Genomic DNA, 60948 nt, shown 5'->3' on the forward strand with positions numbered 1-60948 from the left:
CGAAAGTCCAAGGACTTGTTAAAATGGTTCTATCTAGTCATGCTGACAAAATTTAGGTTAATGGACAATGTAAAATATCGAATCCAGCATGCCGGTAAACAATTGGAAACAGGATTTCGGACTTATACAGCCATCAATGTCATAACTTCAAAAGCTACAAATAACCACCAAATGAGTATTTTTATAGGCTACATTCTAAGTAACAATACCACTTAAACATTTTTCTCTGAAAATCCATTTTAAACAAGATAGAATATTCAGGCAAAGCAAACATATCTAATGGAGCTCATTTATAAACCTGTGTGGTAACATATACACGCTAATGGGTCTTTGATGAAAATATTGTAAATTGAAGTGCTTTATACACAACTGTGATTGTCGACTTGTAGTGCCCAAGGTGAGTGCTTGTTCAAACCTCATATATTTCACCTGACAAGGCTGTTGTAATATATGTACGTTAATTACAGTTTCTATCCTTTCAAATGGGCCCTCGGACAACACATTTACTCTTTGGATAAAAAATCGTACACCTACAGTTGTGTTTGCATGCTGCAAATTTTGTAAACTAATGATGAATAACAATAAATGTATCGATCACTACAGAAAAAAATTATAAAACCCGCTAACGCGGGTCATGTATTTTTTCTGCAATGTCGCCACAGTCATGTTCCGCATGAATCACCAAAGAAAGCATTTTATTGTTTTAATGAAACGTAAAATGACTGTGCGATATATTCTAACGTAATTTTAGCATAGCAATAAAATGTGTAGAGAATTAATTCTACAAAAGACAATGACACTGCCTCTTCAAAAACTGATATCGATCTTGTAGTGGTCCCCTGTTTCTCGTTTTTATGTTGAATTTCATTGTTATTGTTTTAACAACAGTTCAACAATTGATCAACATAACTTTTGATAAGGAACTAGGACACTTAAAAATTAATTTATAATTTGGAACATCATTAAAGTGTTATTTTTTAACACCATTCATAATATTTATTTAAAAAATTAAGAATGAATTTACAAGGTCTTTTGACTGTGGGAGTCATGACGTCAGGCATATTTAAGGTTTGAAAGTTGCCTTCTCCGAAACAGTGCAGACAACGGGAACAAGCAATATCAAGATTTTTTTTATGTTAAAAAAGATTAATTGTTGCAAGTTTAATGTGTCAGCATTTCTATTCACAATTGATGAAAATGTTTCGTGGACTGTAGGCAACAATGAGCAAGACTTTTCAAGTTAAAGGGCTGTTCAACGTGCACGTGTGAAATTCTGATTTAAATATAGATTAGCCACATTTGATTCTATGCCATTCAAACCTCACCGATGCGTGAATGGTAAAGCAGGATTTCGCGTCATAATATGTCTCATTCATAGTTGTTTGCGCGTTGATTAGTGGACGAGTCTAAATTGGGATCACGAGAATACTCCGGAGCACACCGTATGCACTAAATATCACAGGCACATAGAATCAGAGGAGGGGGGGGGGTGTCCTCCCCCACTTTTTTTTGCAGAAGGCAACTTTTCTTTATAATGAAAAAAATGGAAATATCATGCACTGCCCCCTCCCTATACTTTTGTCGGAACATGTAATAAATAAAACTGAAAAATGTGGAATTCGATCTAATGGAATTGAATTGAAGCTACAATTAGGATTTTCCTTCATGATTTTGAGAATTCGCCCTCTTTTTAGCTCACCGAGACGAAGTCAAGGGGAGCTTATGCTATATCCCCGGCGTCGGCGTAGGCGTCCGGTGTAACGACGAAAAGTGACCCCGTAGAATTTTGACCGAGGGTCATTTTTCTACGTAGAATAATGACCCACACAGTTGTAGAATACTTGGATTACATCGTAGAAATTATGGTCTTAGGGTCATATTTCACCGTGTGGGTTTTAGAAAAATGACCCCGTAGAATATTGACTAAATTTTATTACATATTCTATGTTCACTTGTTTTAGGTCCATTCGTTTTCCTTAGGATGGATACAGGGATGGTGGTGATGGTGGAGGGGGGATTACATTGCCTGCTTAATACTTAGATTTTTTTATCGTATAACATCATGGTCTCTATCACAATGAGAAATTTATCATTAACCATTGGTCTGAAATAGGCACACAATAATCTCATCAAATGCGTGAATTAAGATATTTTATCCGGGGGGGGGGGGGGGGGGATTTATAGGAAGGGGGGTCGAAGTCTATTATAGGTAAATTTAATAAGTGACCTTTTAAATAAGTTTGAATTTCCCATCCCTTAGATCCACGATCGATTGCATGCGTCATCCAATTTGGATATTTTTCACAATCAATTCTTTATTGTTATGCTACAACGGTCTTAAAAGAATGTATTTTAAAAAAAAAAATGCTTGATTTTAAAACCATATAAACATTACCAATCCCAAAACTTCGAATTTAGAATTAAACACAAGAAAAAGAATACTTTACAAATGATTTTGCATGAATTTGAAATCGATATCTGTTGTAATCAAATTGACATTAAGAACGTACTTGCAAACTCCGGTATATAACAGCTAGTACAAATTGCAAAAAAGAATGACACTAAAAAGGACTTTAGCATTAACTTTGACTCCATTTGAATATAACTCTGGTATGTAAAAACGACATTTGAATCTAGTAAATAATACGGGCATATCCTTCTTTACTTGGAATTACCATATAAGTTTCCCTGGCAATCATACTCATTTTTAGCAGTTTCTTAAAGTAGAAACTACAGCTGCTTTTTGTTACTTTTCTCGAAAAAGTGATCTCTTAACTGAGTGTCAATAAAGTATAACATCTATTAAGATATATTTGTGGATAAGTAAAAAACGTGGCCTAAGAACTGCTGTAAGGACCAGATTGCATACACAAAGATTTATAAATACCAAACTTACAAATCATAAAAGAATATTACCTGTTATCCCTAATCATATCCTACTTTTTACTAGTAGTTGTAAAGGCTGGAAACTTATTATTAGACAAAAAGAGAGAAACATGTACATCTATATCAAAATGGAGAGAAAAGGGTCGTAATGTCCTTTACAAAAATTTAGATTATTGAGAATCAAAATTTGTTTGTCATGTACAAATTTTGATTCTCAATAATCTAAAAAATTTTAAAGGACAGTAATAATGCACAAGAAACCTGGAACAACATTATTTTAACTCCATTTAAATTTACACAAGAATCAAAATTACATAGATTACAGTTCCAAATTCTTCATAGAAGCTTTCCGACTAATAAATATCTTTTCACCCCCTCGAAAAGATATATACCATTGTCAACCTCCGCTTCTCGTCGGTTGACAATGGTTTACCCTCCCAAACAGGCACTATTTATATATTACCTTTTGATTAGAGTAGAGTTTTATGCATAGGTATATTTAGGAAACAATTTAGGAACTTCAATTTCAGAACATTGAACAACGCAAAACGTTTTGTGACCTTTACTGTACGTTTGAATGAACACAAATTGGTCTCTGCAATGATTTTTTTTCACAAACAAGTATTTGATATAGGTATTGGTCGATACTAAGAGCAGTCTGAGTTAAATTACAATGCACATTGAAAATAAACAGCCATGCCATGTACAATTGGAGTATTACATTCTTAAATTACTTTGGAATTTAAAAAGCAGACTTGATCAAATTCTATTCGAATCAATCACTCGTACATATACATGTAGTCATAAATATGTTTCAATACAACTATCTAAAAGCCATCTAGTGTGATGATTCATGTGTATTGCACTTAAATCAGTAAAATTCAATAAAATCATCAATATTAATGTGTAAATAAAATATGAAAATAAAATAGACGCCAACAATTTTTTTACAGGCTAAATTTGAGACCAGGCCAAAATTTGGGGCCGAGCCAAATTTGAGACTAAAAGTCCTCATTCAAAAAAGTGTTCGTTTTTTGTTTATTTGTTTTCCAGCTTTTAATTACAAGAGATGGCCACTTTGTTTAGGTTAAAACAACGCAGTCGAATTTCAAACCTCTCCGCCCATGGTAAAATTTTACAAGTAAAAAAAATGAATATATAAGGACCCCCCCCCCCCCGTCTTTGGAAGCAAATAAAAAATTATAGAAAAAAATTCCCCCCCTCCCACGCATAAAGATTTTGAAAATTGGCGAAAAATGTTTTCCTTTTTAGCTCACTTGAGCTGAAAGTTCAAGTGAGCTTTTCTGATCAAAATTTGTCCGTTGTCTGTCGTCGTTGGCGTTGTCGTTGTCGTTGTAAACTTTTCACATTTTCATCTTCTTCTCCAGAACCACCACTGGGCAGATTTCAACTAAACTTGGCACAAAGCATCACTGGCTGAGGGGGATTCAACTTTGTTTAAATGAAGGGCCACACCCTCTCTCGGGGAGATAATTTAGAATTATTGAAAATTTGTTGGTATTTTTCAAAAATCTTCTTCTAAAAATCTATTAGGTCAGAAAAGCAGTAACTTGTATGGAAGCATCCTCAGGTAGTGTTAATTCAAGTTTGTTCAAATCATGGTCCCCGGAGGTAAGGCGGGGCCAGAATGGGGAAATGAATTCTCACATAAGAATATAGAGAGAAAATCTTTAAAAATCTTCTTAAAAACTATTAGGCCAGGGTAGCTTAAACTTGTATGGAAGCATCCTCAGATAGTGTAGATTCAAGTTTCTCTAAATCATGGTCCCTGGGTTTAGTATGGGCGACAATGGGGGATGGATTTTCACATCAGAATAAATAGAGAAAATCCAAAATTCCGAATGTACACTTGCTGTCTTCTATGTACCTGTAAGATAAGTCTGTTGGTGTGATGGTGTTATGTTTGGTTGTCAGATATTCAGTGTATCCAAATAGAACAGATACTAAAAAATCCGCGTTATTTGTCGAAATTTCACATCTGTCTTTTGGGTTTTTTTCTTCTAAAAGTATGCAATACGTAGTCAATAAATTTAGGTTTGTCTATTAAATCATCTACTATACTAATGGGGCCTATTTAGCAAAACGAATGCAAAAAGGGAGCGCATGCGAGCACATCATAATGCATATACCTCGGGGGAACCACAACCCTAAAAAGGCTTAGAGAAGGGGCAAGGCCACAAGGCAAGCTGACAAGTACTTCAAGATAAACACAGACATCGCTTTGTTCAAAGTGATGTTATATTAAGTAAAAGGGTAAAACGGTAGTTGTGTTTAAACATTCACAGGCTTTCGCTGCCCTCCCCCCTCCCGACACTTACCAAACATGAATGCTAAATGTATCGGGTCTTAGATCTACAGGTTTGGAATAGTTTTCAACCGTAGAAAAAGGACCCTACTTGTCATAGATTACTGACCCTGGGTCAGTTTTCTCCGTAGAAATTTGACCCCCGGGTCAGTATTCTACGGGGGTCACTTTTCGTCGTTACACCGGACCTGGTTAAAGTTTTTGTTGGTCCTTTATCTAAGCTATTACTTGTCCTATCTTCACCAAACTTGCATAGATGATGCATCTGGACCTACTTATGGACTTGAAAGACTTGGATGCTGAATCTAATTTTCAGATGCTGGAGGAGGTTAAGGTTTCTGGAGCAGGTTATAGGTTTTGTTGCAGGTGCCTTTGATAGCAATATCTAAGTTACTGCTGGTCCGTACTTCACCAAACTTGCATGGATGATGTGTATTATGACACTGATGCACCAGACAGGCTTGAATGCTGAATCTGAGCTATAGGTTGCAGATGCTGGAGGAGGTTAAGGTTTTTAGAGCTGGATAAAAATTTTGTTGCAGGTGCCTACTGATGATTATATCTTAGTTACTACTAGTCCAAACTTCACGAAACTTGAATGAATGGTGCGTCTTATGATACAGAAGCACCTGACAGGCATGGATGCTGAATCTGAGCCATAGGTTTCGAATGCTAGCGGAGGTTAAGGTTTTCAGAGCTGGTTAAAGTTTTTTGAGCAGGTGCCCTCTGATGATTATATCTTGGTTACTACTGGTCCTAACTTCATCAAACTTGCGTGGATGATGCGTCTTATGATACAGATGCACCTGACAGGCTTGAATGCTGAGTCTGAGCCGTAGGTTTCGGATGCTCGATAATGTTATGTTTTTTGGAACAGGTCACATGTTTAATAGATAATATAAATAGTACTATTTCAAACTTGCATAGTTGATTAAACTATAATATGAATGAATTGCAGAGGTGGCTTCAGATAGAGGTAGCTTCAGATGCAGGGCTTGATCTCCATTATCAATTATCCAAAAAAATATATCTTAGTTATAACAGCTCCAAACTTCACCAAACATAAATGGATGGTGTGTCTTATGTTACAGATGCACCTGACAGGCATGGATGCTGAATCTGAGCCATAGATTTCCGAGGCTGGAGGAGGTTAAGGTTTTAATTGCTGGTTAAAGTTTCTGAAACAGGTGCCCACTGATGATGATATCTTAGTTATTACTGGTCCTAACTTGCATGGATGATGAGTCTTATGATACTGATGCACCTGACCGGCATGGATGCTGAATCTGAGCCATAGATTTCGGATGCTGGAGGAGGTTAAGGTTTTAATTGCTGGTTAAAGTTTCTGAAACAGGTGTCCACTGATGATGATATCTTAGTTATTACTGGTCCTAACTTGCATGGATGATGAGTCTTATGATACTGATGCACCTGACAGGCTTGAATGCTGAATCTGAGCCTTAGATTTCGGATGCTGGATGAAGTTTAGTTTTTTGGAACAGGTCACATGTTTTATATATGATAGCTTGCATAGTTGATTTTACGATATTATAAATGAAATGCAGAGGAAGCTTCAGATGCAGAGCCTGATCTCCATTATCAAGGATGCTAAAGAAATCTCCTACCTCACTCAAACCTGCTTGATAGATAGATGTGGTTGTTGTGAAATGATATAACATGATTCTAATGATATAGTATTGTATGTTATGAAACACTTTTGTTTAATATGATACAATATAATATCATATGTTATATTGTAAAAAGTTAGAAACGATATGATATTGTACCAATTTTTTTTATATTTTTTGTTATGATATTGTATCATGTATAGTATTGTATATTATGATACAATATTGTATAATATTATGTATTATCAATTTATTATTTTATCACATGATACTGTTATGTATGATATTGCAATATATATTATTGTATCCTAAGATACAATATTGTACATTCTATAATATTGTATCACACGATATTGTATAATATGATATTGGTGTCTATAATATAGTATTATATCACATGAAATTGTATTATATGATACTGACTTATTGTATAATATCATATCATACGATATTGTATAAGATGATATTAGTTTAAATGATATATTGTAATATCATCTGAAATTGTATCATATGATATTGTAATATAAATAATTGTAGCATATGATACAATATGTATAATATAATATTGTATTATATAATATTTTACTTTATCACATGATATTGTATCATTTGATATGATACAATGTTGTATCATATTATATTGTATCATAAGATACAATATCATATTATGTATCAAATATGATACAGTATCAAACAATACAATATCATACTATATTATACAATATAATATTATATGTCACAATTTTATGATGTATTATGTAATATGATATTGTATCGTATTATACTATATTGTATTATATATTATGATAATGTATTATGTGAGAAAATACAATAATGTATAACACAATACAATGTCATATCATATGTTACAATATCATATCTCATCATTGTTTATTGCGGTATTTTATTGTTTTATATGATATATATTGTAACTATGATAGGATGCAATATTGTATTTCATTTAAAGAATAAAATGCTTTCTTTGGGGATTCATTCAGGGTATGAGGGTAGCGACATTGCAGAAAAAATACATAACCCGCATTAGCGGGTTATGTAAGTTTTTTCTGCAATGATCGCTTCCTTCATAACCCGCATGAATCATGAAAGAAAGCATTTTATTATTTATATTAACATCTTTCTTTTAACTTATTAATAAATTGATTATGAAAAGTTAGTAAAATTCACTTAATTACTGTTAATGTACATAAGTACATTAGCTAAAAGAAACAGCCAAATCTTCTCCTCTGAGTCTGACATTATCATGATTATTTTGTGCACTCCGTATTTTTTATTAGGTTGCTGGTGGCTTCGACCAATCGATAAACAGGGCGTGTCCATTTTATTCCTGTCAGTTTCAGCCGTTGTAGATTTCGACCAATCGATAAACGGGGCGTGTAGATTTCATTCTGGCTGTTTCTATAGAGCTATGAATTAACTATATGTTCCGTAAGAAATAGAGGAAATAATACTTAGTAGATGTAAATATATTATTGTATTGATAAACATTGTATCTTATAATACCGTATGAAATTAACATAAATATATCATACAATTTTTTAACAGATGATATACGATATTGTTTCAAAACAGTATCCATGAATATCCAAGATCATAAAATATGATTTTCATATAATATGATAAAGGTGGTCTCATAAAGGTGATGTCTCATTAGGGTGATGCCTCGTCTCGGTGAGCTTTGTAATTTGTTATTACCTATGTTTTTAATTGCGTCAATCAAGATGTTTTGGATAAAGCTGCTCCACACACTTTCAAAAACAATGCTACGTGCTTCAATAATTGTTCATTCCTTTTTCCTATAGTTAGAGACCAAAAAATGCCTTTCAGTTAATTTTGCATCATTAATAAAACAAATACAGAGTAAAAATGTCACTATTTTATCTTCTGCTTTCAAGCTTACATGAAGATATTTGATATATGTACATTTCTAAAATAATTTAATTTAATGAAATAATTTAATTTAAAGTGGTATACGTGTATATGCACTAGATCGAAGAAAAGTCGGCCTGAAATTTCTTCTTAAATCTGCTCATTTCGTTTATGAATTTATGATCAGCAGCGAAAATTAAAATTAATTTCTAAGTAATAAGATAACCTAATTGATACATGTACGCTTCCACTGAATAACTTTGTTTAGTCAGGCAAGCTTTTTGGAAAGCTGTTACTTGTAACGAAGTAAAATTGCCCATCCCTGGCATTTCGTTATAAGCGTGTTCTACTGTTATTTCTAAATTACTATTGTATTGTATTGAAATTCAGTACTTTGATTACGATCCTTTGATGTTATTGATTGTTTCAGACCAATTGTATAAGATATTACTCCCTGTTAATAAACATATTTCAGTTATCTGGTGACTTTAAATCAAAGTCAATAATGTTAAACCAACATATTTATATGGTCATCATAATAAATAGGGAGATATGTTTCATTGAAGACCATTAGAAATTTGGATGCGAAAATGAAATCAGCATTTTGGTTTGTAATTGAAAGGGTTTTGATTTTAAGCGTTTGTGTAACTGGAATTTCTTGTACTGATTATAACGATGTACTCGATCTCCAACGAGAGCTTTTTGCAAATTACACAACCAGTCTTCGACCGAAAATTAACCAAAGCGAAGTTATTACTGTGTATACTGACTTTAGACTAGTTTCAATCCTATCGTTTGATGAAAAAGCCGGCACGTTTGAAACAATATGTTTTTTGGCATTCAGCTGGGTGGATGAAAAGATAAGATGGGACCCCTCCGTAGTAAACATTACATCAATGTATTTACATCCATCATCCCTGTGGTTACCTGAAACGTTTCTTCAGAATTCAGCAAGTTCCCAAATGAATATCGACACCGGTGACAGATTAGGTCAAAAAGTTAAAATACATTCAAATGGATCAGCTCTTCATGTCTTCGGTGGGATTTCGACAACAAGATGTGACGCGAATCTCTTGTATTTTCCCTTCGACAAACACAGCTGCGAAATACAGCTTTTAAGTTGGGTCCCTACTTACGCAGTAACAATTAAGAACTTAGATATGCCATACAGGACTTACACGTTTGAAAACAAGGAATGGAATGTATTGAATGTGATGAAAAAAGACTCCATTTTTACAATCTCCAACAACCACAGCATGATAACATTTACTATACATTTTCAAAGGAAACCAGCGTTTTACGTTTTGAATATTCTACTACCAATACCTTGTCTAGGTCTTCTGAATATCTTTGTATTTAAGTTACCAGTTTCCTCGGGGGAGCGCGTGTCGTTTTCCATAACCATTTTACTGACATTGGTCTTCTTCTTAAACATGATTGCTGATTCTTTGCCACCAGTTGCTGAACCAATTAGTCTTTTTAACATCATGGTAATGTTGGTTTTGCTGAATAGTTTTTTAATTGGAATTTGCACCATATTGTCTTCTATAACCTATGATAAGAGAAATCAAAGTACTGAGGTCCCAAAGAACCTTCGCAAATGGACTGCTCTTTTTTTGTCATCAACAAGGAAAACCAACAAAATAAGCAGTATAAAAACGATTCACGTCTTGAATATCGATAAGATTGATAAGGAAACTTTCCCCGAAGAAGAGCCACCCACTTCAGAAACAATAACATGGGACACTGTCTCTGAAATATCTGATAAACTCTACACGCGATTTTTTACTTCGTTGTTCGTCATTGAATGGGTAATATATTTCTTTCTAATACTTATTGATGGACTGTCTTGAATTTGTTATCACTAAAACAATAAAGTGCTTTCTTTGGTACATGATTCGTGTGGGATATAAAGGTGGCGATATTGCCAAATTACAAAACCCGCTAAATTTTTTTTTCTGAAGTGATCGCTACCTTCACAATCCGCAAGAATCATCAAAGTAAGCATTTTATCGTTTATATTTACATCTTAATTTTAACGGATTTATAAATTTATAGTAAAAAGTAAGTAAAATTCATGAAATTACTATTAACGTACATCAGTACGTTATAGCTAAAAGAAACATACGTCGGCCAATCGTCTCCAATTGGAATTTGAGTCTGACATTACCATGATCATTTCGTGCAGTCAATGAAATTTCCAAGATCGATGTAGCTTTCGACCAATCGATAAATTGGGCGTGTAGATTTTTGTCTTGTCAGTTTCAGTCGCTGTAAGTTTCAACCAATCGATAAACAGGGCGTGTACATTTCTTACTGTGCATGGGTGAGTGAAGAAAATCATCGGTTTTATAGATAAAAACATCAATAGAAAATCATTGTCTCCGGTTTCAGTTGATAAACATTATTGTATATATAGCTGGTTTCTGAATTTCAAATTCTATAACAGAAGTGTCATTGTTTATTTAGTTTATAATACGGGTTCTGTATGTTAGTTGATTTCTGTGATAAATCTTGTAATTTACGTGAATTATTATATTATACAACTCACATGTTGCAATAAAACAAAATTCATCATTTATCTTCATATTTTTTATTTCATAATACATGTATTTACAGAGCCTTTTCATTGATTCAATATCTAAAAAAGTGATCAATTTTTTGCTTGTCATTTTGCTTTATTGTAATTTGTGGGTGCAGTATTACATATTTTTTTTCTTCAATCATCATTCAAGTAAAGACCGTCCCAAACTTTGTTTAATCAATGTTCAGTATAGGTTCGTGTGGGTTTTTATCGGCAAGCCTCGTCCTCTACTACGTTTTCTTACCCTTGCCCAAATATCTATCATAGATATCATTTACGAGAATAACTATGTGTAATTATTGTTCTTTCTGAGCAAAACAACAACAAGGTCAATCTTATCTAATATTTCATTTTGGTATTAAAGAGCAATGGGAGAATCTGTTTGACTTTGACGTAGAGTAACAGTGCAGAGGCGATATATATTTCACCTGAAAACTTTGTCCTTTCACGACAAAACAGTGCCTTAGTATCTCAGGAATTAGGGGGCGGTACCATACACTACTTCTCTTCTACGTACTTTATTTGTCATTTCTTTAATTCACACATATCATTTTGAAATCCAAATGAATTGGGTTAGGGTATAGCCTATGTTTACCCTCTCCTGTAATTTCTTCAATTTGTAGAAGACGTGCAACAGTTATAAAAGCAGTGTCATTAACTCGTAAATGATGATGCATTATTCAGCAAATGGGTTTATCCATTTGAATTATTTCAGACCCAGCGTACTTATTTTTTCAAAGGATCCATCAGACTCATTTCATTTCAGCAAAAGCCGTTGAAACGATGTTTTTCATTTCGTCAATCTTTGAATCGACAAGTGTTAAAAGCATCATACAATTACCCACATTGCCTTCGAACGTTGTAATCATATGTTGATTAACAGCATTGTCTACAGCATTAAAATGTTTGCCTCTACCGAAACACCCTTTTGTTGGTCATTGTCTGAAATGTTCTATTTAAAAGTAATGCCGAATTTGTGAGTTTTATAAGTCGCTGAAAGAATTCTATAAACCAAATTATCTATGGTAAACGGTTTTTATCACATGTCTTTCATCCAATCATTACTTCAAGCTTTCAGAGTAGATTGATAGCTTTTAATATACAAAACAGTTGAACGATTTATGAGCGTGTTCATCATACATTAACGTATAATACATTAACGTACATGTACATGTATAATACATTTCAGTCTTGAATAAAGAAAAAATAATATGGAATACAGGTTAACATAAAATAGGCATTGCTTGAAATTAACAATATTCAATAAATTATGATCAATGCGCAACATATTTTTTTTTCATTATATATACATGTACATCAATAGGTCTCGCTTGATTTCGCACAATTATGTCATTCTTACAACTTAAAATTTAAGAGTCATTAATACAAGATTTAAAAAAAAAATTCTCAGTAAAATCAATGAATTTTTAAATTTATGTGTTTAAAAGTAAGGTAAACTTTTATGTTTTGGCGTTTTGTTTTTTTTATTTATTTATTATTTATTCCAAAAATAGAAGTGAAAAACTAAAGGAGACAATAATGCTATGAAACACATTGTGGTCAAATTTGTATGATTTTTGTTTTTATTTTATGAGGCTAAACCAAGACTCGCAAAAACGCAAATAGTTTTGTTTGGTATGAATAATAAACTTCTTTATAGTACGAACACGAACACTAGATACAGAGCCCAATTTAAAACCATTAAAAACGAAAACAGTTTGAGACACATGCGGTTGGTAAGATTTCCAATGGTATGCCACGTCACCATTATCCTTTCTTTCTCAGCTATGCCCTCTATTGAAAGCTTGTCATCTTCCTCCGAGTCATTTTTTTGAATATTTGTTTCGTTGTTAACATTTTCCGCATTGAATGGTTTAATCCGTATCGCATTTCCGGTATTTTTCGACCGGTTCCTCTTTGTCAAACTTATCCAGGATTCTGCCAAAAGACGCACTGTTTTGGGAACTTCAGCATGTGTCAAAGCTTTTTCATTGATAATCATGGTCAAGATTGCAAATACCAAGATGAAAATACTTATTATGACTTGAGTTATGATGGAGATATTCAACATACTAATTGGGTCATTGATAGGAGGGAGCCGTTCAGAAACACAATTTAGGAAGAAGACCAAAGCCAGCAAAAGTGTGACCGAAAGTGACACTCTTTCTCCTGATGACTCTGGTTGAGCAAAGACCAATGGATTGACTAGACCAAGATCAACAACTGGAATCAAGATGTTCAAAACTAAGAATGTTGGTTTTCTTTTAAAGTGAATTGTGAAAACCGCTTCACTATTAATAAACTCAGAGGAAAAGGTATGTTTTGACCTCCTCTTTGAAATATGTGCTATTTTCCATTGTTTGTTGGTATCTGACGGAAAAACAAATTGTAACTAACCGATGTCCATAACCAAATAATTTTCGCTGAGGATGCTCACAAGTTCAAGGGTACAGCTATGTTGATCAAATGGGAATCTGAAAATATCAGCATCGCAATTTGTTGTCGTTAAACCAGATTCCAATAGGTACGCTTGGCCATTCACAAAGTGCACCGTAAGTTGGTCCTCATCATCTGTAAACCTTAGAAACATATTTTCTGTGGCCGAGTTTCTCAGATGCATTTTTGGATACCATACATCTTGTTTAAAAAAATTCAAATAATCATGACCCGTTTCGCTTGCATTCCATCGCAGTATTTCATCGTTCCACATAATTCCAAAACCAAGACTCGTCCGTAAGATTCCATGTTTTTCGTCAAATGATTGTATGGAACTAATCCACATATCTATGAATACATGGATGGGTTCGCTTTGGTTCAGTACAGGTCTAACATCGTTTGTGTAATTTTCAAAAAGCGTTCTTCTCAAATTCACGATGTCTTCATAAGAATAAGTAAACGAATGGCGAATCAAACACAGTATTAGGCTAATCCGTACAACGCAGTTCATCTTGATAACTAAATGTGAGACTTGATAGAGCTCTGAATAGGCACTCGGTTATATTTCTCACATGACTCCAAGGAATATGCAGAATCAATGTCTGTCATACGATAGATTTTGCATGTAACAACAAATTGTATGGCACTCTCTACCATTGGAAAAACTGCATTCTACTTTTTTAAAAACTAATTTCAATATTTTTATTACAGGAATTGTACATGTACATGGGGGCAGCAAACGGGAAGTCGTTATTGTGACACAAAAATTTATATATCCACGAGAGAAAAAGATTGTATAACGATCATTAATGAAATAAACAAAATTGTGATGACTAGAAGAAATAAATGTCTTCATAACTTTATGACGTATTAAATAAAATGAATTAAAAAAGGAGAAGGGTGAATAAGATGGCAAAAATCCCAGTAGATTTATTGTAATATACAATTAAAATTTACTACTAATCTTTGAAATCTTTTTTTTAATGATAAAATTTTTGCAATTTCTAACTAGAGTCAGTTTGACTATTTAAACAAACACGATTAGATTACTTAAAATTTGGTGGCATCAAGCCTTCAACTTAAAACGCCCTGTTCTTCAAGGTTTGGTGCTTTAACCACTGAGCCACTTCATCAACACCAAAATGATATGCGCATGCGACTTTGGCCATGCACGAGTTTATTGTATTATTTCTTGTAAACGTTTTAGTGTTGGGATACAAAAATGAATTCAATATTTATTTGTTTTATACGATATAAAATGGTTTGGGGCAGTTTACGCTTTATAAACCGCTTGCTTCTGATTTTTTTTTTTACTCTTCATTGTAGATAAAAACGGTCATTTGACCTTTAAAATGACGTAGAATTGTACAAAATTGAAACATAACGTCAGGCGTATTGATACGTTTTTGACATTAGTCTTACTATGACGTAGGCAACATTCTTTATACGATATAGAATAATTTTTAGCCAATCAGAAAGCGCGTTACAACCAGAATTAAATTATTTATAATTAATGAATTGAAGTTATCACTTCAAGATTTTGTTGAATGAAATTGGTTTGTTTTCCCATTAGACCTTCATAAGACTATATTCACATCTTACGGAAACTTATACTTAATTCATACCTCTGTAGAAACAGCCAGACTGAAATCTACACGCCCCGTTTATCGATTGGTCGAAATCTACAACGGCTGAAACTGACAGGAAACTGCCGAGCTTATCAATTGGTCCAAACCTACAGCGACCTAGGAAAAATCACGGACTGCACGAAATAATCATGACGATGTCAGACTCAAAGTTTCACAGGAGACGATTTGGCTGTTTCTTTTAGCTAACGTACTTACGTACATTAATAGTAATAAAGTGAATTTTACTTACTTTTCATAATAAATTTTTCAATAAGCTAAAATAAAGATGTTAATATTAACAATAAAATGCTTTCTTTGATGATTCATTCGGGTTATGAAAGTAGCGATCATTGCATATGAAAATTACATACTAGTAACCCGCTGAAGCAGGTGTTCTTTCTGCAATGTCGCTACCTTCGTATCCCGAATTAATCATTAAAGAAAGCATTTCATTGTTTAAATAACAAAAATATGGAACAAAGACCCACTCTATAAATGACAAGAGGCATACATGCCTTGACGGTCACCTGGGTACAATAGCCATCGATTGACCTGTCAGAGATTCTCATTTTTGCATTTTAAGCTTCATTTTAGAGTCAATCCTAATCCAAATTCGATGTTTGAACAACATTTATTCAAGAAGGGGGAGGGGAAAAGAGTCTGAAGAATCTGCAATTTTTTATATCCTAGCTCCAGGTGTCAAAATTGTTTTTGGTAAAAGGGAGACATGCAGGACTTCAATGATCTATCTTTATTTTATCATTTATCATCATTTATATTGCACACAACATGCAGACAGTTTATTTCTACAAGCATACAATGCACATGAAATTAAAGCAGATTCCCTAAAATGTGACAGCGTTAGGTTACTTGAGTGACTCAAGAAACAAAAAAATAATACACTTTCCGGCCGCATTTGTCAACCCACTTTCCCTCAAATAGAGAGCCTATCATGGGCAGTAATTTTTTCACAATTTAAGAACAGTACAACAGAACACTATGTACATAATAACAATGCATTTAGTTTATTTCCCACGACTGTGAAAATACATAAGAAAATATAATAAAATTCAATACATTCACATTATGTGGTATTGGTCCTACCAAAGGATCAGAACCCCTGACCCAGGGGCAAGTAGAGGGTTTGTGGACATCATGACTATGCATCCAGTTTATCTCCCCCTGCTTTTAATAAAGTAAAGAAGATTTTCTAAGATTAAATACAGTTTCACTTTATGGTCATAATTGCCCACTCTAGGAACTGAATACCCGATACAATGGTCATGAATTTCCCAATTTCGGTGGAGACCTTCATGAACATCAGATTCATGAATTTATTTTATCCCCCCCCCCCCCGCGCTTATGATAGAGATGAATATACATGTATCCCAATAATTAAATCATGTTCTCTATATGGCCGTATTGGCCCCGCCCTAGGACCTAAACCCCCGACGTAAGGGGCATGGGTTTTTTTCAATTTTGGTGGAGGACTTCATGAATATCAAAACTATGCATTGAAATTATCTCAAATACAGTCATATTAGGGTAAAGAAGAATATTTTCAAAGATTGAGTAATTTAAATTCTCACTATATGGCAATATTGCCGCACCCTAGGACCCGAACTCCTGACCCAGGGACCATGAATTTCACAATTAGATAGAAAACTTCACAGACATCATTACTATACGTTCCGTTTTTCTCTCATATATATGGAAGTGAAGAAGATTTTCTGTGATTTAATATATTTTCACTATATATTCATATTGGCTTCGCCCTAAGACCCGACTCCTTACTCAGGGACCACGAAATATCAGAAACAACCTGATTGACATAATGGCATGCTGTCCGAAATTTTCATTTGGAAACCATTTTTCACTCGTTAAACCGATATTTTAACAGGAAACAACATTGAGATTATGTAATCAAGATTCGGTTCTATTTACTAAGTACTAATGTTCCAACAAATTGTTTACGTAACAGACATGCTATTGGTTTTTCTGTGAAGGTAACAGATTTGAAGAGTTAAAGTGCTGTTTAAATATACTGTGGTTTCACCAATATTCGTTGAATACCAATTTTCGTGGATTTTGTTGTTTAGTTGATCCACGAAATTAAATGCTCATTGAAGTGCAATTTTTATTAACATTTTGTATTGATATGGTCATTGGCCACGAATTTACGTATCCTTGAAACTGTGATTTTTACTTAATCCACGAAAATTGATGCCCTTGAATATTAATGAAACCACAGTATCTGGCAGTGTCAACTTTTCTCTTCATATAAGAGCTAAATATAACATGTAATAAATACAATACATAAAATAAGATAACAAAAAAACATGTGATCAACACAGTTATAAACTAAAAATTAAAAACTGCGATGATTTATATGATAAACAATTTAAATCTATCAATATGAAAAAAAGTCTTTCTATAAATGTTCAGAGAACATCACAATATAAGATGATATTTTTTTTTTACATACAATGTACGTCAAAAGAGACAATAAATTAATGGTTTCTGGGCTACGATTTTATGAAGAAAATGTTTTAGTTTGTGACTTTCACTTTATCCAAGTCATCAAGTAAGATGTAGAGAAATACACAAGAAGTATGTTGCAGTGTTGGTTATCAAAATTACGCTACTGAGCACAAAAAAACATTTGTCATAAGCATGGCCCACATCTTTCCATCCCAAATCTACGTAGGGTGGGGCAGGAGAGTCTTGAATGACGTCACAGTCATCTTCAAATGGATAAACTTCATTTATTTTTGGAATATCCTTTATTTCAAATTCTTGAGCGTTTTTAAACTTTAGACACAGAATGTTCCCAACATAGTATGCGAAAATCTTCCATCGTAGAGGAACGGGTTTTCCTTTATCCTCGTTATCATAAAGACTTAAGCTGGCAATGGTAAAGACCACAATGCTGGAGCTCATCGTCATCTGTATAGTAATGTATATGTTCAAAAGACAAACCGGGTCCCCGATTGGTGGAAGTTCATCTGCCATGGCATTCATGAACACTACGAACGTTAGAAGAATTGTTATAGAATACGAAATCCTTTCCCCTGAATGGTGGGGGAGAACGAAGACCAAAACGTTGAGAGCACTCAAAAACGTGATGGGAAGAAGGACATTTACCATATGAAATTCGGGTTTCCGGGAAAAGTGGATGATGAAGGCTAATTCCGTGATGTTTCCGTGAACCAAATTAGTTGAGACATTGGTCCCGGTAATCACCCACTCCGGGTGTTCCGTGTAATGGTCAAGTCCAATTTTGTTTCGAAGCGATTTCAACACAATATTTTCCTGATAATGGGAATTTATCACTTGGATATCACAAGTATGACTGTCCATCGGATAAAGGAAAATGTCCGGTTTACAGACCGTCAGGATACTGCCCGTAATGACGTAGTTAACTGTCCCGTTAAAGAAATGCTGCGTTTTGTCAATTGAATTGGACTCTGTAGTTATTTCAAAGCCTTCAGCGGGATTATGAAGGATCATAGTCGGAGTCCAGACCTGGCTCTTTGGCAACTGAAACACCTTCATGTGGTCATCCAAAGCTTCCCATTGAATGAAATCGTCTTTCCACACCAAGTTTAATGCAATGGATGTCTTCAATGTTCGCGTTTTGACATTGAAGTTCTGGATAGAGTTAAGCATTAGGTCTGTATAAACCACTAATGTTTCACTCTGGTTCCTCAGTGGTCTTAGATACCTTGTATAGTTTTTCAATACAGTCTCTTGAATACCTTTCAAGACTTCATATGTGTGACATTGACAATCAGACACAAAGAAACAGAATAACGAAAGAACCACCAAGAGAGACATCATGAAAGAACCACTAGAGAAGTTCTATACACAGATATAAACTGCTAAAACAACCATCAGGAACACTTTGCAATGTGTCTCCAAGACGATGATAATTAACAGTCTCCACGAGTTTCTCACGGGAAATTCCAGAGGTCGATTAATGTTATTTATTCTTAGCAAAAAACTATGCACGATAATTATTTCGATCAACCGGATCCTTGGTTAATGGAAACATCCGATGCACAGCTGCGTAGATTTTCATAAAAAAATCTTTGCCAGGTAGACAATGCATCAGATGAACGACACCGCAATTCCGGTTCTGATTATCAGTGATTACGTTAACGACAATAAACCTCAATTAGTTTCTTATAAATGCAGGTTAATTGTTCCCTTTATACTTAAAAAAACTTTATTGATACTAATTGCTTCATACAATGACGGAATTACTTTTTGGACTCCGATCCTGGTTGTGATGTCCAATGAACGAATTATCAATATTTGTGTCAAACGTTTCAGCTAACCCGTCCTTTATCAAAAGATGATGAAACTGTATTTTTATCTTACAGATTTCTCTGAAATGGCACTTTTGTTAGAAAAAAAAACTATGAACAATATAGTAAAGTTTACTTTATTTCAAGTATTAAACATAGAGCATGTTAAGTGAGACATATCACGGTCATTTATCACAGAATATTCTTAAAATAACAATATTAATAGCATTGCATTTAAATGAAAAAACAATCCCTGGTGTATATATACATGTACTATTAAGAATTATTCTGATGTGATTCTAATCACGTATCTATGCATATACTGATTACTAAACCTGTCAAAAAAAGTCATAAACGTATACAAATGTTAGCACGTTAGAAAGCTCCGAATTTCGTACTGAAAGCATAAATATGACTGCGAAATATGATCACGATATTGTGTTCTTTAAGTACAAACATAGAGATGAATACTGCACCATACACCCAAAATGAATACGTGTGAATTGAGTAGTGTTGTAGTTTTAAAATTTATGCAAATAATCTCCAATGTTAAGAGCAGGTGGTCGTTAGTGGCTAAAACCTACCATGATACACAGCCATGATAATTTGATTTGACGCACATGCTAAATTTGATGAAAAAAAAAATAATAAAAAAAAACTAAAAAAAAAAATAGGATGCCTCCATCATTAATCTAATTAAAATAAGGTCATTATATAGCACATCCTAACTACAGGTTTTTTCGATTACTTCTTTTAACATCTGAATAAGATAAATGAAAAACGTTGCAATTTTTACCCAAGTTCAGTGTGTTTGTAATTTACAACACATAAGCATTGAGTAAAGTCATTTAGTGGGTGATCCAACAAAAATGCATGCTAAGAAATCTATGATTATAAATTGCTACATTTTTAAAGTGTTTTACTTTAAATTCTGAAAAATTATCCCCAAAAGTTCGTTCACATAATGGCGCAGGTCTTGCTGTCGTTAGAGGCAGCATTTTGTTCCTCCAACTCCTTCCTCTGTCTGACCAGTCTTTGATGTTCTTGGAACTGGTGAACATCCCTGAATTGAAAAAAAAAAATCAAATTACACAATCTCTCTATTGATTGGCAACGTATATCATACGTATGACCCGGACTTTATCTGTGTGACTGATTCCCGAGTTTTGACAAGAACTTGAAAGTAAAAAAAGGTAGATAAGTGCATGTAAATTTTGTAAGCATAAGAATTAAATCTTTTTTTAACTCAAATGAAAACAAAAAGTAACCAATCTGATAGTGTTTAATGCTCGTTTTTAAATTAATCTAATTCTCGTAACATAATATAATGACAGGATATCATATATCAATCTCATTTTTTGGAATCCCCAACATAATAATCGTTTTTATGAATTATAAAAGGAACGGTGATTATAAATCCTTTACAATACTCAAACCAAACAGTGACGAAGGTTTCATACAAGTGAAAGGATTATTGCGTACATATATTACACAACATTAAATAAATGGGCAAAAACAGCTGTTGGGAAGCGGTGTAAAACATTAGTAACCTCTTTTGTACACGTTTAACATTTAAATTCTAAGAACATGAGGTTGACCAAAAGTAATACATTTACACATAATCAATTACGAAAGAACAAAATTAATGCAATCGTTAGACAAGGTTTTAATCAACACAATTTTGCTTCTGTTAACTATTAAAACATGAACATACCTCATAGAAACGATGTCATTTACTTTTAGAGGAAAATATATCATGAATTAAAATTTGACCATGATACCTCTTCACAAAATTACTACATTTCAACCAAAGTGGTCAGTATAAATTTCGGTACACATCGGCAAAATTTGAATTGAAAAAGTTGAATAGTACTCCACAACTATGAAATATATGAATGCACTTGGTAAGACAAAGAAGCAGGGATGTGTGAGCAAGGAAAGCGAGGATTAGCTTCTGATGCATGATACCTACTCATCAGCAGCGGCAGACTCTACACTGAAAGAGAGGAGGGAGCTATGAAGCAGACACTACAAGAGAAGTCTATCGATGAACAGAAATCCGTTTCACGACTTTTGCCTAATTGCTGAAATTCAACAGACTTATTGACAAAACATTAATATTTTTATATGTCAAACCGTTTTCATGAGGAATTTGAAAAAAAAAAAAATCTTTTGAACAAAAGTCTTCATTAAAAAAAAGTCTTATGAATGTCTATCTCGCACTACTACCTGTGTCTAGTTTTAAAAACCTTAAGAATATGTAAATTAGACCTCAAAAGAACACCAAAAAACAAAACTAACAAACAAAAGGCGCAAAAGAAACTATACATTGAACAATTTGATTGATTAAATAAATAAATGCACTTTAAAAAATTGCGAAATTGATATCAATTACTTTTAATTCCCCATCTTATTCCTCTACAACAAAATCATGTTACTATTTTAAGAAGCCGGATAGTATATGAAATGGTACGCACGCATTGTACATGTACTTTATGCCAAAACAAAAATAAAATACGATGAAATAAAAGGATAACATAGGAATGAACACACTTCAATTCTCTGGACAAAAGAAAAATAATAATTATAAAAAAAAAACCCTCAAAATGCTTATTTATTCCATATGTTATACCGTTTTCTAGCCCGATATGAATTGGTGTCAAAACTGGCAAGACTAAAAAAAATAACTGATTAATTGCAAATATTCGAGCAACATTTGAAGAAGAAAAAAACTATCTACAAATCGATGTTTCCATGAGGCATGAAAAGCTAGGATCGTGCTTGATGTATATACATGAACATTATACACCATGATGTTAAAGGTTCATAAAAACGGACACGGTAGTATACACTTACTTCACACCTCTAGGTAAATCAGAATAGTTCTGAAATCTTGGCCCTTTCTCATAAGTGGGCGTGTCTATCTCGAATTCACGTGATCTTAAAGATTCACGTGATCTTGCTGAGTCAGTCCTGGCAGGAATGGACTGGTACAGAGGGTCGTCATCCTCAGGTGAGCCTTGACCTTGCAAAAAGAAAGCTTTACATTTTTCATTTTCTTCGTTATGAAATTCCTCTATCTTAATGGCGAATCCCTATCACACTTGCCCTTGCATACTTTCCTCATTTCTAATTTCTCTAGAGTATTCATTTTGATTTTTTGATTTTTTGTTGTGCTTGTGAATCAAATATGCATACTCTTAAAAAGAATGTGTCACAGTCATTTACTTTTAATAAAACTAAAAAAGTGTAAAAACAAAAATAAAATCAAAACCGTATAATGATTTAATACACAATTTTTTGATACCAAACCTAGAAACTGAGAATAAGTACTCACTGAGTCAAACTTTGAAAACACAATTCTTTTGAAATAATTTCGACATTAATTGTTTAAAATTTCCGTTGAGGTTCTGTATTCCTTAATTCTAAACAAAAGAGTAACAATCAAAAAGTTTTTCGCAAGTAAATCAAATTTATTTAAACTGTTAATCCTTTGCACCAACTCAGAGTAGACAGAAACAACTGTGGAAAGTTTGACCGATGTAAGTTTGGCTTCAGTCTACTCTCAGTGTAGGTTCGTAATCTTTACTAAACGCAAGGATTTTAAATGGTGTTTCATGGTTATCAAAGTTCAAAACACCATGTGAAAATAAGTCAAATCCAAAAGATAACTTTGCTAGATATTTTTAATGTTTGGCAAAGAAGTTTATAATGACTATTAATGTCAAATTTATAGCCAGCGTTAGTAAATAAGTGTTAGCATGTGCAAGCGATATATGCAAAACAATGAAAACAAAATTGACATATTAATTAGTAAAAAAAAAAGTAACACGACATAAAGAGTATAGAAAAGCAAAGTACATAAAGAACTTAGCAAACATAGCATACACAAATAAAACAGGGGACAAAAAGTAAAAGGCAAGCTTATTGCACAAGTTATTTGTACAAGCATGAACAAAAATATACTAGTAAGAACACACATTAACAAAGAGGGCAATATGCCACATTGCTCACATGAATGACAGTCTGAATCAATTATAACAATGTCATTGCTATTATATTCCCACTTTTATTTCCAGTAAGTCCTATTGACTTATGGTGAACTTATCACCCCTCATAAAGCATCATATTAGTCCAGTCATCAAATGATCTCAAGCTTATACATAAACATAATACATGTGATACAACTTCTAATAAAATATACCTACAGGTTGGCTTTCAGTGTTTTGAACGTCAATCTGAAATCTTGTGCTAAGGTTTTTTTCTCATGTATACAGTATTTTGGCAATCTCAATGTAATTCAAGCAGAAATCTCAAATCTTATGAAACAATACTGACCATTTCCTGGGTGATTTTTATATTCAAAGCTTATCTCAGACATATTTAAGAAAATGAAACAAAATATTTGAGGCTGATAGTTTTCAAAGAAAATAATAGCATCATAACATTAAATAAATACTTCTATTTTGAAATTTAATTAAGGTGTGAAAGGTAAGTATATTTTTGTAAGGATTTTTGTTTGAATTCATTTTGTTTCTTGTTACCTGGTAGTAACAACATGAGATATTCACTGTGGAAGATGAAAACATGAGCAGTTATTGCCCTGTACAACAATGTTTGTAGAGACTTCACACTCCAGACTTAGAGAAATTTTGATCAGAAAAGCTCACTTGAGCGTTCATCTCAGGTGAGCTAAAATGACAACACAGTAATAATTTCATAATTATAAAGGATATGAAAATTATTAGATGTAAATTAATAAAAAGACAGAAAAGATTACAGTACAACATCGATGACATTGTTTGAAAGCAAATGACAATCTTGTGTATGCTTTCTTAGAAGCATGGGGGGGGGGGTAATTAGTCACTGCTACCCAACAATGAAGTGCATAAAAAAGATTTCTTTTGACTTGTGAACTTTTTTTCTAATACCACTATCTTCTATATACTATACACACAAGAAAATAAAGATTAATGTTAAAAACATATATAAAAATGGTATATTTAGAGTAAAAGGTAAATTTTCAGCAAACTACAATGAAGCAATTCTATATTCTTGACAACTAACACCTCTACAGAAACTCATAGACAAGCCCAGAAGACAAGAATATCAGAGACAAATTATATACAATCAACCTCATTTTCATCTAAACCTTTACGTAAGGTTTATTAAACTTGAACCAATTTTGTCCTTATTCTAATTTGCATCATCTGATTCACAAATATTTAAGAAATGCCATTCATTAAGGGGGCAAATAATAAAAGTTTTATTGTGTATCCAAAAAATCTTGGCTTTTGAGCTAGGACAAAGACTTTTTTAAGCAACGAGAGCCAACCAGCAACACTTGAAGATTATAAAGGGTCTGCTATGCTGTACAGTCCTATTCTACTGGGTACATAGCAACATAGAGAAGTTTATGCTTCTGTGAGTGAACAATACCTTGCATTGTACCCATTTCTATTTCATGATATGTCCCACTAGCCTGCAAGCCCCCACTTTTCTTAACCAGGGATTGACCGACTTCATCATCATTTTCATCATCGTCATCATCATCATCATCATTGCTTCCCTCTGAGCTACTGGTGCTATCTACTTGATCACTCAAGAAATTAGGATGATGAGAGCTATGATCAGGATGCTTGACAAGCTTTTTACCTCCTGGTCTGGGAGATTTAGAGTGTTCCACATCTGCATAATGAATTCTCTTTTCCTGCACCTTCCCTGGCGACTCGTATGTACCTGCCAGTGGTTTAGTAGTCACGGGAGGGGACTGAGTTGGAAGTGGAGGAGCCTCATCCTCTGAGCTGTACAGAGAAATAAATGAAGTTTCAATATGTGATTGTTGATGGTAAAATCTGATTCGTTAACAAATATACTAAAGTCAACAGTCTGTTTTGATCATTTTTTCTTTGTTACAGGTGGTGATTCTTACCTATCAGGGTCACTTTCTTCTTCATCTTGCCTTTTTTTGAAACTTCTGATTGTCTATAAAGATAACACAGATACAGCATGTAATTAATTTCCATAATTACAAATCACATGATTATGCAATTGGGGTTCAAAAGAGGAACAGTCTGAAAATCGATCTGCCACCAATTTGATATGTAAGTACCATACAGGAGTTAACTTGATTACCTGAGGAGTGCTATCCGAGTCACTGTCCGAGCTCCCTAAAAAGACAAAATCATTCCCAAATAAGATCTGGTGTAAAAAGTTTGAATTGACATAAAGAGGAACAAATTCTTTAAATATCTTTAATGCTTTTTATAATGATTCATAAATGTACAAAGGTTAAACATGTATATGCCCTTGTTTTTTGCAAAATGGCAATGGTAGAAGATTTCACTGCATCTTAATTTTAACCAAAAAACTGATTTTCGTAAAAGATCCAAGTTGTAACTTGTGTTTTTGAATTAGCCCCATTTTAAATGAAACATTGTTAAATAATATCATCTGGGATTCATATACTCTATACCAGGCTTGGGGCGAATTACATTGTAAAGTAATGCATTACATTACCATTACTTCATGAATTTGGGCATTAAATTACCATTACCATTACTTGATTTTCTTGAAGTAATGCATTACATTACCATTACATGAGTAAAGTAATGCATTACCATTACCATTACTTTTTTTTAAAAGTTTCAAATATACAACATTCTTTAACATATCTACAGCTTCATGCTCAGTATCAGGTTCAAATTCAATGAATAAACAAGAGTAATTCTATATTTGCTCAATATACATGTATAATCATTGTGGCAATATGAACAACATATTACATAAGTAAAATGATATTTATAGACATTTGGCATGATACAATATCAGATATGAAATAGAGACACAGGATAACATGTGTAACAAAAAACAATTTATGAAATAATGTTGCGGTTTTTAAAAGCTAAATATAGATATATCCCCAGATTACACAAATCTTTATAATTTCGGACACTTAATTTTATTAATTAATGTTATAAACAGATGATTTTTTCCCGGTTATATTTCTTCAGATATTTTAATCGTATTTCATTTTACGGAGGACACTTTAAGACAAAAGATTGCTGTTGCACTTTAGGATCGAAGTTTCAAAGGGTTCATCTTTTAAATGCATCCATCTTCCGGGCTATGCTAAATAAATGTTTTGCAGGAGCAGTCAAAGCTTGGACTGGAAAATACTGTTTGACAATCTTTATCTTAGGATATATTAAGTGCAATAATAGATTAAATACATAAATCTTGTATTTTCTATCAGTCCGAACTAATGTACAGTGTAAATAATATACAAGAGAGAGAGAGAGAGAGAGAGAGAGAGAGAGAGAGAGAGAGAGAGAGAAAGAGAGAGAGAGAGAGAGAGACACACACAGAGAGAAAGAGAGAGAAAATAAGTAAGATTATTTTCAAATAGGTTATAATATTCGAAGTGATATTGATTTTCATCATGGATGGACAGTGCATTCATTTTGCTTTTAAAGGTGCATGTCTGTCTCCTATTCTATTGTGACATAGCGAAGGGAAGGGGATTGGGGTGTTTAGCACTTCTTATAACAATAGATTGTTTTGATACTTAGATTATCCTGGGGGCATAGTGTGTTGTTGACACATTTCTTATTGAAGTGCAAACTAATTGGAGTAAATTGTTTAAATGATTAAAAACTCTTAATAACAACACTCTTAAAAATGTTATGAAATTGTGCTGTTATCTTAGTAATGTAAACAATTCAAAAATGAATTTTAAAAAACCTTTTTTAATAAAACATGTACAATTAAAACATTTTTTTCTCAATTAGAATTATTTCTTTCTTCTTTAAAAATAAATTTAATCAAATTCAATTTCAACTATTCATTTATTCATCACATTTTTTTAAAGTGAACATGCATAAATATGCATAGTAATGCAAAGTAATGCCATGTAATGCCAGCATTACACTAGATTTTGGAAAGTAATGCATTACATTAGCATTACTTGTAATGCTAACTTTGTGGCATTACACATTACTAGCATTACTTTGAAAACATGTAATGCATTGCAATGCATTACCATTACATTTAGCATTACCCCAAGCCTGCTCTATACCATGCGAAAAATATTTGTGAGTATTTCTTGCCACAAAAAAATCATCAATCTGTGGTTGTTATAAGAACACTTGTGAAGATAAGGCTTGATGAAGAAAAATAAGTGTAGCAAACCAGTTTATCTCCGAAATAAAGTTGTCACCAAAAAAGTTGTTTTACAGTATATTATATACATTTGTACATACATGCATACATCTATCGTGTCAATCATTTCACTTTTTAACATATTGATTTCAATGAAATAATTCATGTAATAAGTCAACCATACCCTGGCTGTGGAGCTGTTTTTTCATTGCTTCTTTGACTGCTGTTTGATCATCTTCATCTTCCTCCTTTCTCGCTGTGTCTTCATCAGATTCTGATGAATCTGAGCTTTCTGTTGAAACATTGTGGAGACCTTGAACTTGAGCTGCTTTTACACTTTGCCGTCTGCTTGTATTCTTTATACTTTAAAAAGAGAATTGTACATTGTATGTTTATGTTCTAATAATCAGGCTTGGGGCGAATTACATTGTAGAGTAATGCATTACATTACCATTACTTCATGAATTTGGGCATTAAATTACCATTACCATTACTTTATTTTCTTGAAGTAATGCATTACATTACCATTACATGAGTAAAGTAATGCATTACCATTACCATTACTTTGTTTTAAAAAAGCAAAGCTAATAAAGAGTTTTTGCAAATGTTTCAAATATAAAACACTCTTTAACATATCTAGGGGTTCATGCTCAGTATTAGGTTCAAATTCAATGACTATACAAGAGTCATTCTTTATTTGCTCAATATATAATCATCTTGTGGCATTATAAACAACATATGTATTACATAAGTAAAATGATATTCATAGACATTTGGCATGATCCAATGTAGAATACGAAATAGAGACACAGAATTACATGCATAACAAAAAACAATTTATGGAATAATGTTGCGGTTATCAAAAGCTAAATAGAGATATTTCCCCAGATTACACAAATCTTTATAATTTTGGACACTTAATTGTATTAATTCATAAACAGATGGTTTTTCCCAGTTGTATTTTTTAAGATACAGTGTTTAAATCGTTTTTCTTTCTACTGAGGACACTTTAAGACAAAAGATTGCTGTTGCACTTTATGATCGAAGTTTCAAAGGGTTCATCTTTTAACTGCATCCTGTTAGTTTGAAAATCTTCCCAGCTATACTAAATAAATGTTTTAAAAATACAGGAGCAGTCGAAGCTTGGACTGAAAAGTACTGTTTGATGATCTTTATCTTAATTAGGATATATTAAGTGCAATAATAGAAAAATACATGAATCTTGTATTTTCTATCAGTCCAAACTAATGTACAGTGTACTTAATATACAAGAGAGAGACAAGAGAGAGACAAGAGACAGAGTGAGAGTGAGAGAGAGAGAGAAAGAAAATAAGTAAGTAAAATTATTTTCAAATGGGTTATAATATTGGAAGTGATATTTATTTTCATCATGGATGGACAGTGCATTCATTTTGCTTTTAAAGGTGCATGTCTGTCTTCTATTCTATTGGGACATAGCGAAGGGAAGGGGATTGGGGTGTTTAGCACTTAATTCTTATAACAATGGATTGTTTTGATACTTAGATTATCCTGGGGGCATAGTGTGTTGTTGACACATTTCTTATTGAAGTGCAAACTAATTGGAGTAAATTGTTTAAATGATTATAAACTCTTAATAACAACACTCTTTAAAATGTTATGAAATTGTGCTGTTATATTTAGTAATACATGTATTAACAATTCAAAAATGAATTTTTTAAAAGCTTTTTTAATAATACAATTAAAACATTTTTATCTCAAGTATTATTTCTTTCTTCTTTAAAAATAAATTTAATAAAATATAATTTCAACTATTCATTTATTCATCACATTTTTAAAAGTGAACATGCATAAATAAGCATAGTAATGCAAAGTAATGCCATGTAATGCCAGCATTACACTAGATTTTCAAAGGTAATTAATTACATTGCCATTACTTGTAATGCTAATTTTGTGGCATTACACATTACTAGCATTACTTTGAAAACATGTAATGCATTGCAATGCATTACCATTACATTTAGCATTACCCCAAGCCTGCTAATAATCAACTATTATGGGAGGAGTTTTGTATAGTAATCAAAACCTTTTTTGAAAATAGATCATTTTTCAAGTTTATAAACATTGACAGATTAATTTATATATAGAATGATATATATGCACTAAGTCATTGTTTGAATGTGAATTGTTTGTGACAGAGAGAGACCTTGTATGACGTACAAATATTTTTCTTAAGCTGACATTTTTAGATCTGCTGAGTGAAGCTGACTTTAAAACAGCCTGTTTTTTTTAACAATACATGTTATATTATAATTCCAACACATTTAATTGATAATTCAAAAGGATTGGGCAACAGGCTATGCCAATGTAAACCCTCTCCTATCAATGTTATATTATACATTGGTAATTCATTCCTGTCTGAAAATGGTGACTTAATTCAGGGGTTTTTGGGATTTCCTTTTATTACATGTAATTTGACTTAAAAATATTTTGTTAAATGAATGAGTGAACTGTTCACCTGTTGGAGCTAGCCCTGCTCTCATCCCTCCCTCGCATGATTTTGGGTGTCTCAGTTTGATGAATGGTCTTGTCAATGTCAGAGTCTTCTTCCTCCTCTTCCTCCTCATCTGCCTCCTCCTCTGAATCTTCTTCTGATTCTGATTCAATGTCAATCATGGAGCTCCTTGTGCTTGATCTGAATGTGTCTGTAATAATGGTGTCCTTGCTCAAGCCTCTGGCTACCTTCTCATACCGCAGTGATGAGCCTTTCCTTCCCACTGGTACAAACCTGTGGAAAGAATAACAAATTTTAAATCAATAAAACATTGTTGGCATATTTAAGTTCAACAGTAACAAAATATATTAATATAAATGATAAAGTAAGAAAACAATCCTGACAAAATTAAATATGAACAATGCTTGAAACATTTTCACTAGCATATTTAAAATGCAATAGATATTGAAGATTATAATTAATTGGCAAATAAGAGAATAACCTTGTAACGCCTATTTTTGTTGAGAGCAACAAGGAAACTAAAATTTCTCTTTAATTTTGACACTATTACTATAACCAATATCTAATTTGGCTCATATAAGTAAATTAACGAAAAAAGTTTTATTCAAGTACATGTATTAAAATATCTCAATTAACATTTCTTTAAGAGAAAACACATATTCAATGGTGATGGTATGTTCATACGATCAAAAAATTCTTCAAATGCACATCACACAAAATGCAGTCATTTTTTTCTTCAGAAAATCCATAATTGCATAATTTATGGTAGCAAATTATATTTCTCTTGCATAAAAAAATCTGCATGGTTCCCAGCTATAATCTACCAATAATATATATGTGTTGCTTTTAAGAAATTTTATTTTCCAAAATATTAAGTTAATTTTTCAGCAGAGATTGAAGAAAAAATTGTTAATTGCTGCTTTTTAAAAGAATGAAAGTAAAGCTAAGTCTCTCATTATATTTGTATCACAAAAAAAATTAAAAAATTAAAGAGATTTTAAAATTCATTCAGCATTAATGTATGATAACCCAAACAGAATATAGTTATATTATATACACCCATGGATCAGTAAAATATAATGCTACAAACACAATGCCTAACCATCTTAGCTACAACCAGCTCTAAATATATAGGTAGCTGATACATGTATAATATATATATGAACAAAAATTAAATCAACAAAGATACTCAAAACTGGTTTAGAATTGATTATATTTTTTCAAATGTTTTCAAACATCCCTTTGGTTGATTAAGTTTATAGATGTGAAAGCATGCAATCATATTATTGTTGTATAATGAACATTTCATGAATGCCAATCATTCGTGATAGAAAAAAAGGCTTGCATGATCTATGAACTAATATTTACCCATAGCTGACATGTTTAGCCTTGCTGTTGAAAAAAAATACAATACAAATATTTTAATGTATTGAAATGTATGACAAGTCATGCAAACCAGTAAGAATAAGCACAAATTACCTTGTATTTGAGAAAATATGTATATTAGAGATTACATGTACTGTATATCCAAAAACTAACATGCAAGCAAGTTATCATAAATGCTAGTATGGATGGTAATGAAATTGTTGGTTAAATTTCTTCTATTGGCCTAATTTACCGGCAAGTCTTTAATTGTTCTCCATTTTATTTTGGGCACTCTCAAAGAATTCATATTATACATTGATTACAGATTGAAGTAGCTTAGTAATTAAGCATACATATTTCTGTTGTGAGAAATGTTTGCGACATTCATGAACCAATATAAAAAATTCTGGCACAAAAATAAAAGACATACGTACGAAAGACGAATAGGGCCACTTAAGAAAATATTTTTATCTCGTAATTACGAGGTAAGATCTCGTTATTACGAGTTCATCATCTCGTAATTACGAGAAAAGATCTCGTTATTACGAGTTAATTATCTCGTTATTACGAGTTATTTATCTCGTTATTACGAGAAAAGATCTCGTTATTAGAAGAAAAGATCTCGTTATTACGAGATAATTTTTTCGTAATTACGAGAAGAAATCTCGTTATTACCAGAAAAGATCTCGTTATTACGAGTTAATCATCTCGTTATTACGAGAAAAGATCTATTTAAAATGTTGCGTTTCATTATTCTAATCCTTTTATGTAAAGTGTATGAACTACTGCAATGTCTATTGATATATACATACTTTGCATAATCATCGTTTAAAAGCGTACGCATAATTTGATATAAAATCGGATCAAGCAGTTTTAAAGAAATTTCAGAAGAAATAGCATAGCAGATTGATTAATAAATTCATCGAACTGTTTATCAATAATTATGAAGGATACGTGTAATTTGTTTTCAGACTCCAAAATGTTAGTATACAAAATCAATTATTTTCAATATACATGTAGGTTGTCTATAAACATATAAAACACAAATTCGGGTAAATCGTGTATATCCATATCCATGACTGAAACTATAAAGTCATTAAAGATATCTGTAACTTTTACGACTATAGGACTACCTGGTATTTACTTCGTAGTGGGATTATAATATATATAAGTTAAATAGTAAAATTACATGAAGTTCTTTCCTTTTATTCATATAAGATAAAATGTCAAATCCAGTTATTGATATGTAGAAATTGATGAAAAATGATTGTTGTTATCTTTAAATATTAATCAAAATTGAATCAACGTTTCTTGAAAGAAAAAGACTGAAAGGGTGATCCAGTCGAATTCTTTTCAGAAACGCACCATTTTATGTAGATCTTTTCTCGTAATTACGAGATATTTTCTCGTAATTACGAGATAATCAACTCGTAATAACGAGATCTGTTCTAGTTATTACGAGATCTTTTCTCGTAATAACGAGATAATTTACTCGTAATAACGAGATCTTTTCTCGTAATTACGAGATAAAAATAGTTTTTTTTATATGGCCCTATTCGGCTTTCGTACATACGGTAGTCAGTTTACATTTTTATGAGCTAGAAACACCACAAACATTTAAGGGATTTCTCTAAACGTTTACATTAAATAGCAAGCAAGAACCATGTTAAATAATTAATCAATGCAATCCCATTACAACTGAAAGTTAATCTTTAAAGCAATCAAAAACAATGGAAGTGACTGAAAAATAAATACAAAAAGGCGAAGAAATGAATTGAAAGTTTGTCATGGATAGATAAATTTCAGCCCCCTTGACAGTTGTCAGGAATTTCATGCAAAAATATGAAAACAATGCTAAAAATATTGCCAACTATTAAAGAAAACTATTTATAAACTTTAAATATTGGATGTGAAGAATATGGAATGGACCGCATGCCTTTTTCAAGTGCTATATAGTAGTGATCCATGGACACATTTGAGTAATGTTTAAAGGAGTCATGAGCATCAGTGGCCTAACAGCATTAATGATTTTATAGCTTGTATGATTTTATACTTTATAGATTGATTATAAGGCTAAGAAGATAACATGTCCTGGAAATTCAAAGTACAGCTTAAACAGAATTACCAGTACATAAAATGATTTCATATTTAGGATGCTGCATAGAAAAAATGTTTCATTTGTATAAACTGCAAACTTTATCTTGTCCTATGAAACTCAATGGTAACTGTGATGGAATCACTACTCTTTGGAGATATCAATGGACTGACAAAATCCTGATCCTGTTTTATATCAATTATCTTTACATGTATATGCCAAAATGCCCATACTTCATTCATCAGTAAATTGAACAGCCATTACATTCATGCAATTAAAGCTTGTAAAATGAGTGATTCAAATCACTAAGGATTTAGTGCAAACCAATCCATTGAATAAGCAATTGATTGTCTTACTGTTTTGGGGTGCTAAATCTGAAAACCAATGTGTTTGTTAGTAAAAAAAAAAAGTTTGTGCAAGAGCATTCTAAAATATATTTGAAACATGAATTTAAATAAACAAAAGTCTTGTATATTCGTTGTTCCTGTATTTTTAGGCTAGTCTCAACTGACGGTCCCATTCAATTTTTCATATGAATGTCTTGATACACGTACCAGTAATCTATTCATGGCTTGATAAAATTTACCATACAGATTTGGTATATAAATATGATCTCGTAACATATAGAATATAATTGATATAAAAATTGAATAATCTATAGAACAGAGAAAAAAATGCAGGTGACTTTCATATAGTTCAAGCTGATATACAGGTAGATTGATTTAGTAGAAACGATGTAAATCTTGCCTTTCATGCTTAGGAGAAGATCCAACTGCAGCCATGGGGCTGGATTGTACAGGAACGGCTACTTCCTTCTTTATGAATGACTCTTTCACTGGAGTTCTCCGAATAATTTTGGCCTCACCACGATTTACCTATTGCATAAATGTCTAGTGTTTATCAAAATTTGATTTTGCTAATGTAATAGAGAAGAATTTGAATTAATAGCTCAGAACTGATACAACATTCTATACAACAGCTTACTGACCCATCCTCACTACAACAGAGGGCTGGCTCAGCTTCTTTAAAATATTCTTTACAACAACTATAACCAATCAAACTTAAGAGCTAACTAATTAATTTTTTTTGCAACAGCTGACCAACTTACTTTCTTTACAACAAATATTATTATCCACCCTCTTTTATAACTTCCTAGAAACCATGAATTTAACCAAACGTCTTTGCAACTAGTACAACTTCATGACTCTCCTTCCTTATATAAAACAATGGCCATTACCCATTACCCTGACCAACATATACCTTTTCTACAACTGGAGCACTCTCCTTCTGGACCTGAGTCTGTAGAGCCAGTGTTATCTTGGCCACGATTCTGTTCTGTGCCACGGTGTTGGAGGGCTCTGATGATGCTACCAAGGTCAGGGCTTTCTGAAAGTACTCCACTGCTTTCTTGATGTTCTTCTGGTTAAACCAGACAGCCCCAAGTCCTTCACACACTTGCCATTGAGTCCTCTTATCATCTGAGAATGTGATGTCAAATATGTTTATTTGTAATTCACTTGCGTTTGATACCAGAAAAATAATTATAAAGTTATTTAGCTAATAAATGTGTAAATGAATTTTTTATCAAAATTATCATGGAATGTCATTTTCAACACATGGATGTATTTTATAGAATATTGTTACCTGAATCTTTTGCTGCTTGAAAAGCATGAAGAAAGGCCTCTCCAGCATTATGGATGTCTCCAAGCTGACTGTATGCAAAAGCCATGTTTGCGAAGCATTGTCCTTGACTGGTTCTGTTGCGCAATTTAGCTAGAAAGAGTTAAACAATGTGTTTATACTTATTAAACATTGACTTTTTAACAAATAAAGTAGTTTTTTAATATCTGTGGGCTTCAAATATTGGTGATATTATACAGTTTACAGTTTTGAGGATTAATAAATTTGTGTAAAATGGTTTATCAATAACAACTGTTGTAGAATATCAAATACTTCAATGAGCATTTGATTTAAATTTGTGGATCAACTCAACGATGAAATTTGATGAAATTTGGTTTTTTTTTTCAACAAACATATTACTTATAAAACCAATGTTGTAAAATAATTGACAGAATCATCATTATATCACTAAGTCTACACACACACACACAAAATATGCTCTATTATTAACAAAAAAGATGGTTTTTTCATGATGCTAAAAGGAATTAATATAAAAATAATTCCTTTATTCAATTTAACATGCTATACGTACCATACATATCTGCAGCTTTTTCATGGTACTCCACCGCCCTTTGGTAATTCCCAAGGAAGTTGAAGGTGGCCCCCAGGTTCTGGAAGATGACAGCCAGTTGCTTGCCATCTCCTGATGGTCCCTCCACCATAGGGAGAGCCGACTCAAAGCAGGACACTGCTCTGTCATACTTTTGTCTCTGGGTGAATATCAGTCCTAAATCATTGAGGATTGTACCTAAAAAAAGGAAGTGATTATTTATTGAGTGTACCTCCAGATTTACTGAATTTGAAAATTTCATTTAAGAATCCAGTCAACGCAAATAAAGAAAATACTTGAAAACCATACCAAAATCTAAATATTTATTAACCAAACTAACTTCTGTAGATTGAAAAATATTTAATATTGAATATTGTATATATATCAAATACTTTTGATCATATGAAACCTACCAATGTTCACAGATGATCCACAATTTTCAACTAGCTTTAGACACTCCTCTGCAGATTTTTCTGCCTCCTCTTCCAAACCGTTTGCAAACTGCTGATTTGCCTTTTCTGTCAGAGCCCATAATTGCTTTGCTGGGTTCTTTAAGATATCATACGCCTGAGCTAATTGATCAAAAGTATCCACAGCAAACCTGTTCTTGGTCTTGAGATACAGCTGCCCTAGCTTCTCCAGAGTTTCAGCCTCCATCTGGACATTATCCCTCTCTACTTTATACTCCTCCAAAGCCTTTTTGAAATTTCTGACTGCCTCCTCTGAATTTCCCACATTCTCGTACCCAAGTCCTAGGTTGAAGAAAAGGTCCCCATTTGACCTTCCCTCTCTGGTATTGTCTGGGGGAAGCGCTTTGTTCAGGATTTCAATTCCCTTCTTGCCATTCCCTAAGGCAATGTAGACAGCACCTAAGTTGAATGCACAAGCTCGTTCTGTATAACCATCATCCTCCAGTTCTCTTGAACGTTTGAAGGCATACTTGAACGACTCTAGTGCTCTCTCTGGGTGGTTGTTTTGAAGATCTTGAGTACCAAGTTTAGAGAATTTTTCTACTTCAACAGCTGGGTTTAGCAGTCTTTGATCCATCTTCATTTTCCAATTGTGGTGCACATTAATAAATGTAATTCATAACCTGTAAACAGAAAGTGCAATGCTGATTTATCAAGTCATGTTTAGTATGTAAATGATCAAATATAAAGCTGTCAAACTGAAATCCATGTAACATATATCAAACAGGGAACACAGTGTTTAATTAAGGAATATATTCAATTTAAGTTATACAAATATAAAATGCGTAGGGACAGTTTACGCTTTAAAAACCGCAATTTTTTTGGCTATTAGTTGGTGATAAATAATGTCATTTGACATTAAATTGTGTAAAATTCAAATGAAACTTCAGGCGGATTGATACGTTTTTGATGCTAGTGTTAATGCTGTGATGTAGGCAATGTACGTCAATTCAAAATATTTTTTTTTACCTAATCAGAAAGTGCATTACAACCAAAATCAAATTATTTAAATATGAAATTTTATTTAGTCTGAAGTGATGATTAAGAATCTGTTTTAATCTAGCTCTTTTCTTGGCAAATTGTTCGGAGCATTGTTACTTTGACTGAAATTGTCCAGCGATTCTGCTCTACTTTCATGACGTCACAATGTCTAAACTAAGCATGCAACTTTTAAACTATTAAATAAATAAATAGGCGGATCCACTGCATGTGCACGTTTCTAAAGCATATCTGATAGTTAAGTTGTGATCATAATATTGGCTTCACTGTACAGATTACCCAACCATAAAATATAAATGTTTATATTTTATTTTTATTCAAATTTTGTTATCAATATGATTTACCATTTTATAAACAACCCTGTAATATTCTTCATTATGAAACATATGAACCTTTGTGTATTAATTCATATTTATGCTGTGTTCGCTCAACAGTTGCACCATAAAACATATTAAACTAATTAATATAAATCAAAAGCTACACCGCCAACTTATTACTCCCCCGCAATAAAGGTCAACATTTCATAGTACCTGTTTTGGCACACAGCCATAAATTGATTTTGTTACAGTCTGAGTTGGAGTAGTAAATTGGCAAGTGTTAATTAATTGGTATTCATGGCAGGGGCTAAGCCCTTTTGACCCCGTGCTCTATGTAAAACGGGCATATTCCCAAGGTTGTGTCACTATGCATCTGTTATGGTTTATTTTATTCGGCATAGTGAAAACAACCTTTTAAAAAATATTAAGGCATGCATAAATAAAAATACTATTTGTAAAATTCATAACCATTGCACATGGTACAAACTCTTACCATAATCAGTTAACAGGCATCAAAGAATGTCTACGCAGGTACTCTGACGGCCATATTGTTTTCGAAGGTTTCATGGCAACATTTGGAACTTCGAACCCGATTTTAATAGTATCGTAAATTTATGTTTCTTGAAACATATACATGTAATAATGTGAAATACGATTTCTTTGTTGAGTTTTAAAAAAGATACTTTGAAACATAAACAAATGAAAAAACCTAACCAAAAATTTTATTTGACGGTTCTTATGACATTATGACTTCATTATTGAAACACGTGTAGAGGTTTTTTTTTTAATTTAAAACTTTACTTCAGTCTGAAAATAATTTCATGTTATATAGCAATAAAAACATTGATACATCTTATAAATATCATATTTACAATAGCAAGAGGAATAAATTGGAAATTTTATCCAATTAAATATTTATGAAAAAAAAATTATTTAATATTTTTGGTGATATAAATATGGAATAAATCTTCCATGAAAATTTTTCACCGAACCGGAAAAAGATATCTAAGGCAAGTTCAAAGCATAAAATTGAAGATGGACTGCAAAATTTAAACAATCTTCACTTTTTTCACTTTAAAATTTCAAAATTTCCAGTACAGTTCAGAATAACAGGTCACTGATCCCTTACAAAATAACCACACATATGATATTGAGCAAATGCAGCAATTAAAAAAATAATTGAATTTGCTATATCAGTTTTAAGGAATTTGATTCATCAACAATGTAACAATAAATCATAGTAATTAAAACTGTTATGAAAAGAAATTCAAATCCAACCTACTATCAAAAATGCTGTATTTCTTTAAATAAAAAAGAAAGAAGAAATATACCATCAAATAATTGTTCTTTATTGATTCTATTTAAAACAAACACAAAGGTACAAAACATGATGATTTCCTATTTGTAAGACAGAAAAAAACACTGCGTCCAAGTCCTCACAAAATGATAAAAAAAAGTTCATATGAAAAATAATCTGCTAAATTCAATTTCACCGCCTCCTCCCATCTTTTCTTCCCCTTGAATAGAAAAAACAGTTTGCAGCAATAAATTACAATTTTAAAAAAAAACCTGTATCATATAATTTAATACAACAATTGAATGATTTCAATGTTTTCAGTAGTGATGTACAAGTATCAAGAAATTGTCATTATAACAAGATTTGGTAACTTAAAGATTAAAAAAAATATAAGCAACATTTGCAGGTATACTGTAGATTGGCATATAATCATGATGGTTTTGATTTCACTATGTTTGTGATGAATATTTTTTCGTATAAGTAAACGTTCCATGAATACTATTAGTTTTCAAAAATGTTTTATACGCATGTAGAAACAAAGAGATATAACTCTTGCAGCGAAAAATCAAAATCATTGCTGTTGGTACATTGTACATCGTCAAATTTCAACATCGAATCATGAAATTTCAACGCTGTGGAATTAAAATGATTTACAATATTTTATTACATTAAAAGTACTGCTATTTTTCTTGAGAAATTTATCACTCACCTTCCTTTCCTTGGGCCCCGCACAAAACACCAGTCCACATTGATTTTCTGGCCTAGGATTTCTGATCCATTTAATGCATCCATTGCTGCCTGTGCTTCTTTGAAAGTTTCATACTCCACTAATGCATAACCCTAGTGCAAAATTGTGGAAAAAAAGTATTTTATTCAAAAACAAGAAGTAAGTGAAAGTTCTCATTCTCCTTATTTCTTAAATACAATGTACAAATCTCAGAATATATAGAGTTTCTCACCTTGAGAAAACCTGTACGTCTGTCCAGGTTAAGGTGAAGGTTTTTTATCGTGCCATAATCTGCAAATTTATCATGAACGTCATCCTCCTGTGCCTCTTCATGTACACCGGTCACAAACAGGATCCATCCTTCAACAGCTGGAAGAATAACATTGTCTTACTGAACATTTCCAGTGCTACAGTAAGTATTATGTGTTTAATGCAGATTGTACCACTAAATGACCTTTACAGTGTAATTGATAATGGCTACTCACATCTCTGAGGTCCAGGTCCCCCCTCCTCATCCACATCCATGGCTTCATAGTCTTCTACACCACTGCGTGTTGATCCATCTGAAAATGAGGTTAAAGTTTTTGAATTTTGCTAAAATTTAGGATTAATTTAGTCAAAAAGTTATGTTATATAAATTGACATACCTAATGTATTACAATTAAAGTGAGGTAAAAATAAATATGATTTAGATTTCTATACACAATGCTAATTAACTACATGTACTACAGTATATTTTATATATCATACCTGCTCCAAAGCCTCTTCCTTTCCTCTTTTTAGCCTTCTCTTTTAACTTCAATAAACCCTCTGAAAGAAACAAGATGGCTCTCAAATGTACCGGTAATTAAATTTGGCCTAGTTTAGCCCAGCATCTTTATTTTTCAATTCCTTTACCAATTTTTAAGCCATGTTTTAAACACTTTGAGGCAATACAATCAAATACAGGTAAGAAGCAACCAAAACAAATATGTACTCTTTGACTTCATAAAATTCATTTTTATGTTAGTTTAGTGAAATTATTGATTATTACAGCTACTACATGCCCAAAGATTGGGGCCGTTTGTCCTGTTTAGTAATCACTCCTATACATCTACTCCCTCCAGTTCAGATTCAATCTACCCAGGTGAGTCAAACTACTAACTATCAAATTCATACCACTCCAAAATATAAACAAATAGAGACCCCAATTATGATAGAAAAGGAATTGTGATGCATCAGCATTCAGCAACAGAACCATGACATAAGATATTACTACACCTGGAACAGATTTTAGTTACTGTAAAAGTGCTTAGAGTCCTAAGTTTTTAGAAAATTCAAATTCAATATTTACAATTACCAAGTGTATCATTAATTGCAAGGCCATGAATGGCCATTGAAAGTGATTAAGATCTTCATTTTTGTTGTTTTGAAGTTCTGTATATGTTGTGTTTACTTAGATTATTTAGTGATTAATCTGACAAATCTATCAGTATTATTCTTCTTCCATCGATCTGCATACCACCATCTGGCATAGTGTCATGAATATATCATAGTATTGATTGACAACTTAAAAGCTTTGAATCTCACTTGGGATTTTTTTTTTGGGGGGGGGGGGGTATTTTATGCGGTTGTAACCTTAACGTGTACAGTGTAAATTTCCCACCAGGCATATATATCCACCTTTACACTTTCAATTCTACATCTAAGTATAATCCAACTTCGCCAAAAAAAATAATTAAAATTACAACAGCCTGAAAGATTTAACATTTAAGTTGAAATTTTATTTCCTTAAGCAATGAATTAAGTAGATATTTTACCTAATAAGAAAACACTCTCAACAGAAACGTAATGAAATCAGGGTGTCAATAGCAGAGGAAATTCAGGTAACCAAAGCAAATATTGATAGAGGTCCATTGTTATATTCAAATGAATGTTTAAAACTATATCAAACACAAAGGAATTTTCTTATTCTAATGAAAATACAGTGAAATCGCTGGTAAATCTAGTCAACAATTCGTTTGGCGTCCTCATCTTACCCTATCACAACTTTCACATTTTAGAAGATGATAACGCAATTTTAGCTATAGAAATTTACGCGTCACATACACATAATATTGAACTTACGATCTCCCTCTTCATCTACTTCAAATTCATCCCCACCCTCTTGTAAATCTAACACATCAGCCATGCCGCCGGTTTTTTGTGTTTTCAATTCTACAGGAAGTCCACTTTATAAAGTAATACTCAAACCAAGCGTATTTCGAATCCGGCAAAAATCTTAGTTTTAAGAATTTTTGCGCTTTGTAATTTTTTTTATTCATAGGCATTTTGTCATTGCTGTTGACAAAAGTATTAAAAATTTGAAATCCACAGGTTTTTAATATAAAAAAAAATCAAACTTGTGAAGCAGCCAATTTTTACGGTGGCTGTCATATAGGACATACAAGTATGCTTGAGATATTTTTTTTATTTTTACTTTTATTTCGTGGGAACGACTATTTTTTCGTGGCAACGACTTTTATTTCGTGGCCACGAAATAAAAGTCGTTGCCACCATAATATCTCAAGCATGTGTCCTATGGCACCCACCATAAATTTTAGCATTCTTTGATATATGAAAATCGTGGAACAGCAAATGAGCGTTCTGCACTTTGGTTTTCTCAGAAATTTCGCAACGATTGTATAAGAAAAGCCAGAACTTGACGCAGGTTGTGTAGTATTTTTTCTTACAACACCCTTCCTTCCACAACTGAACCACCATAGCTATCACTTTTTAGATGGTTTAAATGTTATACAGATAGAAAAGGCAAATACAACAAAATAACAAAATACCAACAATTAACATTGTCTGTATAGTAATTGGTTTATTCATTTTAATATAATATGAAATTTCTTAAAATTATATCAATTTAAAAATCCTTACTTAATGAAAATTATTATTTCACGGAAAAAGTTTCTTTGAAAGCAAATCTAGAAATTCGAAGTTTGATCTACCGTAAACGCCAAAAATATATACTTAACGAGGCCGGGTCTAATTTGTTCTGCCCTAGATTTTTGGATGAAACTTTTTACATGAATTTCTACTGATATAATTATTATTTTAAGATTAAAAACTAAGACATTTACCACACCGTTTGTTTAGGGGGTCATCTCAAAGTGTGTTAATCTTTAGCATAGGACCCTATGGGATTTTGCTTGAAAAATATCAATTTTGCATATTTTTTACATTTTTTCAAAACTTCTGCCCTATGGATTTCTTTTTCTGTTCTACAAATTCAAGTTATTGCTAAAAGGCATCTAATGGTCAAATAAAAAAAACCTTTTACCTCCTGGTTTGTTCCAGGGGTCTTATCAAAGTTGATTTTTGTATGCCCAATTTCCCAGATTCGTCAGATAATGGCTATTTTTTATTTGACAAAAGCGGAAAAGGTGATCTAAATAGTAATATTAAAACATTCAGACATATTTAAGTAATAAAAAAATATATAACATCACATATTAAGGGTCATTGATATAAAATACATGGTTACTGTCTGAAATATATGAATTTAGCTATATTTAGGCGGGTTAAGAAAACGTGACAGAAGGCTAGGCTTGCTGAACCCTCTTCACGTTTTCGACCCGAGCCCAAATATAGTTTATACTTCGAGACATTTATGTTTATTCCACAATATAACATTATTTTTACGCATCAAACGAGATATTTTCAACAATTTTCGCTGAATATCTGCAGTTGAAACTATCACGCCATGGCGTCAACCAAGCAAAAAGATGACGTCACAATACAAATGAAACGCTGCGTGAAAGCGTGCGTACTCGTTCTGTACTCGGCCTCGTTAAAGTACAGTACAAGTTTGTAAGACGTAAATACAATGCACATCTACATAATTATTTACCAAGAAGTAAATAAAAAAAAATAAACTACATGCATTGAACACATTAATAATCAAATGTAAAGTTCTATGAATACAATGTAATACAATGTAATATACTTTCTAATGACTGCGGTAGAAGGTGCATATATACATCACAGACTGTCATAAAAATCACTCCACCTTTGAACAGAAGCGACAAGCATGTCTGTTTCAACGTCTTCAACAGAACCACTGGTTTCCCGGGATTTTTTAGAAGGTGCTTCTTTAGTCCTCTCCTTTCCCGTGCCCCGTACTTTCTTCGGATTGCGTCCTGGCGTACACGTCTTCAACGTCTTTGGTTTCTCGTTTCTTTCGTAAGTCTTGGACCCAAAGTAGTAAAGTTTTAAGTCCTTTGTGGTCAAATATGGTTGTGGTTCTGAATCTCTGAGAGTCTTGCGAATGTTCGTTTCGTTATGTTTTCTTGACATATCGTCCGCCTTATTGGATCTCTTCCCTCTGTATCAAAACTCGAAGTGACGGGGGTTTAGTGCAAGAGTCTTTAAAATTCTCGGACTTGAACGAACAGTTTTGAATAAAAGCAGTTTTTCTTACAAATTTCCTTCTTGGATCAACAGCGATGCTCTTCTAAATGCTGATTCTGTAAAGCAAACCAGCATTTAAATACAGAAAAGGGACCGTCTCATCCACACCCTTGTGACGTCACTGAAATACAATATCTTTATTTTGATATCCGATTAATGGTACTGTCAATTAATTTAGGAACCAATGTATTGTTTAATTGCGCTGTCTTTTAAATTGCATTGTTTGTGTTTTCTTAAAATAAATTAAGGATGTCCGCATTGTTTAAAATTAGGAAGATAAAGGTTAGACACAAATCTCGGTCAAAATTTCAGGTGAACAATTGTAGTTTTGTAAGGAGTTTCATAACATTTATCTAGATTTGGGGGGGGGGGGGTCTAAAAGGAGAGAGAGAGAGAGAGAGAGAGAGAGAGAGAGAGAGAGAGAGAGAGAGAGAGAGTTTGTAGAAAACGTGGAAAGAAAGGCTTCTTTAATAGTTGTTTAATAAATCGCTAAGAAAATTATGTGTATTTATTTCAAATATTTTTGATGCTGTCTGCTCCTCTTAGTTGTTTTCCTATTATGAACCTTTATACCAAAATCTTACATAAGTAGTGATTCTATAGTCTGTCCTTTTTTATTTATATTTTTTCCCTGTATGAAAATGTACCTGTTTGTATATATGTACCTCTGACGATTTGTATTTGCGTGTATTATATATATATGTTCCTCTTGTACCAAATTATTTGGTTTGAGCGAATAAACTGAACTTGAACTTGAAAAATCCGAATAAGTCATTTAGAACAAAAGCCTTGCAGTTAGCTATGGTAGATATACAGACATCTGAAAGATTTTTTTAACTGGAGAAGTGAGACAATAAGTGCTTACATGTACATGCCTATGTATAAATATTAATTTCTTTTCTTCTTACTCAACTACAATATTAGTATTCAATCTTAAATATTTGTTGGTTGTAAATTATAGGTAGTGATGGCTGACGATCACACTCTGGCTGTGTCTACATCGGAAGTTTCTTTATTCAAACGCAAACCACAAAGCTAACCCTGGCTACACTGTAGTGTAACAAATATCCAGTGTGTACTGTAGACGATATTAGAGAGGTTGAGAATTCTAACGTGTACGGGTACGTGTACGTGTACTAGGGGAATTATCTAAATTCTTCGCGTATTACGTCATCAGTTTTTGTGACGACAAAGTTTCTACACGTTTTCTAAACTTGTAGACTGTCGTCTACACGTAAGTACAAACTTGTAACTTTTACAACAAATATAATCTAATTGATGGGTAAATATATTCTTGTGATACATTACATAGATTTTTAAACTTCATTTGCATGCAAATTGATAAGAAATTCACCTTTAAAGTAGATCCAGTGTTCTGTGACGTCACACTTTTTTGTAAAACTTTGATTTTTTTAAAAATTGTGCAAGATAGTTTTATTTATTTTATGTGAGTATAATCACATGGATGTAATTAATTAATTATTGGTAGGTTCAAGATATTTTCGCACTTAATTTTATACTAAATTTCCAAATGTTTATATATTTTATCTATGCAAAGGGGAAATAACTCTTTTTCTGACTTTTCTCTCAGTTGTATGTCTAAATGCTATAGTTTTTCTTATTCCAACGATTAATTTTAAAATATTTTTGTAATTTTAGTTTTATGATAAAGTTGACATTATAATTAAACAAGAAAAACAAATTTCTGCCTACAAGATTTAACTTTTAACAACAAAAAAATACATTTTTCTAATGCTAAAATATGCTTTAGTTTATGTTTATCTGGCATCTCAAAAAGTGTGATGACATGCATATTTTTTCCAACAATTGATGACATTGAAGTCTATTAAGTCGAAATCAGTTCGGTTTTTCAACTTTTCTCAGAGAATTTTACGAGTATGGAGCTACCTTAATTCAAAGTGAATTAAGTAAATTCATGTCAAAAAACTGCGTCGAAATTTACGTATACGTTTATATCCTACAAGTTATGAAATCTCAAATGATGAATTACAAAAACGTGTACTTGTACGTGTAGTTATAACACACGTACGCGTACCCGTACACGTTTTAAATCTCAACCTCTCTATTGTCTGGATATAAACGTGACAGTTGTCGTGTACTTAGTCTATCATGACAAACGTGCATTGTAGCACAACCCGAACAGGCCGAAACGGGTTAAGGGTTTATACCACATGTGGGGTGTTTGGGGTGCACAAAGTGCTGTTTTGCAAGACGTTTCATAACTCAACTCTAATAAACTTTGTCTGACTTACAACCCTAGTAATAAACTTTGTCCGAGTTCCTGCTCCATTAAAAAATTAATTTTATAATTTTTGTAAATTAGACACCATCCTTAGATTATGATATATAATTGTTAGGAAATAAATGTTATATTTCATTTTTTTTTCACATTTACGCGTACTCTCTTAATTTCTATGAGTAACCAGTCACTGCATAATGTGGCATAATACCCTGAAGTGATACAACATTATACACTCACATGTATTCACATCCCTCTATTTTGTACGGAAATTAATTGTAATCCACAGTTGTATAGAAACTGACAGGACTAAATCTACAAGATCCAGTTCTAACCAGTTTATTGATTTGTTGAAACCATCAGCAACTAAGAAAATTCATGACCTGCACATACATGTAGGTAATAATCATGATGGTGTTGATCAAACTCAAATTCCCATATATAAGACGATTTGGTGTTTCTTTTATCTAAAGCACTGGTGTACCTTGACAATAATTTAATTACTCTTATAACCTAATCAAAGAGGTTGTTTTATTACAGATTGAATATTATAATATTGTGAGCCAACCAACATACAGAAAGAGGGAATGTTTCCCTTCAAACATTGACTCTCTTGATTTTACACGTCCTTACATTATATACATCACACGTACATACTTATCATATCAAATAACATTCCATTAATTCATATTTAAAAACAAAAGAATCTGGAATTTGATATTTTTATTCAGACAAAATAAGCTTAGAGCATTGTAGTTCTAAAAAATAAATTAAAAAAATATTTTCTTTTAATATCCTTCATAAAAATGGTAAAAATTATATATTTACATTCTGTGTACATTTTCCCTTATGTTTGCATTTTAAATTTACTACATTTTAAAATTAACATTTAGCCTTGTCACAGCACATGAGCACAAGTATAATATTATCATGCATTTGAATATATCTATCATTATATGATTAAATGAAACACATTTAGCCTTGTCACAGCACATGAGCACAAGTATAATATTATCATGCATTTGAATATATCTATCATTATATGATTAAATGAAACGTTTTAACTTACATAACCATTTGATATGTACTTATGAAAAATAATATCTTTTCATAAACAAAAAAGATTTTTCTCGACAAAGTTTCTGACACTGATATTTTTTTCGCTGAAGCGAACTAAATAACATGTTGATATGGCTGTTCCATGTATATTTCACAACCCTGACTAAGAGCGTGTAAAACGCTCTAAAGCAATAATAAACAAATATTTATAAAAATAAACATCAATATGAATATAACTATAAGCATTGAATGTTTATTTTTGGATGTTGTCAGGCCTATAACACACTAAGTCATGCTCACAAAAGATCATGCCCTGCAGACAAATTAAAATACCCCGCTCACACACAGTACATGGTATTCAATTTGTCTGCATGGCCTGGTTTGTGATAGGACTTATGACATCCAAAAATAAACATTAAATGTTACAAATTGCAAATTCTACTTACTGGTATATACATGCATTGCTATGTAAGGGTTTTAAATAAAGCTTTAAAAATATAATTGCCAAGCTGTGTAAAGGAGTAAATACATGTATATATATATTAAAAATAATCATCTGCATTGATCGATTTTCTTTGCCTTCGAGTATGTTAAAAGATTGAGTTTTAATCTGAGTAAAAACATCGTGTTGTAAAACTTGCACATTGAGGTGCTGATGAAAGACTGCATTGAGATACAACCTCCATTAAGGAGTTAATCCTGCTCTTCATCGAGATACAACCTCCATTAATGAGTTAAACCTGCTCTCTTGAAGTCATGTTGTCTCTGTGTGTTTATCTTATAGATTGCTGCAAATACATTAAGTTTGGATAAATCAACTACCAAAGCTTTGCAAAACATTATACAGTACTTTATAATCTTCCTAATCAACACTGAACTTTTCTATTTCTTCATATTTAATTCTAATTACGGTAATCAACAGTTACAATTACATGTATATATAGCTTATAACTTAAACTGACAATTTCCTCACCCTTAATCTTGGTACATGTCCTATAAATATAGTAAAACTATTCAAATTTACCGGTAGTACTCTTCCCTTGGTTTCTATAGGTAAGAGAATTGCACACACTGAGGCCAGCAAACCTAGAGATCCATACACCCATACAGCTGCTGTCAAAGATTTATCCAGTAAAACCTACAAGTACATATCCTCATAATGCAATCTGATTAAAATCAGACCCTCCATCCGCTCCTTGTTCTCCTACCTCGTGTAATCAGATAGCTCATAATGAAAAATAAAGTTTGCAAGTTCACTGTACAACTTCCATCTAACATACCCTAGACAATGTTAAACATAATGAATAGAAATGTGTGTTCTTATTAACAAGAGGGACATAACTTTAATAGAGAGGAAATCATTTTTCATGTTGCTTTTTCTAAAATAATCTGCTAAAAGTTGCTCAGCACTGCACAGAAATGTGACAGTATCACAGTATCAAAATTATGTAAATGGTTAAATGTAAACTGGTACATGTGCATTAAACTGTCCACCATTTGTCTTCATATCTGAATATACATTGTACAAATGTACATTATACTAGTATCATACAGATTTTTTACATGTACCGGTACATAAATATGAGTCTTATTTTTATGCTTGGGCAACTCACTTGTGCAACAAAAGGAGTCAACATGGCACCAACTCGAGCCCAGGCAGAGGCTAGTCCTATTCCCAGTGTCCTAATGGTGGTGGGATACACCTGAAATATATGAGAAATCTCTGTCTGATTTCATCGTGATTTCCCAGCCCTTTGGTTCTGTATTTGTCATTATGGCTTTTAAGATCACGATCTATTAAATGAAAGGTGCCTACAGGCTTATGAAATTTAAGATATGAATTCTTTTAATGATGCTTCATAACAATTGCTTTGTTTGATAAGGTGTATCAAGGTTTAATTTCTTGGTAAACACAATGCAAAATCATGTTTAAACTGTCGTTTACAATGAAATATAAAAAAAAAATATGGTAATGAAATATTCATGTATCAAGAATGTCTAAAGTCTCTCAAAATGTGGGATATAAAATGTTCTTGACCTACTCTTTGAATTGATGTCAAATTGAAAATAGGTATTCTGATTACTTTTCCCATGCTTTAATATAGAATGTCAAAAAATGTCTCATTAATTTCAACATACTGGTATTTCCTTTAAAACCTTAACACATCAAAGTGACATTCAGAAAATGCATCTTCACCTTGTGAGAGTAAATTCATGGATGTTCTACGCAAGAAAACCACATTAGTGGGTGAGAATTCAAAAGTAATAGCATTTTATCATACTGTTTGAAATTAAACATTAAAAAGAATACAAAAGTAATAAACAAACCTCTGCAGTGTATATGTAAACAAAATTAAACAATCCTTGAGATAATCCCCGCACCATGAACATGATAACGGTCAGCAGGCTTTGTGGCATTTTCACCTGGAGAAGGAGGAAAAAGATGGCCATTCCACAGCTGTTGACAGCACCAGTGTAACGTCGGCCAATCCGATCAATCAGCAGAAGGTTCAAGGGGAGAGCTGCATCAAGATTATCACTGAATTCTTTACAATATATGTATATATGATATGCAATTTACAAAATGATAGACAACGTCAAAGTAAATGTTATTTTTGATTGCTCTTCCAAATTTCATGTGATAAAATTATGCTTTTAAGAGAAAATAGACACTGACATCAAACTACTGTATATCAAATGATGCATTAAAGGCATGCAAAAAAGGAATATTCATTTTTACAAGATTATAGTATGGTAAAATTAATGTTAAGTTCATAATAATATCATGCAAAATAACTGAACAAATCATGTAAATTATTGTACATACATGTATGTATATAAATTTGGATGCCCATTACATACCTATAAACTCTCCAAAAGTAGATACCAACATAGTTATATAGTCATCATGTTTCAGCAGATTACATTTACAGCTTTCAGCATCTGCAATATTCAAATTCATAAAGAGTAAATACAGAGTAAATGTAAGAACAATGCAATTTGAACTCTACTGCAATGAGGTTGTAGTTTTTGGCACATACCAGGTACACAAAGCACAAGCATTGACAAGTGTTCATTCAATGTTCAGGGGTGATAAATAGTCAGGGGAGACCTACCCTTTGAGTTTTCCCCACTGTTGTGGATTTGTAGAATTTCTGCGCTGGCTAGCACCATCCCATAGTAAGAGAACGCAGTGACAAACCACATCAGCCACATCTGTAAGGACGTCCGGCGATATTCTGGCGACATCAAATCAAGAAAGTTTCCCCGAGTTCCCTGTTACACCAAAACCCCAAAAATATAAGCATAGGTTTTACTAAAATTTGGCATAAAATGATAAAAAAAATCTAAATATCCAGTAAACATTGGGTATTTGTATGTGATTTGATTACACAAAAATACATGCTTACAGGTCTCTTTGCAGAATCAATATTTGATCATTACTGCAGTCAATATAATTTTTTAGTTGTTCTGTTTATACCGGTATGTGTTTATGGCATCATGTTTGTTTTGGATATTATAATTCATTTGAAGAATCATATTATCATTGAATAAAAAAACAGATTATAATTCTGATAAACAAGATATCTGTGAGCCAATGCTCACTAGTGATACCCCCGCTCTGATGTGAATATGCAAAATAAGCAAAGTCGACATTTAACAGAAAGCTGGCATCCGATTGGTACAGAAATATATCCCACAATATGGCATGCCTATACAAATAGTGTGTTAAAATTTCAAGCATCTGCGATAAATAGCTGCTGAGAAATCTTTGAGGAAAATTTGTTTGAAAATTTTGGCTAAAAATAAACAAAGTCATTATTTAACAGGAAGTTGACGTCTGATTGATACGAAAATATATCCCACAATATGGCATGTTAAAACAAATAGTGTGTTAAAATTTCAAGCATCTGCAATAAATAGTTGCTGAGAAATCTTTGACGGAAATTTGTTTGAAAATTTTGGCTAAAAATAAACAAAGTACTCATTTAATAGGAAGTTGAAGCCTGATTGGTACAAAAATATATCCCACAATATGGCATGCCTATACAAATATTGTGTAAAAATTTCAAGCATCTGCAATAAACAGTTGCTGAGAATTCTTTGACAAAAATTTGCTTGAAAATTTTGGTTAAAAAATAAGCAAAGTCGTCATTTAACAGGAAGTTGATGTCCGATTGGTAAAAAAATATATCCTACGATATGGCATGCCTTAACAAACACTGTGTAAAAATTTCAAGCATCTGCGATAAATAGCTGCTAAGATAAATGCGACAGAAATTTTTGTTATGGACGGACAGACAGACAGACAGACGGACGGACGGACAGACTGACAGACAGACAGACACACACACAAGGGTAAAACAGTATACCCCCTCTCCTTCGGAGCGGGGTATAATGAGTCCCTAATGAAGGGACATACATGTATGACATGAAGAAAAATTTAAAAATACATGTACAAAATTTAATCTACATTTGTGTTCCTGAATTTCAGAGATGTCTTACACTTTTGGACACTGTCAGTGTTCCTTTTGGGAGACTGGCCTTGTTAATTTTGGCAGCTTTCTGTAGAACGCTAAGTGCCCTGTCCTTCTCTCCTGCAGCAACAAGATATCTAGCTGATTCTGGCAGTAGCTGAAGTTAGAATGTTCAACAATTGTGTCATTGAGATTCTTTAAAATAGTTCTGGAAAGTTTTATTTGCATAATTTTTTAACTTAAAATTGCTGAGACATTCCAATTCCAATATTGAATACAATTAATCAATGTAATAGCAAGTGGCTTAAAAACAATACATTAATTTTCAGAGCTTACCTGTTATTCTTGCCACATAATATAATTATCAAACTTTATATTAAGATTAATATAATCTTTTAGGTTATATATGATATTCTCTTTTTACACCTTTTTATTGGAAAAACTGCAAACAGTACATGCATGCACCATTGACCAAAAAACTTTGAATCTTATCATGATAAAGAATTATGTTTTATTGCTAATTGTTTGCATTACTAACTTGTGCATAAGTTATGAATGATAGCCTACCTTAAGTAAGATACAGATGAGAAATGATGGAATGGCTGAGAGGGCAACAAGCCATCTCCATCCCAGGGTTGGAATGACTAGAGAAGCTACAGTTATCTCAAACAAAGTCCCCATTGCCCACGCTATCTACAATAGTAAAATGACTGACTCAACTCAACCCGCAAAGAAAACTGTACAAAAGTACATTACTGGTATATACCATGATTTATCACGTTTTTTTCAATATACGGTGGATATCACTCATGGGATAAATTTTTTATATTCCACTGTGTGTTCTTCCACCATGTGACGTCATAATTAAACATTATGAAGTTTCAGGCGGATGATTGACGTAGAATGACAAAGCAACAAAACAATTCAGTTGAAAAGTGTAAAGTTGTAAATGTGAAGCATTTAATGCTGTTTTATTTTTTTTCCATGTGTTTATAAAAATATGCTCAAAAATGAAATGTTTCTTTAATCTTTAAGGAACTTTTTTTTCATGCGTAAAGTTCTTGATGTCTTGTAGTAAATGTGTTGTGCGGCTCACAATAAAAGATTGAGGTTTATAACAAGATATGTGGTAAAACATGTGATAAAAAAAATCTCTCATGATTTGCAATGGTATATGATTTTTATCCAACTTGTTGTGTTTTTTTAATCCCCTTGCAAAGGCTCGGGGATAAAAAAAACCTCACACAACTCGTTGGATAAAAATCATATACCATCGCAAATCATGAGATATCCTATTTATGTACAATGTATATCTACCATAAATTGTCTTAAAAATAACCCTGTCAGTAGCCATAGTAAAGTTGTATGAGGCCATGCAAGAATTAAATAAAATTGGTCAAAGTTTATACAGCAAAACGCTAACTAGAAATACTTACACCACCAATTTGCAACATTTTGGCCCTTGACTTTGAAGGTAAAAACTCTGTAAGTAGGGCAAAACTGAAAGAAATCAAATATGATTAATGCCACTTTCTTGATTCAATGCGTGCTTCTAAAGAATGTTTAAAGTATGTGCAAGAGGTAATGAGGGGTGATGTGTACACTGACAAATGCTTACCTTTGAGGAGAGCCTGCTAGTCCTGCTCCAACAAGACCACGTAAAATAAGCACCCACATAAAGGACGGACTAAAGGTGGTCAGAAAACCAAAGTACCCGATCCACAAGGTCACCATGTACAGCGTCTGGAAGGCACAGTAATCAAACTAATATAGGCATTGGAAAAAGAATTAAGTCTCTCTGCACGTACTGTATACAGGGTAATTTTTGTCCCTTGTTATTTTCACCCTTCTACACTTGCAAACAGTTTCTCCCCATTTTTAATTCACCCAGACACAGTTGTGTTTAAAGAGAGATAATTTAAGACATTGAAATTCGCCTAGATTTAAATTTGCCCATTCACATCGAGGACAAAAGGGGTGAAAATAAAACGGGGGCGAATATTTTCCTGCAGATAGTATTTAATTTCTGTTAATGGGTAATGATGTATGCAATATGAGCAGGTGTTTATTTCAGTAAATGATTGCACTTACCGTTTGTCTGCCATATTTGTCGCCTATAAATCCCCACACAGGTGCCAGTAAACACATCCCAATAAATACAACCTGTGAAATTGCAGGGTTTTTTTTAAATCCTGGCATATTAATTACAATGCGATAACAATCTACCATTACACACAACATAACAATTTAGTCTTGAGTTAGACTTACAGTGGTTAAAAAGGCAACATGGTAGTGATCTAGCTGCCATTCACAGCGCAGCACCGGGGACAACACTGCAAGCAACATCATTTCCAATGCATCAGCAACCTCCAAACATAGAAAAATTGGTTAGGACTAGACTCAAAATACTTGTAAAGTCCTTTTAATTATTTTCACTGTAAGCAAATGAACTCTCTTATTTTGTTTTAGATAACTCCTCCCTTTCCCAAAGGTACAAAACCATGGGTACACATGTATTGTCATGGAAAATGTATTTATTTCAAATACAACATGAACCTCATTGTGTACTTAATTGTGTGTAATTATTAAGAAGATTGGTTATTATAAAGAACTCGCAATCTTCTTATATATAAACTGTCTGTTAACTGTTAAATATAACACAGGGTCAAACGTTATAATAACTTAATAGGGCAAAACTAATACATTTTGAGTCAAAGTTAACCCAGTATACAGCAACTTCATATTTGAAACATTTGTTTACTTACAGTGAACAAACCACATATTATGTAGAGACGAATCTGGAAAAACCCAAATCCAATAGATTCAACAGCATCTTCGACTGTGAAGACATTTCCTCGTTCAGTATCCGAAGTATTATAATTGTCATCAGAATTATCCTCCATTAAGGCCACTTGTTCTAGACTTTCATCTACAGTCAAAATCAGAATTAAAAACAAATGCACTTTTTGTCTATATAAGTAAAAATCTACTAGTAGCTAATAAAACGATAATGTTTCACAATGAAAATGTATATTCATCATTTTGAAGAGGTGCTATTCTTTCACCTTATAGTATTGATCTGGTGTTAACATATAAAGATAAAGCAGATTATACTCTGTTTTTTTTTTCAAATCTAAGGTACTTAATCACATATATCAATATGTTACATGGGAACAGATGATGATAAAGATGATTTACTAAATTAGGTTAAAATATAAAATGAATAATCAATATTATAAATATCTACAAAATATACTTAAATTCCCCATTTAGATTGTGTAGATTTAGAATAAGAACATATAATAAAAGCTGCTCTAAACAGTGCTAATTAAGAATTACAAGAATTAGATCACAAACTTTTATATGCATGCATGGAATAATGCACATTTATAAAGTATTTAAACAGAGATCATGTGATCAATTAGCAAACCACATGCACCTATATAAAGTCCTCTAAATATTTTTTTTTTCTTCAATAAGCAGTTATCATTTATTATTTTTATATAATATTCCATTTAAGGTATTTTACATGTTATATATATATATCAAGTTGTGAATGAAATAAAAAATAAACCATTGAAGGTCATGACTCTTAAAGCTGCATGGTCCTATTTTAGTATCAAATAATTTTCCATAAAAACAAATTATCTCAGAAAGTAATAGACTACGTAGCAATGTTAAGGCGTCCCAGAGCTAAAATACGGCTGGAAAACATCATCGCAAAAATACTTTTACTTGGAATATTTCTTAAAATTTTTGTTACATTTATTGACAACAATGTTAAACATTAAAATTGATGCATTTTTGTGAAGTCATATGTACTTCATAACCACGTGACAGGTGAATCCTAACATTGCAAATGATCTAATTAAATTGCATCGACGCAGGTGATAAATAATATTAAATCATACATATTTTTAAGAAAGATCCCTTGTTATGTCATATACTTTAAAGTTATTGCTTGGGCTTGAAATAGATATTTTGTTTATCAAAGATATTGTTGAAACATTCCAAAAAATCATCATAATAACATTTTTACAAATCAAATGCAATTTACAAAATATTTGAGTAAATCCATAGGTTTCCCAAGCGTGCTTTACATGAGTACCTAAATTCTTTACCAATTTTACGTAAAATATTCTAAAATTGTATTGATCTTTCACCTGCGCCAAGTTGATTTTTACATATGCATTAAAATTTCTTTATTCAGTACGTTGTTTACACATAGCAGGGAGAGTCTCTAAAATCACTAGTTTATAAATAGTCTTTTACTTTAAACGTAGCTTTAAAACTGACGATTATTAGATACTGGTTATTAATATGACTGAATTATGTATGTCTAGTATTAACGACAGCATCTATGTAAAAGAAACATGCGGTTTAATACTGTTTTGATAAAATTCACTTTTAATGTTACGATACATTCCCTGAGAACTATCGACAGGAATGCAGATCGTGATGTCAAAGTTGATTATGACATCATATCGCATGAAGAACAGACAAGTGACTTTCTACACATCAATAGTGGTTTCGTCCCCCGGATGATTAGGTTTAATCAACCTGCATGTTATGCATCCATAAGCATTGTAAACACAGCAAACTTAAGAAATATTAGTGAACAAAATGTGCACTGGTTTATTTTTCATTTTCCAAAACATTATGACCTTTATTCATAGCGCTGACATCATGTCAAAGTCGTAATACAATCATATCCATCTCGATGCAATGGTCAATTTCAATATGGACAAAATAACGCGGAACCCTTTTTGTGTCATTTGGTTTTAAAACAAATTTTGTACATAATTTTTTCACTGAAATATGGTTTGATTGACAGAGGAAACTACAGTAGCTCCAATATCATTAATTATACACATACGTAGCATAACTATCGTAGAATTATGTCACAAAATTTGAAATAAAATTGGACCAAGCAGCTTTAATTTTATATTTTGAATAAGTTTACAAATATTAACTATCTCACCATACAGACTCTCATCATCTCCATCGTGGTTGGAATGTAGTTTGGTGTACTTGACAGATCTATGGTGGCCCTTAGAGGGGAATGAACTGTAGAGTCCTCCTCCTGTGAAGTCTGCTAGGGACTCCATGAGGCTAGATATGGTTTACGGAATCAGTCAATAGGTGCAGAAAACTCCATCTGGTGTTCATCACATTTTACTCTCACTGTATAAATTAATTTTTGGAATATATTTTTCATTTGCAATCCCTAATATAACCTGAAACACTATAACTTATAAATCATTGACAACTTATATTTTTTGATTGAATTGATGCCCACTGTATACAATGATTATCACACATGGTCATCAAATTTTATAAACCTAACTTTGTCACCCACTTGCTCTATGATATGCCATTGAAGGGATAAACATAAACAACTTAGTTTTAACCCAATTTGTATGTTTAAGGTCATGTTTTAATATCGAGTGAAAATGGTTTAAAAATCTTAATAATAGAGAGGTTTAGCAGATCAACGGGTATGCGTACTTTTACGTATAGGTTACAAGTTAGAACTACGCATACCAGTTCACATTACTTTTCTTCTTTAGCAGTTATAACGTGTACTTGTAAATGTTTTAAATATTAATAGTTTTTATATTCCCTTCTGTTAATCTGAGTATTTTAATAGTCACAGTCAAAAACAGAAGGTCGCGAGTGTTGTTTTTATTGAACACCATTGTTTAAAGTAATCATATATGTATGGTTTTTTAACAACGGATAATTAAGAGTCAATGCACGTTTTGCAAGAATTGATCAGTGTACTAAAACCTCTATAACGCAACACATTTTATTGAAAATGTATGTTTCTTGATATCTGTAGTCGCATTAAACATTGAAGCTTTGAACATAAACAGCCAACAAGTAATTATGAGCTACAAGTTCAACTGTATGTGTACTTTGCAATCTAAATGTATGTTCATTCGTGTTCATATGTGTAAAATTTCGTCATTATAAAAACTTATAACTTAATGGACATATTTTTCTTTCTACACTTATCTGTTGGTTTGCTAAACATCTCTAATATTCGATTTTAATGAAATGAAATGATTGCCAGAATAAACATTGGGCCCTAGTAAATCATAATGACCTTATCAGAACAATGGAATGCCTTTTGATTTATTTCCTTTCATACATCTACATATGCTAGTGACAGTCACACAGTGTAAGATTTAGAGTCTAAAGTCTGTCCCAAGATATTAATGCAGCACATTTGGACGATTTTTAATAAAAATACACATACCTGTGAAAGAAGTGCAATTGAAATAGTTGAAAGGGATATTTTCCAACATAATTTCAATAACACATTATCATCTTTCACTTGGAAAAATTCAAAGGAACGAAAACAGATTTCTTACGAAGATTTATAATGGGGAATGTTTACATCTTTTCTCCATTCGGAATACACTTGGAATACATCGCGCAATTTTTCAACGTTAACAACCGGACTTGCTGCAATACAAAATCTCCGTAGACATCACATTTTTTAGCATTGTATTGAAACCTGATAAGCTAACAGGGGCGTTTCGACTGAGAATTCTTGGAAAATTTTCATACTTTTGAATGAACATCCAGGATATCTTGGGACCATATATGGCCAGAAATTAGTCCTGACTTTTACCCCTTTCTATTTGTAACCAGTAACATTGATTACATCGGTAACAATGTTTGATTATGAATGATTTTCAAACTTTGATGTACTTGTGACAGGTTACAGTGGTTACTGGTAACATTGGTTACAAAACAGAGTTAGGTTTGGGTTAGGATTAGGGTTAGTTTAGGGTGAAGATTAGGGTTCGAATTAGGGTTAGTTTAGGGTTAGGATTAGGGTAAGGTAACCATTGTAACCAATGTTACCAATGTAACCAATTTAAAAAAGACCCCCTGTAAATCATGAAAATGACTTTCACCACTGTTACCCTATGTCACAAAGAGAATATAGCTGTTACCATTGTAACCAAATAAAATAAGACCCCCTGCTAAACAGAAAAAGGCTTGTCACCTATGTTACCTCTTGTCACCAATGGATTATAGCTGTTACCATTGAAACCATTGTAACCACATAAAATAAGACCCCTTGCTAAACAGAAAAAGGAATCGTCACTTCTGTTACCTTTTGTCACCAATAGAATATAGCTGTAACCATTGTAACCACAAAAAATAAGACCCCCTGCTAAACAGAAAAAGGCTCGTCACATCTGTTACCTTTTGTCACCAATAGAATATAGCTGTAACCATTGTTACTGGATGAAATTAAACCATCCAGCAGAAAGAAAATAATCAGCTTTGTCATAAATGTTACTTTTGTCACCAGAAAACAGTGCATTGTTACTGGTTACAAATGAAATGGGGTAAAAGTCAGGACTAATTTCTGGCCATATCTACTTGGGACAGAGTATAGATAACTAACGAGTCCAGAAATAATTTTTCATATGGTTTCAAAAATATATTTCTGATTTAGCTTAAGTGATGCATTTAAATCACGAAAATGCACACTTGCATTGCCTCATTTACTATTTCGTTTAAAATACTTTAGAAACTTGTAGAAACATTAAACTTGAGGAAACGTTATTTTGTAAACTAACTTGCATGTGTAGATGTGTCACCGGAACTCGGGAAGTCGCTGTGTAAATGATGAACCAAAAACGAGGTCATGCGATAAGACTACGGAAAATCTCTTGCAGGAATATACATTATACATGTATTAGCTAGTAACATTGGTACATACGTCCCCGTACAAATCTTATATTTTTTATCTAACCAAATAATATTCTTTTCCAACTCTTTTAATGATTTTTTGGACTGGATCCAATGAGTAAAAAAAAAAAGAATCTTTTTGATAGACACACAAGTTTTTAACAAAGTAATTATAAATAATTACAATTTATTACTAGATTTATTTGTGAAATCTGGTAAGGAGATGTAATGTAAAACTTTCGTTCTTTTCCCACTCGCATCGGGTTTTATGATTGATATTGATTTTGAAACTGAGAACATTTTTTTTTTTATAATTTTTGCATGACTTCAAGTGCACATATAATGCAATTTCCATTTAATGTATAGTCGACATTACATCAACAGTTCAATGTTCACTACATTGATATAAATTCACAATGAAATGCATCATTGAACAGTAAGTGTAGGAAGCAGATCTATTGAAATATTTTAAATCACGCCATTAGTTCACAGATTCTAATGTAACACACTTCATGATTAAGCTGAATATGAAATGCAAAGATAAATCAATTGACAATACCTGGGAAAGAGAAGGGAAAAATCATGACGAGTATAAGCCACAATTTTTCCAATTCTTTGTTATCATCTATTGCATCAGGATTCAACTTTCGTCACTCGTGTCAACCGGTCCACAATCTTCAGACTGCTATAAAATTGTTCAGTACATAGATCTGTATTGACTGAAGCTCCGATGCACATGTTGTGTACATATACTATGATGGAAATGTTTTATGGTACTGTTAATATTGTATTTTACCAGCGAATATTCTATTAAACGCATTAATTTTTTTTTTAAAAAATTAATACAAAATGCATTTTGATTTTTAAATATAATCACATTTTAACATAATTTCTTTTAAAGACAATGCCAGTAAAAGTAACAGTTCATCAAAATAATACCTCTTAGATGAAATAACATTACATAAAACTGACTACATAAAAACAAATTCAGAGAATGCCAGTTATCAGAGTAATTTATTTAGATTTTTCCTGACGTTTCGCGGAGAATATGAAAAACGGGGATGGAGGTGCCATAAGTTGACCCGTGGTGTCCTGGCCGTAGTATTAGCAAAAAATGACAGGCCCTATATCATATTCTCATTTTCATTTTTATCTTTAA

General features: G+C 32.5%; 4 protein-coding genes across 7 annotated transcripts; all 4 read right to left on the minus strand.

The window, feature by feature from the left end:
* Positions 1 to 17955: 17955 nt before the first annotated feature.
* Positions 17956 to 19044, minus strand: LOC105341057 (acetylcholine receptor subunit beta-like 1). The gene has a single exon (XM_011447353.3). It carries the CDS (start codon positions 19042 to 19044, stop codon positions 17956 to 17958), a length of 1089 nt encoding a protein of 362 aa, XP_011445655.3.
* Positions 19045 to 19806: 762 nt separating this feature from the next.
* On the minus strand, positions 19807 to 38407 carry LOC105348754 (uncharacterized). Its single transcript, XM_066077885.1, has 16 exons — positions 38309 to 38407; positions 36443 to 37122; positions 36012 to 36227; positions 35444 to 35572; positions 35060 to 35277; positions 34525 to 34674; positions 34156 to 34319; positions 31708 to 31731; positions 30343 to 30612; positions 28030 to 28208; positions 25821 to 25855; positions 25618 to 25670; positions 25125 to 25489; positions 22542 to 22710; positions 22318 to 22359; positions 19807 to 20748 (listed from the first exon to the last, which is right to left on the minus strand). The coding sequence occupies exons 2-16, from the start codon at positions 37080 to 37082 to the stop codon at positions 20643 to 20645; spliced, it is 2760 nt and encodes a 919-aa protein (XP_065933957.1). The 5' UTR covers positions 37083 to 37122; positions 38309 to 38407; the 3' UTR covers positions 19807 to 20642.
* A 736-nt stretch (positions 38408 to 39143) lies between these two features.
* LOC105348755 (RNA-binding protein 8A) lies at positions 39144 to 42092 on the minus strand. Its single transcript, XM_011458322.4, has 6 exons — positions 41946 to 42092; positions 40590 to 40649; positions 40325 to 40402; positions 40072 to 40208; positions 39822 to 39952; positions 39144 to 39332 (listed from the first exon to the last, which is right to left on the minus strand). Exons 1-6 carry the CDS (start codon positions 42007 to 42009, stop codon positions 39305 to 39307), a joined length of 498 nt encoding a protein of 165 aa, XP_011456624.1. The 5' UTR covers positions 42010 to 42092; the 3' UTR covers positions 39144 to 39304.
* Positions 42093 to 47244: 5152 nt separating this feature from the next.
* On the minus strand, positions 47245 to 60479 carry LOC105335732 (putative transporter SVOPL). 4 transcript variants are annotated; one of them, XM_066079975.1, is made up of 15 exons: positions 60349 to 60479; positions 57055 to 57257; positions 54839 to 55002; positions 54342 to 54440; positions 54165 to 54236; positions 53692 to 53816; positions 53510 to 53573; positions 52641 to 52766; positions 52102 to 52230; positions 50712 to 50871; positions 50458 to 50538; positions 49924 to 50117; positions 49209 to 49298; positions 48620 to 48733; positions 47245 to 48383 (listed from the first exon to the last, which is right to left on the minus strand). In XM_066079975.1, the coding sequence occupies exons 2-15, from the start codon at positions 57179 to 57181 to the stop codon at positions 48369 to 48371; spliced, it is 1560 nt and encodes a 519-aa protein (XP_065936047.1). In that variant the 5' UTR covers positions 57182 to 57257; positions 60349 to 60479; the 3' UTR covers positions 47245 to 48368. The 4 variants fall into 4 exon arrangements, with proteins under 4 accessions (XP_065936047.1, XP_011438091.1, XP_011438093.1 ...); XM_011439789.4 differs by lacking the exon at positions 60349 to 60479 and adding an exon at positions 59678 to 59821; XM_011439791.4 differs by lacking the exon at positions 60349 to 60479 and adding an exon at positions 58336 to 59648.
* Positions 60480 to 60948: the final 469 nt, after the last annotated feature.

Source organism: Magallana gigas, chromosome 3 (genome assembly GCF_963853765.1).
Source record: "Magallana gigas chromosome 3, xbMagGiga1.1, whole genome shotgun sequence".
In the NCBI taxonomy this organism is placed as follows: Eukaryota; Metazoa; Mollusca; class Bivalvia; order Ostreida; family Ostreidae; genus Magallana; species Magallana gigas.

Excerpts from the sequence above, each read along its gene's own strand:
- LOC105348755 (XM_011458322.4), bottom strand. The coding sequence starts at position 42,009 with ATGGCTGATGTGTTAGATTTACAAGAGGGTGGGGATGAATTTGAAGTA. Across the intron at positions 40,209-40,324 it reads GGGACCTGGACCTCAGAGAT|CTGTTGAAGGATGGATCCTG; the intron begins GTGAGTAGCCAT and ends TTATTCTTCCAG. Across the intron at positions 39,333-39,821 it reads CGGGGCCCAAGGAAAGGAAG|GGGAAGAAAAGATGGGAGGA; the intron begins GTGAGTGATAAA and ends TTTCTATTCAAG.
- LOC105341057 (XM_011447353.3), bottom strand. The coding sequence starts at position 19,044 with ATGCTTAACTCTATCCAGAACTTCAATGTCAAAACGCGAACATTGAAG.
- LOC105348754 (XM_066077885.1), bottom strand. The coding sequence starts at position 37,082 with ATGAAGATGGATCAAAGACTGCTAAACCCAGCTGTTGAAGTAGAAAAA. Across the intron at positions 34,320-34,524 it reads AAGATTTACATCGTTTCTAC|ATGGGACCGTCAGTTGAGAC; the intron begins TAAATCAATCTA and ends ATGAAAAATTGA. Across the intron at positions 25,671-25,820 it reads ACTCGGATAGCACTCCTCAG|ACAATCAGAAGTTTCAAAAA; the intron begins GTAATCAAGTTA and ends TTATCTTTATAG.
- LOC105335732 (XM_066079975.1), bottom strand. The coding sequence starts at position 57,181 with ATGGAGTCCCTAGCAGACTTCACAGGAGGAGGACTCTACAGTTCATTC. Across the intron at positions 54,237-54,341 it reads ATGTTGCCTTTTTAACCACT|GTTGTATTTATTGGGATGTG; the intron begins GTAAGTCTAACT and ends GCAATTTCACAG. Across the intron at positions 53,574-53,691 it reads CTAGCAGGCTCTCCTCAAAG|TTTTGCCCTACTTACAGAGT; the intron begins GTAAGCATTTGT and ends GATTTCTTTCAG.